General features: G+C 44.3%; 3 protein-coding genes across 3 annotated transcripts; all 3 read left to right on the forward strand.

The window, feature by feature from the left end:
• Positions 1-8,898: 8,898 nt before the first annotated feature.
• On the forward strand, positions 8,899-10,319 carry LOC127297660 (heavy metal-associated isoprenylated plant protein 39). Its single transcript, XM_051327974.1, has 3 exons — positions 8,899-9,054; positions 9,218-9,296; positions 9,806-10,319. Exons 1-3 carry the CDS (start codon positions 9,046-9,048, stop codon positions 10,045-10,047), a joined length of 330 nt encoding a protein of 109 aa, XP_051183934.1. The 5' UTR covers positions 8,899-9,045; the 3' UTR covers positions 10,048-10,319.
• A 10,529-nt stretch (positions 10,320-20,848) lies between these two features.
• Positions 20,849-21,428, forward strand: LOC127349343 (non-specific lipid-transfer protein 2P-like). Its single transcript, XM_051375073.2, has one exon. The coding sequence runs from the start codon at positions 20,962-20,964 to the stop codon at positions 21,253-21,255; it is 294 nt and encodes a 97-aa protein (XP_051231033.1). The 5' UTR covers positions 20,849-20,961; the 3' UTR covers positions 21,256-21,428.
• A 29,760-nt stretch (positions 21,429-51,188) lies between these two features.
• On the forward strand, positions 51,189-51,744 carry LOC127297658 (non-specific lipid-transfer protein 2G). The gene has a single exon (XM_051327972.2). It carries the CDS (start codon positions 51,298-51,300, stop codon positions 51,589-51,591), a length of 294 nt encoding a protein of 97 aa, XP_051183932.1. The 5' UTR covers positions 51,189-51,297; the 3' UTR covers positions 51,592-51,744.
• Positions 51,745-60,800: the final 9,056 nt, after the last annotated feature.

Genomic DNA, 60,800 nt, shown 5'->3' on the forward strand with positions numbered 1-60,800 from the left:
GGGCGCCGCTGCTTCCGTTTCCTCTTGGCCTCGGTAGTAGTATCCGAGCTACCCCCGGCAACGCCACTGTCGGTGGTCTCGTCGGCAGCGGCCCTCTCATCCTCACCATCGTTGTCCATCTCATCACCCCCCTCCTCCGAGGACCCGTCATCGCTGCCTGGAATTTCCTCCAGCTGATCCGAGACCATGAGCCTGTAGTGCTCATCCAACTTCCGCTGAGAAGACCCGTCAACGTCTTCGTTGGGGTCTGCAGAAGAAGACATCGCTAGCTAGAGAACAATAGCATCAAAAGTATAGTAAGTACTACTGTAAGTGTTTGAGCCAGAGAAATATCTCTAATGCCTTGAAAAGCCGCAACTTCAATTGGAGTTATACCAAACTGTAAGAGTAGAGGAAAGTATTGACTCGACAGTTACTCATCATTAATATAAATATCAAGTGTAGTTTTAAAACAATACTTACACTATTTAAGACAATGTACAGTGATGACAAGCATTGTTTGGTACAGTGATGACAAGCCACTATTTTGCATGCACTCACACATTTATTTAAGACAATGTATTGACCTATTTTTAATTTGACAAAACCAAAGAACCTAGCTATACTAAATTCATTAGTGCACTGCCAATCTAGAAGCAAGACAATGCCATGCGAAAATTCGGCATGACCTTTGCTAAAAATGGTCATGCCGGAGTGCCCGAAATTCGCCGGAACGGAAGTTAATCGACATTCCGGCGAAACATGGACACTCAATGTGTACCTGCAGAGAGATTTCACAGCATAGAGATGCATAGGATACACTCAGCTCATTTCACAGCATTTATATGCCATTTCACAGCATATGCAAACAGGTCCAGTTCACAGCATTTGCAAACAGCTCAAGCCATTTCACAGCATATCCAAATAGCATATGCACCCAGCTTATTTCACAGCTATGCCATTTCACATTCATCCTCATTCTAATTACCTTGATCTTCTGGAGGAGTGAGCGGTGAAGACGAGGTCGGAGAGGCGGGTAGCTTGTTCCTGCGGCGGTTCCTGCAATTCAGAAAATTCAACACTTAGTCTCCACATATTCTTATTACCTGGTTGTAGTCATGATTAGTTTGTGCCAAAAGCTAAAGCGTAATTTAAGCAATGCCCAGATCTCAACATCAAAAACTTTGGAGTAGATATATTAGCTCACAGGGAAAGAGTATTAAACTAAAAATTCATCCTGTTTCACTGTTGAAAGAGAGGCTCAGGTCTACCACCATCAAAAGGCAATGACAGAGTTTGGACCATCCAAACACAAAATACATGCTGTTTAAACTTGCTGCATTTTAAATAGGGCTATATCGTTTTTCTTTGGATACCATATACTACCAATATATATGATTATCACCATATATCAATATACACAGCTTTATAGTAAGCACTAGACTGGAGGGTATTTGCAAATGTAGTAAGTAAGTGGAATGAAATAAAAAAAACACTATATAAGTCAATAACAATCCAAACTCGACCAGACACTATAAAGATTATGTTACAACTATGAGAACAGGAAATTCCATTGACAAATACTTCCTATGTATGGTGGGCCACATATAAACTTCACTTATACTTTGCAAATTAACACAAACACCAATTCCATGAACACAAATTCAGCTAGCATCTTGCTGTTGCTATTGCTAACCAAACCAACAGAATCCTGCTAGGATCTGATGAACTAGGATAGGTAAAACAGGGAATTTAGAGGAATGAGGGAGGGGAGAGGGGCCTCACCTGCGGCGACGACGATGGCGGCAGGCGGCGGTCGGGGTCCTCGGGGTTGAGCGCCTGCTGGTGGCCGACGACCTGGTGGCACGACGGCGGCGGTCTGGGGGAGGTGGCAGCATCACAGCGAGGTGAGGAATGAGCAAGGGAGAGGAACGGCAAGGGAGAGAGGGAGGCAGGGGAGAGGGGCGCACCTGCGGTGGAGGGCGACGGCAGCGACGGCAGCAGGTGGTGGATCGACGGCGGCAGGGGGTAGCGACGGTGGTGGATCGACGGCGGCAGGGGCAGCGACGGTCTGGGGGAGGCGGCGATGGTGAGGAAGGAGGAGAGGGGAACGACGACAAGGGAGAGACGGAGGCAGGGGAGAGGGGTGCACCTGCGGTGAAGGGATCGACGGCGGCAGGGGCAGCGATGGTGGTGGATCGACGAAGGCGGCTGGGGAGCGACGGCGGCGGTGGGGGATTTTTTTCGTCGATTTGGGCATGGAGGGGGAGCGACGCGCACATGACTAAGTCATGGAACTACTACCCCCGGCGTTTTGGCGTAAACGCCGGCGGTAACCTCGCACTCACTAACATGTGGGCCATAGTTAGTTTCCACCGGCGGAAAGGGCCTAGTTCGCCGGGGGTATATATTTTTTCCTTCCCAGCTGGCGAGACGCCTTTAGTTGTATAAACATGTTAATTAATCAAAACCGAGTCCTTAACACAGTGGTGCCACTCTCGATGTTATGCTGAAGCACCCAGGGTTCGAATCCCTGTGGATGCAAAAAGGCCAACCTTTTTTTCCCTTCCCTTTTCTAGCTAAGACTTAATTCTTAAATTGTAAATTCCTTTTGGCGACATCCGATAAAAAATCAATGAAGGATAAATTGCAAGACATAAATTTATGATTTTAATTCTTGAATGGCTTCAAAGTCCTTTCGGCGATATCCGATGAAAAACCAAGACATAAATTTAGGATACACTTGAGAAGGACAAATGGTTGTTCGAGAGATAATTATTATAAATACACAAATGACTTCAAAGTCTATTCCGCTTGGTCCTTGTGACCCCACCGGTATCGTCGCGACTCCTTGTGTATGGAGGAACACTTGACCTAGGTAGCGTTGTCCTTCTTCTTCTTAGTGTGTAGGTTCTATCGTCTTCATCGGGTTCTTCCATCATTGGGTCTCCGACGAGGCCGTCGAAGTCTTGCTCATCGGCAACTCCATCCATTCCGATGAGGGCCCTTTTTCCTCTCCTTACGACAACACGGCTGGGCCTTGACGGGTCAGTTATGAAGAAGCATTGCTCGACGTGCTTAGCCAATACCCAAGGCTCATTTTGCGCGGTGGGGTTCTTGGTCTTGGATTTGGGGGGCAGTCACATGGTGGTGACATACGCATCTTCTTTTGTGACGTTCGTAGCCCATCTGACACGAAACATCGGTAGCTTCTCCCCGACGTAGTCGAGCTCCCATATTTCCTCGATCCTTCCGTAGTACCTTTTCTTCTCTTCACCCGTGTACGATTCCATCGTCACACCCGAGTTCTGATAGTCGCTTTTTTTGTCTCTCTCCTCTGTGGAGAATGTGTAACCGTTGATGTCGTATTTCTGATAAGTCATGAGGTTGGGGGCGGGCCCATAAGACAAGGCCAATATCATTTTGTCTACGTCGCTTGCCATTGGTGGGGGATTGGCATCAATCTGGTCTTTGAACCAGCTCGCGAAAGAGGAGTTGTGCGCTCTAAATACCTCTTGTTCCGTCATCGGCTTGTCAGCCCTGCTCTTGATCATGTTTATGTGCTGATCCACCCAAGGCTCTACCTTGTTCATGTGTTGTAGTGCTACTAAGTGGGCCCTGTTAAAGTCTGTTCTCCTATCATCTTGATCGGCGTCGAGTTCCCTCCTGCCAGCGTTGTGGCCTACTCCCTCGAATCTGCCGAGGTGCTTGTTGGCGGGCAATCCAACCGGACGTGGGTCATCCTCGTTTAAATAATTCTTGCAGAAAGAGATGCACTCCTCGGTGAGAAAGCCCTGGACGATGCTTCCATCCAGATGTTCCCTGTTACGAACGTATCCTTTGATGAAGCCGTTCATTCTTTCTAACGCCATCATGTTGTGAAGGAACGCGGGCCCGAGATCCTCGATATCGTCCACTATATGCACCAGCAGATGGACCATGATGTCAAAGAATGCGGGCGGGAAGTACATCTCCATCTCGCATAGGATGGTGATGTTCTCTTCCTGTAGCCTCCCGAGTTTCTTGACGGTTATCGACTTTCGAGTGATGACGTCGAAGACGTTACACAGGTCAGTCAGCGTTGCACGAACGTGCGGTTCCATTATCCCTCGGATAGCAACCGGAAGTATCTGCGTCATCATGACATGACAGTCATGAGACTTCATCCCGCTGAAGATTTTTTTCGTCGGGTCCAGCCATCTGCGTATCAGCCCCGCGTAGCCTAGGGGAAATTTGACTTCTAGTAGGCACTTGAAGAATTGTTCGAGCTCATCGGGATTTAGAGTGAAGCAGGAGGGGCGAGGAGTTTCGCGCTGCTTGGCCACCCTTTTTCGTTTGCGACCATCCGTCTCCTCCTCCTCGGTTTCCTGGTCAACCTGGGCGAAATGAAGCTCTTTTCTGATATCAAGGGCCATCAGGTCGTGTCTTGCTTTCGACCCGTCTTTGGTCCTCTCCGGCATGTTGAGCACAGTGCCAAGCAAGCTCTCGCACACGTTCTTCGTGATATGCATGACATCAAGGCTATGAGGCGTACCGAGGATCTTCCAGTACGGCAAGTCCCAAAACACGGACCTCCTTTTCCATACCCCCAAGAGCGGCCCGGGTTCCTTTTTCTTTCTCTTGTCTCCTTTCTTCCGCTTCTGGATCTTTATCTTACCCGCCGGAGGGCAATCTTTCCAGTTTTTCAACAGAGTATCTATCTCTTCGCCGCTTCGCCTAGGTGGAGGTCCCTCGACCTCATCCTTCCCATTGAACAGGTCTCCACGCTTCCTCCACGGGTCATTCTTGGGAAGCCACATTCGATGCCTCATGTAGACGGTTTTGAAGACCCGGGATCCTTACCCAGCTGTAAAAATGGCGTCTTTTCCATGCACCTCACACATGCCTTGTGTCCGTGGCACACACGGCACGCGATATATCCGTATCCAAGATAGTCCCGCACCGTCGTCAACGGTGCGGCTTTCATACGGAAAGTTTCTTGTCCGTAGGCGTCCCAAGTTTCTATCCCTTCCTCCCACGAGTGACTAGCTCCTCCTTCAATAGCTCCAGATACTGTTGATATCGCTCCCTGGCTGCGTCGGCCCTTGGATTAGCATACTCATATGTATGTACTTCTTCTTCAGGCATAGCCATGGAGGGAGGTTGTACATCCATACAAACACGGGCCAGGTGCTGTGCTTGCTGCTTTGGTTCCCAAACGGATTGAGTCCGTCGGTGCTCGCACCCAACCTGATGTTCCTTGGTTCTTTCCCGAATTCTTCGTAATACTCATCGTCTAATGTTTTCCACTGGCTTGCATCCGAAGGGTGTGTTAGCACTGGGTTTTCAACCCGTTCTACATCACGCATCACCGCCTCCTTTCTTTCCGCGTGCCAGCGCATGAGCTTTGCTTCCTTGGGGTCCACGAAGTACCGCTGCAGACGGGTCGTGAGCGGGAAGTACCACACAACTTTTCGAGGAGATTTTCTTGTCCCTCTCTTGTATCGAGATTCGCCACACTGTGGGCATGTATCGAGATTGGCATGCTCGTTCCGATATATTACGCGATCAACCGATGCATGCGTGGTATTTCTGGTGCGGTAAATCGAGAGGGCACACGATTTTCTTGGCCTCCTGTAGGCTACCGGCACACGTGTTATCTTTAGGAAAGTGGATCTTCAAGTATCCGAAGAGTTCGTCCACGCTTGTGTCCGTCCATTTGTGCTTTGCCTTCATCTCCATAATATCGAGAGCGTATCTCAGACGGCTCTCCTCCGTCCCACGAGCTGCATCGTACAACGGAGTTCTCGAGTCTACCTCGAGTTGATCTAGCTTAGCCTTCCGTCTAACAGCGATTTTCGGGTCGGTCGATGTGTTGCTGAGAAGAAGTTCTTGAACATGACGGTCCTGCACGGCCGCGGTTAGCGGGGTATTTCTACACATGTCCTCGTCGGCCGCATGTTCTTCCTAGCCTTCTTGATCACCATCAACGTGTGCGCCATCCTCTTCAACCTCGTCTCCATTGTCGTGTGGGGCATCCTCTCCATCACCTTCGTTATCATCATCTCCACCATCATCATCTCCATCACCATCGATATCATCATCTCCATCATCACTCATCCACTGAGTATGCCCCTCCATGAAACTATACCTGAGCAGGTGTTGATTCACTATGCCTGAGAAGGGGTCAAACAACGATCCTAGCTTGCATCTTCGACAAGGACACATTATATCCTTTCGCTTTTTTCGATACATGTCGGCCGTCGCGCGTTCCACGTATCTATCCACGACGCTTTCCCTCATCGCGATGACCATCGCCGCCTACAAGACAAGATAATTGATTACACCGCCGTCTCGGTTTTCACGGAAAAAATTCGGCATGACCTTTGCTAAATATTGTCATGCTGGAGTTCCAAAATTCGCCGGAACGGAAGTTAATCAACATTCCGGCAAAACATTGGCAACTCAATGTTCCTGCACGCGTAAACAAATGCAAAACAATGCATTTACATATATGGACCACCTTTTGCCACCACTAGTGATATAACCGCGAATTTTCGCCAACACATGAACATTCCACTCATTTAGTTATGAACCTATTAGTTGACGCGACGTCCAAAAGCACCGGAGAGACGCCACACGTCGACTTTAATGCTTGAGAGATCTAGAGATCTAAGAAATGGAGAGATCTAGCTAGATCTAGTGGAAAAGGTGGTGGGAGGAGATAGATCTAGATCTAGATTATGCAAATCATGCTAGAGGGGCTAGGTAGTGCATGATTTGCTCAAATACATCATATTTTAGTGGTTGAAATAGCTAAAATGGGTGGGGGAATGAGCTAACTAGTGCTTGGGTTGATTTGCCATCACATATGAGTGTGTGTGGGTGGTGGTAGGTGGCTGGTCGTCCTAAATGGACATGCCCAGGTTACCGCCGGCGCCTACAAACAAAATTGCCAGCGGTAGGTCCCGTTACCGCCGGCATCTGCGGGACGAAAACGCCGGCGGTAAGTTAAGGCCGGGTGGCCCACCCTGGCTCGGCGATACCCCCGGCATCTACTGCGCACGTTCGCCGGCGGTACTGCCCAGTATTCCTGGCGCTTTGGGCCCAATTCGCCGGCGGTAAGGCTAGGCCCAAATGGGACCCCGCGGCCCATTTGACCCCCGGCGCCTCCGTTTCCATTTCGCCGGCGGTAATAGAGCCACCCCCGGCGGCGTCCTACCTATTTCGCTGGCGGTACTGTTAGGCCCCCCTGGAAGGTATTACCGCCGGCATCTTCAGCTCGTATTTGCCGGCGGTAAGGAGTGCGGCTATAAGCCTTTTCCTAGTAGTGATGGGTTGTAATGAATGATGAATGTGATACTTAACTATTATGCCTCGCAACAACAATATTCCTGGGATTGCGATGTATGACATAATAGGCATTCGGACTTAAAAATCCGGGTGTTGACATGCATCCACTTTCGCGCAGAAGTAGTCGTCGTAGAGCTTGACGCCATCCATTATCCGGCGGAACAACGGTCTGGACATCCGAAAACGACGGCGGAACATGGCTGGCGTGAACAATGCCTTGGGTTGGAAGTAGTCGGTGAAGAGCTGGTCGTGGCCACGTTCTCTTTTGCGGTCCAAGGCGGCCGCGCGCCCCGGCAAGGACCCCCGGTACACGGGGATCTGCGAGACAATGTGGTTGTGGATGATCAGCGCAGCATCCGTGAAAAATTCGTCGTCGGACTCCTCGTCTGACGACGTGTCATTGAAGTTCTTGAAGAAGTAGTCATCGTCGCTGTCCACCATGATCTACAGATGGAAAGGGACAATTTTTAGTTCGCCCATTTCATCGAACACCTCGCAGGCGAAGGCCATCCAATGCGTCCGTAGGGACCTGCAGGCTATGGCCGTCCCGGCCGACTTGCGGTCTGGAAACACGGCGAACGAGAGCTCACCTCCGGCGGCAACGGCACAGTTGCTAACGGCAGGAGGTCTCGCGACGGTGAGGGGACAACACCGAGGGCGTCCTCCGACTCTGCTACGACGCCGCGAAAGTGGCGGGATCGCGACCTATGCTTCCGCCTCGCTTGCCGGCGTGTCGACGACGGTGGCCGGCGTCGACGCCGCTCCCAAATCGCCGGTCCTTGGGTGGCGGCGGAGCGGCGGGAGATGTGTGCGAGGGGGTTGTGTTTTGGGAGACAGACATGCGGAACAGGGGCGGACAAGGGGAGGACGCGAGCGGCCAGCAATCGCCGTCCGCGGCCACGCAAACTCGTTCCTGATTTGGACCGGGTTTGGATCGTCCCGGACGCCGTGGCCATCCATTTTTGGGATGGATCCGCGCGCTGGGCCGCGTTTTTGTCCGGTTGGACCCATCCGGACGCGCGGACGCGGGACCCTAACGGCCGTTCGGTCCGTCCGTCAATCTAGCGCCACGTGAAGCCTGCCAGTAGGCCCGACATGACAGTGGTTAAGCCTAGCCAGACGTGAAATTAGTATCATTTCACCTGAACTTTGTAGTTAAGTGACACCGCAGTCTCAGTTGCAGTGGTTCATTTTCTCGTGGAGAACCAACCAACGCTAGTTACGACGCAGGCTCAGTCAGTTTGGCACTAGATGAATGTCCGATGCGACCAGCGTGCCGTCGATGTTGACTCGGCCGGGCAACACAACGAGCAAACTGACGCTAGCGAAATTCCCTGAGCCAGACGTGTTTGTCTAGTACGAATTGTCCAATGCCAAGCCAGAATTTATTAAGCTTACGTACGTACATACATTCGCGAAGAAAAGCAAAACAAAAAATTTACCCGTGCACTCCAACTTGAACGAATCCTGAACGATGTACGGCCCCCGTGTGGAAACACCCAGGCGGTTTGAGTTTTGGAATGCTGCCATGATGCTAACCCTTCAGAGGTTCAGACGAAGAAGTGGACATCACACCGTCTGCGCCTCAGCCTTTATAAGAACCCCATGGACATCGTTCTTAGCCGCCCTTTCACAAGTTCCCGTCGTTTCGTCCGTGTTCCTGTCCAGGGAAAGAACTTCCGTCTCTCTGACTCCTTCCTCCGCTGCTACCTATTTGTCTATTGAAGGCTTCAGATGGCACAGGTACGCACGCACGCGAATTTGACAGTGTTTTCCATCGGTCTTTTACATGTTGGTCGTGGAAATCGTCTCCGTCGGGGTGAAATCTAAGCGGCTGAAGAACATAGTCTGAAGAACGTACTCTTGGGGAATTGTTTGGTCACTGGTTGCTTGCGTTGGATTGCAGAAGGTGGTGCTCCGGATTCCCACCATGACCGACGACAAGATCAAGCAGAAAGCCATGGAGGCCGTCGCCGACATCTACGGTAAGCAGCGCCAAGCGCCTTCCCACCCCATGAATCCTTCCGTTGCTTGTTATCTTCACTCTTCGAGATTGGCGAAACTTCAGAGTATATTAGTTTCACTAGCAAGCAGAGAATCTGTAAGCGATATCAGAAACCAAACACAGCGTCATACTTCTCATATCTCATACTTTTCGGAACATGGCTTCTGGCGGCGATCAATCATCAGCTGAACTTTTCGCGAGGGACGCACGAATAATTATCGCTAGGTGGGATTCAGTGGCGACACCTGACCAAACTTGGCCGTGTGGCCATAGGCTGCAATCGTGGAGCAGCCGCAGCTATGAAAATGGCTTACTCCTTACATCGATGGACAAAGTTAGTACATACTACAGAGAACTATAGATGGGTCGCTGATTCGCCATGATTCGTGATCGATGTCGGCAGTTTCTCACACAAAATAGCAATTTCTTCAGCAAACAATTTGCCTACTTCTAATGATAGTTTTTTCTTATTTCCACTCGTGGGTGCAGGTATCGACTCGATAGCCGCGGACCTGAAGGACAACAAGATGACCATCATCGGCGACATGGACACGGTGGCCATAGCCAAGAAGCTGAAGAAGCTCGGCAAGATCGACATCGTCTCGGTCGGCCCCGCCAAGGAGGAGAAGAAGCCAGCGCCGGCGGAGAAGAAGGGCGATGAGAAGAAGGATGCTAAGAAGGACGAGAAGAAGCCGGCGGAGAAGAAAGATGACAAGAAGGACAAGAAGTGAAAGCAACAGCTAGTATAACTATAGGCTAAGGAAAAACCCAACATCGTCACGCAAACGGCAGCAAAAGATGTCTTTGACATCTTGCGGCTCTAATTTTCTCAGTCAAGATCAGTAGGCCGGCCCTGATGGACTGCTAGGCAGTCTACACTTTGAAATGAGATCACTTTGCGGACTGTACATAATAGTGCCCACAGAAACATATCACATCAGTGTACGCATACATACACGCCTCCAGCTTTGTCTGATTGATGACATGGTACCTACTCAGCCAATAGAGATTCCTGGCCTGCCTGGCATATATTTTTTCAGACAATGAAGAGTTGAAGACCACATCATACTGAAACTCAATAGTTAATTATGTACAGTTCAGAAAATGCCTCTTCGAATTATGATGGTCTTATAGTAGTTTTTTAGCAGTAGCTGCAAACCTGAGCTGGCATGTGAAATGGACTTGTTATCTGCCTTTTGATGCATGCAGAGGATAGTCTATGCAATGGCGTTTGGCGTGACAAAAGGAAAGCAGTGCGGCCTTTGTCCGGGAACGTATCCGGTGAAAACGCAACAGATTCTGCAAATCTGAAAATCGTAACCAGAACCGTCAGATCATGTACCAACGTGTGGATCTGCACAGTTCACTATTCCGGTCTCAACTTCACACGTTTCGCATAAATCCCCAAGGATAACTTCACCCTCTCATTCTGCATCCCTCTCTCTCCCAACAGAACATCTCCATCTCTCTCTTTAATTTTCCCCGTTCCTCTCCTAGCGAAATCTGCTTCAAATTTCAGGTGAGGCGGCATGGACGGAGGAGCCTGCAGCACATGACATAAATCTTGTGTCTTCTAAACTCCGCACCTCCCGATCTGGATACATGGTGTTCCTTGACGCCGGATTTGGTAGCGACATCATGCTCCCGGATCCGCGTTGCAAGATCTGTGTTGACCTGTTCTTGGAAGACTTTATCTGTTTGTTTGATATTTTTCCTTGATCCGGTGAAAATGGCAGAGTTCTTCTTGATCTCGTTTGAGTAAATTTTTTGCTGCTAATCCTTCCATAAATTGCCCGTTCGTGTTCTTATCTGAATGTGAAAAGGCCAGATTTCTGTAGAAACATTCAAGTTTTCTTATTGGTTGATGCTCTCAATAGATTGTATGTACAATATGTCCACTGATGCAAATCTAAGTTTCATAAAATACGAAGATTCAGCGTTCGTGGCCTGCTTCGAGGTCTGTACTCTGTACCTCAATCTGGAAAAGTGAACCCCAACGAATGTATCCATATGAATGCAAAAGAACTGTACGTACAGGGGGTTTTATGACAAAAATGCTTCAAGTGGTTGAGGTGGGAAGGAAGACTTCAATCTGGCCACTAGCACATGATCCGACGGCTAGAAACAGAAATTTGCAGATTTGCAGATTTATGCCATTTGCACCTGATACACCCCCGCCTTTGTCCTAACTTCAAGTTGCCACAGGTTGAAGCAAATTCCACTTTGCTTTCATTCGATTGATTTGATTTGTCACCATTACCCAAAAAATACGTATTTCACTTTGCACATCTAATCCTGCCGGGGAAGCCAAGGGCTTCTCCTTAGAGCATCTCAGCAGAGTCCGTATAAAGTGGAACAAAAAAAAAGGAGTTTGGTCTCCTGAATTTTCCGTTTCAACGTTTCTAGTTGCCGCGCATAATAGAAACTGAAAACGCGAACTGAAACGGAAAACACAGCGGAGGAGGGTTTTTGGCTCGCCGGAGGCGCCTAGGCGAGGACGAGCGCGGCCACCTTCAACGCGGCCACTTCCGACGAGCTCCCGCAGGTGAGAGGTGGCCCTTCTTCCTCGTCGTCGTCGTTGCCCTTGCCGCGCGGCGGAAGAGCCGGTAGCGGTAGGCTGCACGCGTCGGCCGCCGGCGCCTCGACTTCCCCCTCGCCCGTCTCCGAGCGTGCATGCCAGTGTGCGAACCTACACAATCACTTGCGGGCCTCGCGCTTCCAAGCTCCATCGAAGCGCGACCGCCTCGCGCGGCCCGCCTCCGACCGCACACGCGGCGGACGGTGGCGACTTTCTGCCGCCGATTCGGCCCCCTCCCCTACCGACGCATCTTAAGCGGCCCATTGCGGTGGGAGGGGTGGTTGTGGCGGAGCGGAGAAGCTGACGACGGTGAACTAATTCGTCGCTGGAGGTGGAGCAGCGACGCGGCGGAGCGGCGGCAGGGGCGGCAGGGGAGTAGGGTTTTGGAACCCAACTCGGCCCCGCGCCCTGTATAAATACAGGGTGGCCGCGCATTTTCTCGGGGGCCCGAACTCGTTATACGGGCCAGACCGCGAGTTCGGGCTCCGTTCTGGCCTAGTTAACCCGTATTCTCGCCAGAATTTTTCGGTTTCGGCCCGTTTTTCGGGCTCTGCTAGAGATGCTCTTATATCCTCACTGCTTTAGCGATAGGTGGGGATGGGGAGACCGGATATGTATTACGGCGTTGTAATCTGGTCTCTTAGGGTTAGGTTTTGCTTCAATCACGCTGGCGGGGTTGTGCAAACAAGAATAAGAAGAATAAGGTTTCTTTGACTGCTCCATCTCTTGATGGCGCTGAGGGGTTGGAATAAAATCAAAGCTAAAACTTGGCTCTACCCAGTTTGAACTCGGAACTAATGAGTTGAAGCACGTTAATATTTTAACTTTTTAAGAAAACGAGTTTAATGAGTGAGAGTACTCGGTAAGCTTATTAATATTTTACGCTCTTATACTAGTTCATACAATAGTCAACAACAAAGAAAAATAAAAAACTAGTAGACAAAACAGATATGAACACTCAGGTTAAATTTGTGCAAATCTATATAAAAGCCATAGATGATGAACCACCCTTCTTGTAATCTTACTCTACCATGAATTGATTGCATTGTTCAGTTCCTTAATGAGCTTACCCGAGACAAACTCAAGTATTTACCGAGTTGAGTTAAACTGGAATTTTAAGCTCGTTATGTTAATGAGTTAAGACGAGCAAGCTCGTTACCTAGCGACTATTTGCAAGTTAAGTGGAGTTGGCTCGATATCCACCGCCTAGGGAGCGGTCTCTTAACGCGCTCATCTTGTCGAGTGACAGGTCTGATTCTGCTTTCGTGTTTTGCATAAGATGTTTTGCGTCTCCATGAGATGGTTTCCTGGTTTGGCTAGCTTCGGCTTCATCAAGGAGCTAGAGAAATCAGATCTCCCTGGTTGGACCTAGGGTGCTTCTCAAACCCTCTTTGTGGATTCCTTCTTTGGGACCATGTTTTGTTTCTCACATTAGTGACAATGAAAACTTCTTGCTCCTACCGGGGACTCCTCGGTGGCCACGCCAACAGTGGTTACTGGCTCTGATGTAGTTTTAAGGTCTAGGGCAAGAACCAAACTTCGTTCACTGCTTGCCACCGTGAGTGCAGGAAGAGGACAATGGAAATTTATCCCAAAGAGGTATGCATAATTTGCTTTTTTATTAGGGTGTCACTAGTTCTAACTGAGGACTCCCCACAACATGATGTCATCAGTCTCATGAGTTGCAACATATGAGTAGCAAGAATCACGAGGGAAATCTAACAGTTGAAGTATTTTTTAGTTGCATCCTCACTTGCAACTAAAAAAACTCAGTTACAATCTAACTTATATGCAGTAATCACGATATGTAATACTTCTATGAGAACAAATTTCACTCTCCCTAGCTGAGACTAGCAAAACCGTTTTCTTTAAAACATACTTTGTAAGTTTGGTTGACTTTCATATATTTATTAATATTGGCCTCTTGGATTTATTTTCTATCGTAATTGCTCCTAGGGTGAAGATCGACATTTCAAAAGAAAAGTTTTTTCTTCCCTTCCTCGCCTCGGCGGGCGGGGATGGGGGTGGATCTCGTACTGCTCCTCCTCAAGGTCTGGGACCACGACACCAAGGGCGGCGGCCCTGGATGGTGGTGACGGTGTCGACCTGGTGGCAGGTGGCGGGCGTCCGGTGCCGCTGACCGTGGCACCGTGGTGGTGGTCTTCTCTCTCGCCGGAGGAGATCGGCTAGTTGTGTGGCTAGCCGTGGCGGATCTCGCGATCCGTCGACTAGCTCCCGATGGTGAGGCGCAACTGCCGATGAAAGCCGACTCGGACTTCGGTCACGGCGGATGATGGCGGCGCTGTTCATCGTTACCTTGTTGAAGCATTGTCTCTGCAGTCTGCGTTCTTCGCCTGGGCTGCTCTAGGGGAAACCATAGACCCGGGTCTCCCGGATCGGACGATGGCGGCGCGCAATGCCGTTCTCCCTGTTGGGGGCATCGTTTTTGGAGCAGACAACGGATGGCGGTGGTGCTGAGGTGGAGCGGTGTGCTTTTGCTGTGTCGGTGTCGTCGAGTAGCCGCGGCATGGTGCAGTGGTGTTTCGGGACGGATGCAGTGTGATGGACGCGCGCAGGATGGTGGAGTCACCTGGCGCCGTGGCGGCATCGATGACGGGCCTGGCATAGTCAATGCGATGATCTCTCTTGAAGATGGAGTGGAGGAAGACGGCGGTAGCAACTTCTATGACGTGTGCGTTGGCATACGCTGAGAGTCTTCTTGACTGGATGTGCTTCTCATCTGCTATTAGACGGTCTAGAAAGGCATTTGGTTTTTTGGATGAAGTGAGTTGGTGAATTGTCACCCCCTTCATCACTCTTAGGTTTAACGATTTGGCTTCGAGTTTAATCTTTTGTACTGCTCTTGTAAGGTGTTGTGAATAATCTAATAAAAAAAATCGTATGCATCCCTTGGATGCAAAAGCTGAGGTGATATTTCCCCATTTCAAAAAAAAGTTTTAGTGCTGAAACAAAATTTAGTGGCACCGAGAGATGTTGACGGACTATTTTTTCTGCCCCAAGTTTTGGGAAAGTGACTGCGTGTAGGCTTTATACTTGGACCAAAACCATTTCAAGGCTCCAAAGATGGCGTTAAATCGCATGGTTTTGGCCCCGTATACACATGCCCAAATTTCTGCTGAGAATGGCAACTAGAACAGGGTATACGAAAGAGTGAACTTTGGGGTGCACGTACTCACCGCTCATTAGCGGGAGGGACCATGCATCGCTCGTGCGTGCGTCCCTCTTGGGCCGGCCCAGGTAAAGAATAATCTGTGTTTTTTTCCTTTTCTACCATTTTTAGAAAATATCTAGATTTGAAACTTTCAGATTTAAATAATATACAGATTTGAAAAATATTCAAAATAAAAAATTGTTAAAATTTAAATTTTGAAATTGCACAGATTTTAATTTTTCTCATATTCGAAATTTGCTCAAATTCAAATTTTCCTTAACTTTAAAATTTGCTTAACTTTGATATTTGCTCGAATTTAACATTTTCTTAACTTTGAAATTTGCTCGAATTAACTTTACTTAACTTTAAAATCTGCTCGAGTTTTAAATTTGCTCAAATTTGAAATTTTCTCAAATTTAATATTCGTTCAAAAATCGGAAGAAACAAACAGAAAAACAAAAGCAAAACAGGAGAAACCGCCTGGGCCGAAGAAACAACGAAGACCCGAAGAAAAACCAACCGAGCCAATGAGCACCTTAAGAAAACAGAAAAAAAAATGAAAAACCAAACCAGAAAGTTAACTAAAACCCAAAATGAAAAGTTATTTATGCCACGGGAGCTCGCGGGCGTGTGTGTTAGAGCATCTCCACCGGGCGCGTCCCATAGCGGCCCGATAGCGTTTTTGGGTCCGCTAGCGAAAATGGGCTCACACCGGCGCGCCCCAAACGGCGCCTGCCAATTTTCGAGCCCAATAGAATCGCTGGCAACCTCGTGTCGGCCCTTTCGCCAAGGGCGCGAATCGGGCGCGCCGACGCCTCGCGGCACGTCTGAAAACAAGCGTGGGCTCCGCCTGGCAGCCAGACGCACCGATTTCTCACCTCCTACTCACGCCCGAGTCGACTCCCACCCCTCTAAATTGCCACCGTCGACGTCGCCGCCGCGCCCCCTGCTTGCAATAGACACCATCGCCTGTCTAGGAACCGCCGTCCATCGACACGGCCACCACCCCCTCGGCCCGCGGCCGCTGTTTCACCCGGAATAGAGCTCGCCGCCACCGCGGCACAACCGCCCCGCCCGCAAGATGTTCTTCTGATTGCCGCGATGGACATCGACGATGAGATGATGGTGCAGCTGTTCACGGAGGAGCAGAAAGCTCAGGCTGTTCGGCGGCAACAACAGTAGTTGATTCTGACGAACATGCTACCCGTTCGCCATAATTTTATTCGTCGTGCCTCGGCGCGGCGGCTCAAAACCAGGCAAGAGGAGGAACATCAACCGGCATTATCAAGCCGGCGCAATGCTGCTTGATGCCGACTACTTCAACGACGACGCGACTCATTCGCCTAAGGAATTTCGGCGCCGGTTTAGGATGAACAAGGAGCTGTTCTTGAAGATTGTCTACGGCGTGAGGGAGTACGACAAGTACTTCATAGCCAAGCAAAATTGCACAGGTTTGTGGGGCTTCACCTCAATTCAGAAGTGCACTGCTGCAATGCGCTGTCTTGCATACGGAGCTCCTCCAGATACAGCCAATGACTACCTACGGATGGCAGAGTCGATATGTACAGAGACTCTCTACAGGTATTGCCGAGCCGTCATTGCGGTGTTTTCTGGGATGCTCGGAAGCATTGACTATATGCATTGGGGCTGGAAGAACTGCCATTTTGCTTGGCAGGGGATCAACAAGGGGCATACTGGTGAGTGTAGTGTTATTCTTGAGGCGGTGGCAGACCATGAGTTTTGGATTTGGCATTGCATTTTTTGGCATGGCATGAACAAACAATGATATCAACGTGCTGCTGCGCTCTTCGGTGTTTGCCAGGTTACTGAGGGACAAGCTCCTGCTGTGAACTTTGAGGTAAACGGCCACGCATACAACAAGGGGTACTATCTAGCTGATGGTATCTACCCGAAGTATGCTACATTTATGAAGACAATTGCCTCTCCATCAAACGAGATGGAAGCTTATTTTGCAACATGCCATGAAGCAGCATGCAAGGATGTTGAGCGTGCTTTTAGAGTGCTTCAGCAGCGTTTCTCCATTGTCAGGTACCATGCTCTCACTTGGTCTAAGACTCATATGTGGGAGGGGATGAACGCTTGTGTGATCATACACAACATGATCATTGAGAGCGAACGCGAGGCACCTGTGCAGGATGATCAACCATTTGATATCAAGGGCCACTCGCTGAGGTAGAGCATGTACCCCAAGAATTTGCCGCTTTTCTTCATATGCATAATGAAATTTGAGATGCAGATATCCATGCACAACTGAAGACGGATCTAGCTGCGCATTTGTAGGCGAGGAGAGAAGCCGCCAACAATGCATGATTTTATTTCTATTTGTTTGCTTGTATGAATAATTTAAGTAATATTTGTTTGTTGGGTTGTATGAATAATGTAAGTACTATTTGTTTGATTGATTGTATGAATAATTTAAGTACTGTTTGTTTAATTGATTGTATGAATAATTTAATTCTATTTGTGTAATTGTATGAATAAAATGTGATTAATATGTTATTTCAAAATATTGTAAAATTTTTTTTAGGCCGCCGGTTGGGAGCAGCCGGTGTAGGAACAGCGTCCTCCAATGGAGGATACACTGCCAGCCCCCTCTATACATCAATGCCCGTGCCCTGCCGGCAACTATTTGAAGGCCGTCGGCGGAGATGCTCTTAATACACCCCGCAGTAGCGGAGTGATGAATAGGTTTTTCCGTGAACTTCGTACATGAAACAGTAAACCTGAAGGAGCACGAACACACGGCCAAGCCCATACAAGAGATGAAATTACTAGTTAACTCGCGAACCAAGGCTCTTAGCGGGGGCTGCACCCCAGCGACCAGGTCGGTGGGTTGGGCCGCAGCCCATTAAGAGTAGGTACGTTTTTTCTTTTTTTTGCTGTTTCTTTTCTGTTAATATTTTTCTTTTCCAATATCTAACTTTTAAAAATATATTTTCGGAGAACAAAATTTCAAAATTTGTTCAGAATCGAAATTTTCGAAATTTTTAAAATGTTCAGATTTTGATTTTTTTTTTGAAATTTGAACATTTTCAGATATGGACATAATTTAAATTTGAACATTTTTAAAATTTGTAAAAAAATCAAAAAATTAACATTTTTAGTTATGAACATTTTTCGAATTTGAACATTTTTCCAAATTAGAACGCTTTATATATTTGAACGCATTTCAAATTTGAACGCTTTTATAATCTGAACATTTTTGTATTTGAACATTTTTCAAATTCGAACGGATTTTAAATTTGAACGCTTTTATAATTTGAACATTTTTTGTATTTGAATGGTTTTCAAATTTGAATGTTTTTAAAATTTGAACATTTTTTGAATTTTGTTTCTGAATTTAAACTATTTTCAAATTTGAACGAAAAAAAAGAAAACAAAAAAAGAAAAGGAAACAAAAAAGAAACAGAAAATAAAAAAGAAAAAGGAAAGAAAAAAGAAAAAGAAAACAAAAAAAATAGACGAACTGGGCCGACCAGGCCGGCCCATACTCCGCGCGGGGGGGTATGCGGTGCGCGGTAGCGACCAACCTGGTCGGTGTATAGGATTTACCCTCTTAGCATCGGGAGCTCCTATAGATCGCTTTAAGCGATAACTGGGAACTATCCCGCTTAGGGAATCTGCCGTGAAGTTAGATGGGCTCGGTCCATGTTAGGTGCCTGAATCCAGTCACATACTCTCGTAGTAGTAGTACGGGGACGTATCAGGTGAAAACCAGCAGATTCTGAAAATCTGAAAACGTTGGTATGCACCGCTGGATTATGTACCAACGTTCAGATCACCCACCTCAACTCGTTTTGCAAAAACGCCCCTAGAAGTACAACAGAAAGTCATCCCTAATCCCCTCCACTCATTCTCTCTCCATGCTCGTGTTCTTCCATTCTGGAGCCAGATCCATCCCATCGAGTTCAGCTTCTCCCATGGCCGCCTCCACCAGCAATCTTTACTGACTCCTCCCAAACAAAGTTCAACGCTGTTATTTGATTCTGCATGGAATGGGTGCACAGATCCGTTGACAAAGCTACCAGATCTTGCCCAATATTCTGGGAACCAACTGTCTTGTCTCTTGGATTCCCTTTTTCTTGGTTTTGACTTTGTTCGGATTTGTTCGTTTATGCTGCCCCATTCACGGTTGATTTCTTGATTTGTGGAACTCTAGTTCCGAGTCTAAATCTTCACGAGATGGTGTTGATCCGACCTTGGTTTATTTGTTGTCCATTTCATATGTGAAAAGCTTCAAATACATGTTGATGATAATTTAAGTTCTTTGGAATTGTTCTTATTCAAGTCAGTATGTAGAGAAATTCTCAAGATATTCATTAGTTCGAGTCTGGATCGGGAATATGTTTGCCCGTATGAGCAACCATGAACGTGTACGAATTACTAATATGCTAGGTCATAAGGGGTTTCTAGAAAACATGCAGCAAGTGGTTGGTGGGAGGATGAAGACTCAAATCTAGCCCTTGGAACATGATCGAATGGCTAGGAGCTGAAATTTTCAGATTTTCAGGATCTATCACATTTTCACCTGATATGTTCCCGTAGTAGTACGTACTTACTTTTTTAGTTCGTTCGGCAATGTTACATGAAGAAAGGTTTCATGTAAAAAACATTTAAAAAAAGTTCGAATCTAAAAATTGTTCAAACTAAAAAAAATGTTAAGATTAAAATGTTCAAAATAAAAAAGTTCAATTTCGAAAAAAGTTCAGATTTCATAATTGTTCAAATTTTAAAAAGTTCAAATCTAAAAAATGTTCAAATTTGAAAAATGTTCAACATAAAAATTGTTCAGATTTAAATTATTTTTGATTAAAAATGTTCAAAATTAGAAAATGTTCAAATTCAAAAAAGTTCAAATCTGAAAAAGTCCAAATTCGAAAATGTTCGAAATCGAAAAAGTTCAGAATTTACTTTTTTAAAGAAAACCGCTGGCAAAATAAAAAAACCTGAGGAAAAAAACCAAACAAAACCGAAAAAAATAGAGGAAGGAATGGAACAGGATTACGGGAACTGTGGTTAGATGAGCAGATGTACTCGAACCGTTCCTGGGCCTGGCCCATATACGAGGGAGGTATGCGGAGCGCTAGATAGGTATCGCTATAAGCGATGAATAGGATTCGCCCTTAGCGTCGGAGAGCCAATGCCCCTCGTTAAGCAAACAGTTACAAGGCCTAGTAGTAAGCCCATTCTGGACCTGCAAGCCGGGCCGGCTTGCGGTGCTGTCGGATGCGCCGCTGCTGGGTATGCCCATTCCGTGGTCCATCTTCAGAGACGGTGACAAGGCGGTTGTCCGAGCTTGCCCGCCCTTCAACTTCAAGTCGCCAGAAACAACGGACAGAAAGCATCACACGGTAGTGATGCAAGAGACGAGCGCGTTTGGATCATTCCCTTGAATACCGTCGTCTTCTTTTGGCTACCGTCCAGCGAGCCAGCGGGCAACCAGCACCGGCGACCTACCCAGCTTGACCTCTACCTACCAGATTTCAATGGCCACCAACCGCTCGCTCGATCGGTCCGAGCTCTGCTGACCGTGATAATAATGGCCATCGACGAGTTAGTGCAACTTACTACTAGTACTCTGCATTAATGCTGGAGTAACTCTGCAAGTTGAGAAGAAAAAGACTCAGCTCTAACCTCGTACACTCCGCCGGCTATGGCTCCTGCATTAATCACCCACCAGCTGCGTCGGCGGCCGCATGTAGTACGTGTCGCCCCATGGAGGAGGGTGAGCTGGGAGCACGGCCGGCTATAAATACCCCAGGAGTTCCGAGCCACTCCTCCACACCACCGGCGCAGCACACATCTCCATCACACACACCAGACAATACCTGACAGCTAGTGAGAGCGAGAGTGAAGACCAGCCCAGCGACGGCCATGGCGATGAAGAAGAACCCGAGCGTGGCTGTGGTGGCTCTGATGCTGGCGCTGGTGGTGCTCGCCGCTGCGCCGGGCGGGGCGCGCGCGGCGTGCGACGCGTCGCAGCTGGCGGTGTGCGTGTCGGCGATCATGAGCGGGGCGCCGCCGACGCCGGAGTGCTGCGCGAACCTGACGGCGCAGCAGGGGTGTTTCTGCCAGTACGCCAGTGACCCCGCCTACGGCAGCTACATCAAGAGCCCCAACGCCCGCAAGACCCTCGAGTCCTGCCACCTCGCCGTCCCAACCTGCTAGGCAGCTCGATCAGCCTCTCCTGTACTCGATAGCCTAGCTGAGTGAGTGAGTGCGTGCATACTCGCGTGTGGCATGTATGTATGCTCCTATTTTGACCTGGTTGTATGCTCCTATTATTGCCTATTGGAATAAAGTGATGATTGTCTCTGCCGTCGGGCAGCTCGCGCGCGTCTGCCTGCTCTGGACGGTTAATTTCTGTTCAATCTTCGTCTCTGATGGAATTCTCCTGGGTTGCTTGGCACTACTGCACTAGCACCGCACGTCGATAGATCGATTGAGTTCCCTTCTCGTTTTCTCTGAAAAACTCTTATCTGGATCGACAGGCATCTCAGTACGATACGAGGTAGCACCACAATCATCTGTACTAATAAATTTGCAGGGTGGTTTTACAAAAAGCACCTCAAGAATTCAGAAAACAACCCGCAGTACCTCCGCATATGGTCCTCCTCGCCCTGATTTGGTGCCGGCGTAGAATCAGCCTCCGGCGGCTCCCACACAGCTCCGCCCACGCACGCGGGCCGGCCGATGCTCTATGTGCTCGTGGCTTCCCCAGGCACCGCATGTTTCTCCTCGCCCGATCTGGCGTCGGCGCAGAAGCAGCCTCCGGCGGCGCTCCCACATAGCTCCGCCCACGGATGCGAACCGGTGGATGCCATTGGTGTACCGACGGCCGCCTTCCCCTCTAGCCAACCTCCGTTCTCTGCTAGACGCTCGCGGGGAAGCAATCAGGTGAATGGATTCCGACGGCCGCCCGCGTACACTATCTAGCTTTTGTGAGACCAAGCAGGAGGATGGATAGAGAGATAACTAGCTGATATGTTTGCTTTCATTTTTTAAAGCAAACTCGTGTTTGCAAATTGCTGGGTCATGACGCCTTCAGTGTAACTGACCAGAGCTAGATAATTTTTTTATTGCAATTCTATGTTCTTAGGACGGACTACCAGTTCTGCATCTCCAATAACCAAATTACTAATTCTGGTAATGTTGGCTTATACAGTCATAGATCATAGAAGGGTAGAATCACCACCTACACGACTTTGAAAGGATCTGATCCATTTTCTTAACAACTAGCCTTCCAACCTGTAATACAATGCTTGTAATGATGCCTCTACAATGCCTATTACAGCGAGAGGTGGAGCTAAGAACAGAATCACCACATGCACAAGTCGAGGACACTAGGTTGAAGCTTTCAGGTGCAGATATATACTTTAACTGACTGCCAGACTGGCGTACAGTAGAAAAATTCATTCATGTCAACTTGGCAATATATTCCTAAATTATATGTCACATTATTACATCCTACATGCATTCGGATTAGTTCAAACATGCGTGTAGGAGATGGTGGGATGTAATATGGAAAATTATTGTATGTTTTATTCATTGATTACATATTGATACATTAGTGTCAGTTAAGTTCTATAAGAAAATCTTTATACACAGTTGGATGATCAACTATTGAACGGTACTTTTACTAATTTTGGTTGGGATGATCATAACATTGATGTGGTTTTGTTTTGGCCTGCTCATGCATAATCAAGATTTCTAGATCCTTCTGTTCTTGCTAAATGTTCGTTGGGACATGAGTCAAATTTTCATCTACAAAAATACATCACTTGCTTGCATGTGTTTGCTGCGACTAAATCAGCCAAGCCTTGATTTAAACAAGGAGATGCTGTATTATCATTTTTATTGAAATCAATTTAAGTGAAAATTTATAATTTCTGATATATTTCTATACACGTCAATTATATTATGTTTATATGTGAGAGCAAAGAAATTAATGGCCCCGTAGCAAGGCACGGGCACTCTGCTAGTATATGTATCCCACCTTTGTACAGCCAAACGAGGGGCTATTCCTCGCCTATATAACAAGCAATCGCTCTGCTCGAAAGAGGTATCGTTCCATCAAAAATTTAGAATGGTACCAAACCCCTCCCTTCCTCCCATATAGCCGTCGCTGGTGCTCTCGCACCGCCGATCGCCAGGCCACGACATCCTGATCTCAAGGTCGCTACAACTAGAATGTACGTAGATCTCTCCCTCGCCTACCAATTCCCAAGCTTTGTATGATATAAAAACCCCACCCAAAACCCTCACCTTTTTCTCCCAGGAACCAGCCGCCTCTCAGCCAAAATCAAAGCTAGATCGCCTACAACCCTGACCCCTATCTCCCCGATAACCCCTACGGCAGCATCATCAACAACCTCTGTTGCGGCCACAATCGGTGCACCGCCGGCCACGAATCTCACCCGAGAGAATTTTCTATATTGGCGGGCTCAGATGCTGCCTACACTCTGTGGTGCAAGTGTCATGGGTCTCCTCGAGGGATCCAATCCGGCTCCGCCCAAGTTCCTGGACGCTGAAGATGAGGAGATGAAGACCATAGTCCCCAACTCGCCATATGACACATGGATCATGCGGGATCAACAGGTTGCCAGCTTCCTGGTGAATTCCCTCTCCGAGGATGTTCTCCCTCATGTCTTCGGGCTCGCATATGTTGTTGGTGTCTGGCATGCTCTCAACGAGCTATACTCATCTCAGTCCAAGTCGAGGGTGTCCACTATTTGTGGTTCTCTCACCAACACGAAGAAACTCCGACATGACAACGCAACAACACATCTCCAAAATGAAAGGTACACCTATGAAGTTGTTGCTGACGGGAAACTCGTGGATGATGATAAACTCAAGGAATATATTCTGAATGGCCCGTGTCGTTACCTATTCGACGGTACCTCAGAGGAGGGATTCTCACGAGTGGGAGAAGAAGTAGGGGCCATCAGGCGGAGAGTCCTCGGGACGATGGTACGCGATTTACCCAGTTTCAGAACACCTGCACGATGGCAGGGCCTACTGCTACTTGTCTGGAATTATCTGGGTGCTTTCGCGTTGTTACAATGAGTTGTGGTTGCACCTCTAGGGCTCCCGGGATCCGGCTTATAAAGGAGCCAAGATCTAGGGTTTACACGGAGAGTCCTAGCCGGAATACAAGATGCCTAACTACGAAATATTACATTATCGTGTACGTCAAGGATCCACCTTTCCTTATACGCCGTAATAGATCCGGATACTTCATGGGCCGTCACGGATCCGACTACCTGCATAGGTCGGTTGAGATCTGGCTCCTGCTCCTGGGCTGGACTTCATCCATCTTCTATCAACAGCAACTGGGTCGCCCGATGGGCCATATGCAACCATCACCATCTGTGGGCCACCCGGGCTTGCCGGATCTAGACCCCATCGTTGATATACCCATAAAGTATACCCACAACAGTAGCCGCCGATGTTCTTCAAGATTCGTAATTCTTTCGCCTATCTCTATCCGGATCCGAAGAGAATCTCGAAGAGATTCCAAAACTTCATCGGTTCCGACTTCATTCAACCGGGAATCATTCGTTTTCTCGTAACGGTAACTTAGCAGATTTTTCGCCCACGTTGCACATAACTTCCCCTTTTCCCGCGCTGACTTTTTGGATCTGCAGATTGATACGTCTCCGACGTATCGATAATTTCTTATGTTCCATGCCACATTATTGATGTTATCTACATGTTTTATGCACACTTTATGTCATATTCGTGCATTTTCTGGAACTAACCTATTAACAAGATGCCGAAGTGCCGATTCTTTGTTTTCTGCTGTTTTTGGTTTCAAATCCTAGTAAGGAAATATTCTCGGAATTGGACGAAATCAACGCCCGGGGGCCTATTTTCTCACGAAGCTTCCAGAAGTCCGAAGGAGAGACGAAGAGGGGCCACGGAGGGGCCACACTATAGGGCGGCGCGGCCCCCCCTTGGCCGCGCGGCCCTGTGGTGTGGGGCCCCCGTGCCGCCTCTTGACCTGCCCTTTCGCCTATAAAAAGTCTCCGTGACGAAAACCCCAGTACCGAGAACCACGATACGGAAAACCTTCCAGAGACGCCGCCGCCGATCCCATCTTGGGGGATCCAGGAGATCGCCTCCGGCACCCTGCCGGAGAGGGGAATCATCTCCCGGAGGACTCTACGCCGCCATGGTCGCCTCCGGTGTGATGTGTGAGTAGTCTACCCCTGGACTATGGGTCCATAGCAGTAGCTAGATGGTTGTCTTCTCCCCATTGTGCTATCATTGTCGGATCTTGTGAGCTGCCTAACATGATCAAGATCATCTATCTGTAATTCTATATGTTGCGTTTGTTGGGATCCGATGAATAGAGAATACTTGTTATGTTGATTATCAAAGTTATGCTATGTGTTGTTTATGATCTTGCATGCTCTCCGTTACTAGTAGATGCTCTGGCCAAGTAGATGCTTGTAACTCCAAGAGGGAGTACTTATGCTCGATAGTGGGTTCATGCCTCGCATTAACACCTGGGACGATGTGAGAAAGTTCTAAGGTTGTGTTGTGCTGTTGCCACTAGGGATAAAACATTAGTGCTATGTTCAAGGATGTAGTCACTAGTTACATTACGCACCATACTTAATGCAATTGTCTGTTGCTTTGCAACTTAATACTGGAGGGGGTTCGGATGATAACCTGAAGGTGGACTTTTTAGGCATAGATGCAGTTGGATGGCGGTCTATGTACTTTGTCGTAATGCCCAATTAAATCTCACTATACTCATCATGATATGTATGTGCATGGTCATGCTCTCTTTATTTGTCAATTGCCCAACTGTAATTTGTTCACCCAACATGCTGTTCGTCTTATGGGAGAGACACCTCTAGTGAACTGTGGACCCCGGTCCAATTCTCTTTACTGAAATACAATCTACTGCAATACCGTTCTACTGTTTTCTGCAAACAATCATCTTCCACACAATACGGTTAATCCTTTGTTACAGCAAGCCGGTGAGATTGACAACCTCAACTTTGTTTCGTTGGGGCAAAGTACTTTGGTTGTGTTGTGCAGGTTCCACGTTGGCGCCGGAATCTCTGGTGTTGCGCCGCACTACATCCCGCCGCCATCAACCTTCAACGTGCTTCTTGGCTCCTCCTGGTTCGATAAACCTTGGTTTCTTTCTGAGGGAAAACTTGCTGCTGTGCGCATCATACCTTCCTCTTGGGGTTGCCCAACGAACGTGTGAAATACACGCCATCAAGCATATTTTCTAAGGCGCTCGTTGCCGGGAGATCAAGACACGCTGCAAGGGGAGTCTCCACTTCTCAATCTCTTTACTTTGTTTTTGTCTTGCTTAGTTTTATTTACTACTTTGTTTGCTGCACTAAATCAAAATACAAAAAAATTAGTTGCTAGTTTTACTTTATTTGCTATCTTGTTTGCTATATCAAAAACACAAAAAAATTAGTTACTTGCATTTACTTTACTTATTTCATCATGTTTCCTCCTAAGTTTGTTCTTAAAGATGTACCGGTAGGCCGAGGATCTATCCTTGGGAAAGACAATATAGAAGATTTTTTCACTCATATTAGTACGGTCGAAGATTTTGAAGATAGACACTTGGTAGAACTTGCTCCCACTTATGAAATTGCTGTCGCTTCTTTAGTACACGCGTTAGAAGCTAGATTTGTTAACCTTAATCCTGTGATTCAACATATGTTTCTTACACTCAGTGATATGGAAGAAGGAGAAAAGAAAGATTTTGTATTAGAAACCCTTCTTAAAGAATTTGGGGGAATAGCGAGAGAAGCTAGAAAAGTTTTCACTAAATATAATATGCTAGGCTCTTATACCAACTTTGCTAGTACCCTTGAGAAGATAGAAAAGGATAGACAAAAGTACACTAATGAAATTAATTATGAGGGGGATATTAAAACATCAATACCTTGCAAGCTCTTGGGAATGTGTGAGGCACTAGAAAAGAATTTTGATTGGATTGTTCCTGAAGATTTGTTTGATGAGAGTAGCAAGCCCAAGACTAATGAAAAGGGAGCCTCTGAAACTCACATAGAAAAGATAGTATGCATAGTTGAGAAAACTCCACACCCCGCTGAGAATACACCACCCTCCGATAATACTTGATACACACTTTCTGCGCCTAGCTGAAAGGCGTTAAAGAAAAGCGCTTATGGGAGACAACCCATGTTTTTACCTACAGTACTTTGTTTTTATTTTGTGTCTTGGAAGTTCTTTACTACTGTAGCAACCTCTCCTTATCTTAGTTTTGTGTTTTGTTGTGCCAAGTTAAGCCGTTGATAGAAAAGTAAGTACTAGATTTGGATTACTGCACAGTTCCAGATTTCTTTGCTGTCACGAATCTGGGTCCACCTCCCTGTAGGTAACTCAGAAAATTAAGCCAATTTACGTGCATGATTCTCAGATATGTACGCAACTTTCATTCAATTTGAGCATTTTCATTTGAGCAAGTCTGGTACCATTTTAAAATTCGTCAATACGAACTGTTCTGTTTTGACAGATTCTGCCTTTTATTTCGCATTGCCTCTTTTGCTAAGTTGGATGAATTTCTTTGATCCACTAATGTCCAGTAGCATTATGCAATGTCCAGAAGTGTTAAGAATGATTGTGTCACCTCTGAATATGTCAATTTATAATGTGCACTAACCCTCTAATGAGTTGTTTCGAGTTTGGTGTGGAGGAAGTTTTCAAGGATCAAGAGAGGAGTATGATGCAACATGATCAAGGAGAGTGAAAGCTCTAAGCTTGGGGATGCACCCGGTGGTTCACCCCTGCATATATCAAGAAGACTCAAGCGTCTAAGCTTGGGGATGCCCAAGGCATCCCCTTCTTCATCGACAACATTATCAGGTTCCTCCCCTGAAACTATATTTTTATTCCATCACATCTTATGTGCTTTTTCTTGGAGCGTCGGTTTGTTTTTGTTTTTTGTTTTGTTTGAATAAAATGGATCCTAGCATTCACTTTATGGGAGAGAGACACGCTCCGCTGTAGCATATGGACAAATATGTCCTTGGTTTCTACTCATAATATTCATGGCAAAGTTTCTTCTTCGTTAAATTGTTATATGGTTGGAATTGGAAAATGATACATGTAGTAATTGCTATAAATGTCTTGGGTAATGTGATACTTGGCAATTGTTGTGCTCATGATTAAGCTCTTGCATCATATGCTTTGCACCCATTAATGAAGAAATACATAGAGCATGCTAAAATTTGGTTTGCATATTTGGTTTCTCTAAGGTCTAGATAATTTCTAGTATTGAGTTTGAACAACAAGGAAGACGGTGTAGAGTCTTATAATGTTTTCAATATGTCTTTTATGAGAGTTTTGCTGCACCAGTTCATCCTTGTGTTTGTTTCAAATAAGCCTTGCTAGCCTAAACCTTGTATCGAGAGGGAATACTTCTCATGCATCCAAAATACTTGAGACAACCACTATGCCATTTGTGTCCACCATACCTACCTATACTACATGGTATTTTCCGCCATTCCAAAGTAAATTGCTTGAGTGCTACCTTTAAACAATTCAAAATTTATCACCTCTGATTTGTGTCAATGTTTTATAGCTCATGAGGAAGTATGTGGTGTTTATCTTTCAATCTTGTTGGGCAACTTTCACCAATGGACTAGTGGCTTCATCCGCTTATCCAATAATTTTGCAAAAAGAGCTGGCAATGGGATTCCCAGTCCCAAATTAATTAACAAAAAAAGGCACTCCTTCATGGTATGAGATTGTTGGCAGGCACCCGAGGATTCGGTTAGCCATGGTTTGTGAAAGAAAGGTTGGAAGGAGTGCCACCCAAAATAAAATAAAATGGGAGCCGCTCTTTGAAGGTTTGTCGGCAAGGGGTTAGAGTACCCGCTACCATTCGTTGACAACAACATACACCTCTCAAAACTTTATTTTTATGCTCTCTTTATGTTTTCAAAATCAAAGCTCTAGCACAAATATAGCAATCGATGCTTTTCCTCTATGGAGGACCATTCTTTTACTTTCAATGTTGAGTCAGTTCACCTATTTCTCTCCACCTCAAGAAGCAAACACTTGTGTGAACTATGCATTGATTCCTACATACTTGCTTATTGCACTTATTATATTACTCTATGTTGACAATATCCATGAGATATACATGTTACAAGTTGAAAGCAACCGCTGAAACTTAATCTTCTTTTGTGTTGCTTCAATACCTTTACTTTGAATTATTGCTTTATGAGTTAACTCTTATGCAAGACTTATTGATGCTTGTCTTGAAGTGCTATTCATGAAAAGTCTTTGCTATATGATTCACTTGTTTACTCATGTCATATACATTGTTTTGATCGCTGCATTCACTACATATGCTTTACAAATAGTATGATCAAGATTATGATGGCATGTCACTCGAGAAATTATCGTGTTATCGTTTTACCGCTCGGGACGAGCAGAACTAAGCTTGGGGATGCTGATACGTCTCCGACGTATCGATAATTTCTTATGTTCCATGCCACATTATTGATGTTATCTACATGTTTTATGCACACTTTATGTCATATTCGTGCATTTTACGGAACTAACCTATTAACAAGATGCCGAAGTGCCGATTCTTTGTTTCTGCTGTTTTTGGTTTCAGAAATCCTAGTAAGGAAATATTCTCGAATTGGACGAAATCAAAGCCCAGGGCCTATTTTCTCACGAAGCTTCCGTAAGTCCGAAGGAGAGACGAAGAGGGGCCACGGAGGGGCCACACTATAGGCGGCGCGGCCCCGCCCCTTGGCGCGCGGCCCCGTGGTGTGGGGCCCCGTGCCGCCTCTTGACCTGCCCTTTCGCCTATAAAAAGTCTCCGTGACGAAAACCCCAGTACCGAGAACCACGATACGGAAAACCTTCCAGAGACGCCGCCGCCGCCGATCCCATCTCGGGGGATCCAGGAGATCGCCTCCGGCACCCTGCCGGAGAGGGGAATCATCTCCCGGAGGACTCTACGCCGCCATGGTCGCCTCCGGTGTGATGTGTGAGTAGTCTACCCCTGGACTATGGGTCCATAGCAGTAGCTAGATGGTTGTCTTCTCCCCATTGTGCTATCATTGTCGGATCTTGTGAGCTGCCTAACATGATCAAGATCATCTATCTGTAATTCTATATGTTGCGTTTGTTGGGATCCGATGAATAGAGAATACTTGTTATGTTGATTATCAAAGTTATGCTATGTGTTGTTTATGATCTTGCATGCTCTCCGTTACTAGTAGATGCTCTGGCCAAGTAGATGCTTGTAACTCCAAGAGGGAGTACTTATGCTCGATAGTGGGTTCATGCCTGCATTAACACCTGGGACAAGTGTGAGAAAGTTCTAAGGTTGTGTTGTGCTGTTGCCACTAGGGATAAAACATTAGTGCTATGTTCAAGGATGTAGTCACTAGTTACATTACGCACCATACTTAATGCAATTGTCTCTGTTGCTTTGCAACTTAATACCGGAGGGGTTCGGATGATAACTTTGAAGGTGGACTTTTTAGGCATAGATGCAGTTGGATGGCGGTCTATGTACTTTGTCGTAATGCCCAATTAAATCTCACTATACTCATCATGATATGTATGTGCATGGTCATGCTCTCTTTATTTGTCAATTGCCCAACTGTAATTTGTTCACCCAACATGTTGTTCGTCTTATGGGAGAGACACCTCTAGTGAACTGTGGACCCCGGTCCAATTCTCTTTACTGAAATACAATCTACTGCAATACTGTTCTACTGTTTTCTGCAAACAATCATCTTCCACACAATACGGTTAATCCTTTGTTACAGCAAGCCGGTGAGATTGACAACCTCACTGTTTCGTTGGGGCAAAGTACTTTGGTTGTGTTGTGCAGGTTCCACGTTGGCGCCGGAATCTCTGGTGTTGCGCCGCACTACATCCCGCCGCCATCAACCTTCAACGTGCTTCTTGGCTCCTCCTGGTTCGATAAACCTTGGTTTCTTTCTGAGGGAAAACTTGCTGCTGTGCGCATCATACCTTCCTCTTGGGGTTGCCCAACGAACGTGTGAAATACACGCCATCACAGATCTCTAACCGGAAATTTTGGAGGCGTGCAGTTAGGTCACCACTACGTCCATTTCACCGTTTTTGACCTAAGACACGTGGTGATCATCCAACGGTGCGACCGTTCCATTCTCACCTAAGGATTCGACTCACGAATCTCCACGCGAGGCCTATAAATACCCCATTCGCACGGTCACTTTCATTCTTTCACCGCATCTCACCACTTCATCTTCTTCCTCGCGCCAGCGCCGCCCAACAGATCTCACTCTGGCGAACTTCCTCCCGGAAAGCTTCAAGCGCCGCTGCTCCAAGGCCTTCCTCGACCCGAGCTGCCCGCGTTTGATCGGGAATTCATCTCTGTCACCGATTTGTCGTCTCGTCGGAGGCCTGCACGTCAAGTCTGCGACCTTCTTCCTCACGGCGTGATACGTCTCAAATGTATCTATAATTTCTTATGTTCCATGCTACTTTATTGATGATACTCACATGTTTTATACACATTATATGTCATTATTATGCATTTTCCGGCACTAACCTATTGACGAGATGCCGAAGAGCCACTTGCTGTTTTCTGCTGTTTTTGGTTTCAGAAATCCTACAAAGGAAATATTCTCGGAATTGGACGAAATCAACGCACAGGGTCTTATTTTTCCACGAAGCTTCCAGAAGACCGAGGGAGATACGAAGTGGGGCCACGAGGCGACGCCACACTAGGGCGGCCCTGGCGTGTGGGTCCCTCATGACGCCCCCGACTCTGCCCTTCCGCCTACTTAAAGCCTTCGTCGCGAAAACCCCAGGACCGAGAGCCACGATACGGAAAATCTTCCAGAGACGCCGCCGCCGCCAATCCCATCTTGGGGGATTCAGGAGATCGCCTCCGGCACCCTGCCGGAGAGGGGAATCATCTCCCGGAGGTCTCTTCATCACCATGATCGCCTCCGGATCGATGTGTGAGTAGTTCACCCCTGGACTATGGGTCCATAGCAGTAGCTAGATGGTTGTCTTCTCCTCATTGTGCTATCATGTTAGATCTTGTGAGCTGCCTATCATGATCAAGATCATCTATTTGTAATGCTACATGTTGTGTTTGTTGGGATCCGATGAATATTGAATACTATGTCAAGTTGATTATCAATCTATCATATATGTTGTTTATGTTCTTGCATGCTCTCCGTTGCTAGTAGAGGCTCTGGCCAAGTTGATACTTGTGACTCCAAGAGGGAGTATTTATGCTCGATAGTGGGTTCATGCCTCCATTGAATCTGGGGGAGTGACAGCAACCTCTAAGGTTGTGGATGTGATGTTGCCACTAGGGATAAAGCATCGATGCTTTGTCTAAGGATATTTGTGTTGATTACATTACGCACCATACTTAATGCAATTGTCTGTTGTTTGCAACTTAATACTGGAAGGGGTTCAGATGATAACCTGAAGGTGGACTTTTTAGGCATAGATGCATGCTGGATAGCGGTCTATGTACTTTGTCGTAATGCTCTGATTAAATCTCATAGTACTCATCATGATATATGTATGCGTATTGTTATGCCTTCTTTATTTGTCAATTGCCCAACTGTAATTTGTTCACCCAACATCTATTTATCTTATGGGAGAGACACCACTAGTGAACTGTGGACCCCAGTCCAATTCTTTACATCTGAAATACAATCTACTGCAATTGTTCTTTACTGTTCTTCGCAAACAAACATCATCATCCACACTATACATCTAATCCTTTGTTTACAGCAAGCCGGTGAGATTGACAACCTCACTGTTACGTTGGGGCAAAGTACTTTGATTGTGTTGTGCAGGTTCCACGTTGGCGCTGGAATCCCTGGTGTTGCGCCGCATTACACTCCGCCACCAACAACCTTCACGTGTTCCTTGACTCCTACTGGTTCGATAACCTTCGTTTCTTACTGAGGGAAAACTTACTGCTGTGCGCATCACACCTTCCTCTTGGGGTTCCCAACGGACGTGTCGACTACGCGCCATCAAGATTGTTTTCTGGCGCCGTTGCCGGGGAGATCAAAACACGCTGCAAGGGGAGTCTCCCACATCCAATCTCTTTACTTTGTTTTTGTCTTTCTTTACTTTACTTTATTTACTGCTTTGTTTGCTTTCAATATCAAAAACACAAAAAAAATTAGTTGCTAGTTTTACTTTTTCTTTACTGTCTTGTTCTCTATATTAAAAACACAAAAAAATTAGTTACTTGCATTTACTTTATTTAGTTTGCTTTATTACTACTGCTAAAATAGGTACTGTTGAGAATACTAAGTTGTGTGACTTCACTAGCACAAATAATAATGATTTCCTATGCACACCTATTGCTCCACCTGCTACTACAGCAGAATTCTTTGAAATTAAACCTGCTTTACTAAATCTTGTTATGAGAGAGCAATTTTCTGGTGTTAGTTCTGATGATGCTGCTGCCTATCTTAATAATTTTGTTGAACTATGTGAAATGCAAAAGTATAAGGATGTAGATGGTGACATTATTAAATTAAAATTGTTTCCTTTCTCCTTAAGAGGAAGAGCTAAAGATTGGTTGCTATCTCTGCCTAGAAATAGTATTGATTCATGGACTAAATGCAATGATGCTTTTATTGGTAGATATTATCCTCCCGCTAAAATTATATCTCTGAGAAGTAGCATAATGAATTTTAAGCAATTAGATAATGAACATGTTGCTCAAGCATGGGAGAGAATGAAATCTTTGGTGAAGAATTGCCCTACCCATGGACTAACTACTTGGATGATCATCCAAACCTTCTATGCAGGATTGATTTTTTCTTGGCGGAACCTATTGGATTCAGCTGCTGGAGGTACCTTTATGTCCATCACTTTGGGGGCGGTAACAAAGCTTCTTGATGATATGATGATAAATTACTCTGAATGGCACACGGAAAGAGCTCCACAAGGTAAGAAGGTAAATTCTGTTGAAGAAACCTACTCCTTGAGTGATAAGATTGCTATTATATCTATGCTTGTGAATGGTAGATCTAATGTTGATCCTAATAATGTTCCTTTAGCTTCATTGGTTGCCCAAGAAAAACATGTTGATGTGAACTTCATTAAAAATAATAATTTCAACAACAATGCTTATAGGAATAATTCTGGTAACAACTATAGGCCATATCCTTCTGCTAATGGTAATAGTTATGGTAATTCTTATGGGAATTCTTACAACAATAATAGGAGTGTACCCCCTGGTCTTGAAGCCATGCTTAAAGAATTTATTAGTACACAAACTACTTTTAACAAATCTGTTGAAGAAAAGCTTGATAAAATTGATATTCTTACTTCTAAGGTTGATAGACTTGCCTCTGATGTTGATTTTTTAAAATTGAAAGTTATGCCTAACAAGGATAATGATAATAAAATTATTACTACAGAAAACGCCATCCAAGTTCGAATTAATGAGAATATTAGATTGATGGCTGAATTGCATGCTAGGTGGGAAAGAGAAGAAAACAAAAAACTAGCTAAAAAGAATAATGTAGTTAAAGTTTGGACTATCACCACCACTAGTAATGATAATGCTTCACATGTTGCTACACCTCCTACTATCAATGGTAAAATAATTGGTGTTGGCAATGTTTCTACTCCTAGTGCAAAACGTGCAAAACTGCCTGAAACTGCTGAAATTGCTAAAACTGCTGAAACTGTTTGTGATAAAACTGCTGAAATTTTTCAAAATATTGGGGACAATGATCCCATTGCTGTAGATCATAATGGTTTAGATTTTGATGATTGTCACATCTCTGAAGTTATAAAGTTCTTACAAAAACTTGCTAAAAGTCCGAATGCTAGTGCTATAAATTTAGCCTTTACAAAACATATTACAAATGCTCTCATAAAAGCTAGAGAAGAGAAACTAAAACTTGAAACCTCTATTCCTAGGAAGTTAGAAGATGGTTGGGAGCCCATCATTAAGATGAGGGTCAATGATTTTGATTGTAATGCTTTATGTGATCTTGGTGCAAGTATTTCTGTTATGCCTAAGAAAATCTATGATATGCTTGACTTGCCACCATTGAAAAATTGTTATTTGGATGTTAATCTTGCTGATAATGCTATAAAGAAACCTTTGGGGAGGATTGATAATGTTCGCATTATGGTTAACAATAACCTTGTCCCCGTTGATTTTGTTGTCTTGGATATTGAATGCAATGCATCTTGTCCCATTATATTGGGAAGACCTTTTCTTCGAACTGTTGGCGCTACCATTGATATGAAGGAAGGTAATATTAAATATCAATTTCCTCTTAAGAAAGGTATGGAACACTTCCCTAGAAAGAGAATGAAATTACCTTATTATTCTATTATTAGAACAAATTATGATGTTGATGCTTCATCTCTTGATGTTACTTGATTCACACTTTCTGCGCCTAGCTGAAAGGCGTTAAAGAAAAGCGCTTATGGGAGACAACCAATTATTTTACTTCTGCACCTTTATTTTATATTTGAGTCTTGGAAGTTTTTATTACTGTAGCAACCTCTCCTTATCTTTATTTTATTGCATTGTTGTGCCAAGTAAAGTCTTTGGTAGTAAAGTCAATACTAGATTTGGATTAGTGCGCAGGAACAGATTTCTTGCTGTCACGAAATTGAGCCGCCCCTTATGTAGAAAATTTAGAAAAATCTGCCAATTTACGTGCGTGATCCTCAGATATGTACGAAACTTTCATTCAATTTGGGAATTTTCATCTGAGCAAGTCCAGTGCCTCTAAAAAATTCGTCTTTACGGACTGTTCTGTTTTGACAGATTCTGCCTTTTATTTCGCATTGCCTGTTTTGCTATGTTTGATGGATTTCTTTGTTCCATTAACTTTCAATAACTTTGTGCAATGTCCAGAAGTGTTAAGAACGATCATGTCACCTGTGAATATATGAATTTTCAATTATGGACTAACCCTCTAATGAGATTGTTTTGAGTTTGGCGTGGAGGAAATTTTCAAGGGTCAAAAGAGGAGGATGATACAATATGATCAAGAAGAGTGAAAAGTCTAAGCTTGGGATGCCCCCGTGGTTCATCCCTGTATATTTTAAGAAGACTCAAGCATCTAAGCTTGGGGATGCCCAAGGCATCCCTTCTTCATCGACAACTTATCAGGTCACCTCTAGTGAAACTATATTTTTATTCCGTCACATCTTATGTGATTTACTTGGAGCGTCTGTTTGTTTTTGTTTTCGTTTTTGTTTGAATAAAATTGGATCCTAGCATTCTTTGCTTGGGAGAGAGACACGCTCCGCTGTTTCGTATGAACACATATGTTCTTAGCTTTATTCTTAACGTTCATTGCGAAAGTTGAACTACTTCATTCATTGTTATATGGTTGGAAACGGAAAATGCCGCATGTGGTAAATGGTATAATGTCTTGAATAATTTGATACTTGGCAATTGTTGTGCTTATATAGATCATGTTTAAGCTCTTGTATCATGTACTTTGTACCCATTAATGAAGAACTACATAGAGCTTGTTAAAATTTGGTTTGCAGGATTGGTCTCTAGAGTCTAGATATTTTCTGGTTAAGGTGTTTGAACAACAAGGAGACGATGTAAAGTCTTATAATGCTTACAATATGTTCATACGTGAGTCTTGCTGCACCGTTTTATACTTGAGTTTGCTTCAAACAACCTTGCTAGCCTAGCCTTGTATTGAGAGGATTTCTTCTCGTGCATCCAAATCCTTGAGCCAATAACCATGCCATTTTTGTCCACCATACCTACCTACTACATGGTATTTCTCTGCCATTCCAAAGTAAATTACTTGAGTGCTACCTTTAAAATTTCTATCCTTTGTCTTTGCAATATATAGCTCATGGGAAAATAGCCTTAAAAACTATTGTGGTGAAGAATATGTAGCTATGTGTCTTATTTCTTAATAAGTTGCTTGTTGAGCGGTAACCATGTTTTCTGGGGACGCCATCAACTTTTACCTTTGTTCAATATCATGTGAGTTGCTATGCATGTTCGTCTTATCTGAAGTAAGGGCGATTTTCATGATCAAATGGTTTGAGTATGCATATTGTTAGAGAAGAACATTGGGCCGCTAACTAAAGCCATGATCCATGGTGGAAGTTTCAGTTTGGACAATTAATCCTCAATCTCTTGTGAGAATTTTAACTGTTGTTGAATGCTTATGCATTAAAGAGGAGTCCATTATCTGTTGTCTATGTTGTCCCGGTATGGATGTCTAAGTTGAGAATAATCAAAAGCGAGAAATCCAATGCGAGCTTTCTCCTTAGACCTTTGTACAGGCGGCATAGAGGTACCCCTTTGTGACACTTGGTTGAAACATATGCTATGCAATGATAATCCATGTTAATCCAAGCTAATTAGGACAAGGTGCGAGCACTATTGGTAATCTATGCATGAGGCTTGCAACTTATATGATATCTTATACATAACACATATGATTTATTACTACCGTTGACAAAATTGCTTCTATGTTTTCAAAATGAAAAGCTCTAGCACAAATATAGTAATCCATGCTTCCCTCTGCGAAGGGCCAATCTTTTACTTTATTGTTGAGTCAGTTTACCTATTCTTTCTATCTTAAAAAGCAAACACTTGTATCAACTGTGTGCATTGATTCTTACATGTTTACCTATTGCACTTGTTATATTACTTTGTGTTGACAATTATCCATGAGATATATATGTTGAAGTTGAAAGCAACTGCTGAAACTTATATCTTCCTTTGTGTTGCTTCAATGCCTTTACTTTGAATTTATTGCTTTATGAGTAACTCTTATGCAAGTCTTATTGATGACTGTCTTGAAGTACTATTCATGAAAAGTCTTTGCTATATGATTCATTTGTTTACTCATTGTCTTCACCATTGCTTCGAATCGCTGCATTCATCTCATATGCTTTACAATAGTATTGATCAAGATTATGATAGCATGTCACTTCAGAAATTATCTTTGTTATCGTTTACCTACTCGAGGGCGAGTAGGAACTAAGCTTGGGGATGCTTGATACGTCTCAAACGTATCTATAATTTCTTATGTTCCATGCTACTTTATTGATGATACTCACATGTTTTATACACATTATATGTCATTATTATGCATTTTCCGGGACTAACCTATTGACGAGATGCCGAAGAGCCAGTTGCTGTTTTCTGCTGTTTTTGGTTTCAGAAATCCTACAAAGGAAATATTCTTGGAATTGGACGAAATCAACGCCCAGGGTCTTATTTTTCCACGAAGCTTCCAGAAGACTGAGGGAGATACGAAGTGGGGCCACGAGGCGACGCCACACTAGGGCGGCGCGGCCCAGGCCCTGGCCGCGCGGCCCTGGCGTGTGGGTCCCTCGTGACGCCCCCGACTCCGCCCTTCTGCCTACTTAAAGCCTTCGTCGCGAAAACCCCAGGACCGAGAGCCACGATACGGAAAACCTTCCAGAGACGCCACCGCCGCCAATCCCATCTCGGGGGATTCAGGAGATCGCCTCCGGCACCCTGCCGGAGAGGGGAATCATCTCCCGGAGGTCTCTTCATCACCATGATCGCCTCCGGATCGATGTGTGAGTAGTTCACCCCTGGACTATGGGTCCATAGCAGTAGCTAGATGGTTGTCTTCTCCTCATTGTGCTATCATGTTAGATCTTGTGAGCTGCCTATCATGATCAAGATCATCTATTTCTAATGCTACATGTTGTGTTTGTTGGGATCCGATGAATATTGAATACTATGTCTAGTTGATTATCAATCTGTCATATATGTTGTTTATGTTCTTGCATGCTCTCCGTTGCTAGTAGAGGCTCTGGCCAAGTTGATACTTGTGACTCCAAGAGGGAGTATTTATGCTCGATAGTGGGTTCATGCCTCCATTGAATCTGGGGGAGTGACAACAACCTCTAAGGTTGTGGATGTGTTGTTGCCACTAGGGATAAAACATCGACGCTTTGTCTAAGGATATTTGTGTTGATTACATTACGCACCATACTTAATGCAATTGTCTGTTGTTTGCAACTTAATACTGGAAGGGGTTCGGATGATAACCTGAAGGTGGACTTTTTAGGCATAGATGCATGCTGGATAGCGGTCTATGTACTTTGTCGTAATGCCCTGATTAAATCTCATAGTACTCATCATGATATATGTATGCGCATTGTTATGCCTTCTTTATTTGTCAATTGCCCAACTGTAATTTGTTCACCCAACATCTATTTATCTTATGGGAGAGACACCACTAGTGAACTGTGGACCCCGGTCCAATTCTTTACATCTGAAATACAATCTACGGCAATTGTTCTTTACTGTTCTTCGCAAACAAACATCATCATCCACACTATACATCTAATCCTTTGTTTACAGCAAGCCGGTGAGATTGACAACCTCACTGTTACGTTGGGGCAAAGTACTTTGATTGTGTTGTGCAGGTTCCACGTTGGCGCCGGAATCCCTGGTGTTGCGCCGCACTACACTCCGCCACCAACAACCTTCACGTGTTCCTTGACTCCTACTGGTTCGATAACCTTGGTTTCTTACTGAGGGAAAACTTACTGCTGTGTGCATCACACCTTCCTCTTGGGGTTCCCAACGGACGTGTCGACTACGCGCCATCACGGCGTCACGGGGAACCGCCACACCATTGCCGGTAAGTCCACCGGACTTGTAGAAGATAGGCTTTAGCGGGATCCGGCTTCCTAATTTTTTACCGTATGCATGCAGCCGGAAACATGTCCACTAGCTCAACTAGGTTCACTGGTAGCTCTCCGAATAGCCCACCGCTAAACTCAACGGAACCAACCTTTGTTGAGCCCTTAGCATTCCTTCCGCCCAATATTTCCGATACTAGGCTAGCTCAACCTTACTCCGCCTCTTCCAACAATATTCTTGGTCGGATCCCAACCCTTGAAGAAATCCAAGCGGAACTAGAAGGGCAAGCTAGGATGGCTACTAAAGTTCTGGAGGCGGAACAGAAGAAGGGATCGAAGGCCCGGAACAGTGAAGGGGAGAAGGGTCAATGGTGGCACCGCGAAGTTACTGATTCGGAACTTAGAGCCTTCGAAAAGGAAGGACTCATAGCTCCGAATACCTGGAGTTTCAACAAAGACTACAACACTCCGACCCTAGAGCCTGACGCACGAGTCTTCACCAAAGCTTGGGTGGAGCGAGGTCTTTCTCTTCCTCCTTCCGAATTCTTTCTGTCGGTGCTTAGCACATATGGTCTCCAACCACATAATATCTGTCTGAATTCCTTCCTCCTCCTCTCCTACTTCGCAACCCTCTGCGAAGGCTACCTCGGAGTCCGGCCGGACGTCCGCCTCTGGCAGTTTTTCTACAGAGTCAAGAAGGAGACCAAGGACAAGGCTATGGTGAATTGCGGCAACATGACTTTCGTGCTCCGCACTAAGAGGATCTTTCCGACTCTTGATTCCCACGAGTCCGTCTGGTACTGGAATGCTGGATGGTTCTACGTCAAGAACATCTCAGTTCTGAGCATCCACGATGGTCTCGTTTCCGGGAATCGTGGCCGTCCCAGGTCATAGTACAAACATCATAGCTGCTCCACTGAATCAGGCCTTGCACGATGTTTCTGTTCTCGATATGCTTCACATTGTGTTGAGTACTTCAATTGGCACCTGCAATGTAGGATCATCAACATGCAAGAGCTGGGAAACTTGGAAAATCGGGTGAATCTCGCTAGTAGCTGAAAGGAGGAGACAATATGCCACTGCACCTATTCGCTTCTCAACCACATATGGACCCTGGTACCGGAAAGCCAGCGTGCGATGCTCACGGTGGACAACAGAAGACTACACATACGACCACGGCTTCAGGAAAACTCTCCCACCAACAACAAATATGCGCTCATTGCGGTTCTTATCTGAATAAGCTTTTTGACGTCGTTGGGCCCGTAGCAAAGGTTGTCGAACGAGCTCACTCACAAGGGTGTGATGGGCCAACCAATCGTCGATATCAGGTGACGGGAGTGCATAATCAGCAGAAACACCAAAGTATCCGGGAGAATGACCATAGAGCACTTCGAAGGGTTTATTGACAGGAATGCTAATTGGTGTTATACCAAAATGAAGGAGATATGCCCTAGAGGCAATAATAAAGTGGTTATTATTTATATCTTTATGTTTATGATAAATGTTTATATATCATGCTAGAATTGTATTAACCGAAACATTAGTACATGTGTGATATGTAGACAAACAAGAAGTCCCTAGTATGCCTCTTAAACTAGCTTGTTGATTAATGGATGATTAGTTTCATAATCATGAACATTGGATGTTATTAATAACAAGGTTATGTCATTGTGTGAATGATATAATGGACACACCCAATTAAGCGTAGCATAAGATCTCGTCATTAAGTTATTTGCTATAAGCTTTCGATACATAGTTACCTAGTCCTTATGACCATGAGATCATGTAAATCACTTATACCGGAAAGGTACTTTGATTACACCAAACACCACTGCGTAAATGGGTGGCTATAAAGGTGGGATTAAGTATCCGGAAAGTATGAGTTGAGGCATATGGATCAACAGTGGGATTTGTCCATCCCAATGACGGATAGATATACTCTGGGCCCTCTCGGTGGAATGTCGTCTAATGTCTTGCAAGCATATGAAAGAGTTCATAAGAGACCACATACCACGGTACGAGTAAAGAGTACTTGTCAGGAGACGAGGTTGAACAAGGTATAGAGTGATACCGAAGATCAAACCTCGGACAAGTAAAATATCGTGAGACAAAGGGAATTGGTAATGTATGTGAATGGTTCATTCGATCACTAAAGTCATCGTTGAATATGTGGGAGCCATTATGGATCTCCAGATCCCGCTATTGGTTATTGGTCGGAGTGAGTACTCAACCATGTCCGCATAGTTCTCGAACCGTAGGGTGACACACTTAAAGTTGGATGTTGAAATGGTAGTTCTTGAATTATGGAATGGAGTTCGAATATTTGTTCGGAGTCCCGGATGAGATCCCGGACATCACGAGGAGTTCCGGAATGGTCCGGAGAATAAGATTCATATATAGGATGTCATTTTATGTGAAATAAAATGTCGCGGAAGGTTCTATGGAAGGTTCTAGAAGGTTCTAGAAAAGTTCGGAAGAAACCACCAAGGAAGGTGGAGTCCACAAGGGACTCCACCTCCATGGCCGGCCAGCCCTAGTGGGGGTGGAGTCCCAAGTGGACTCCACCATAGGGGGGCCACCCCCACATGGGAGGTGGGAATCCCACCTTTGGGTGGGAGTCCTAGTTGGGCTAGGTTTGCCCCCTCCTATGGAAGGTTTTGGTTTCGGGTCTTATTCGAAGACTTGGACACCAACACTTGGGATCCACCTATATAATGAGGGGCCAAGGGAGGGGGCCGGCCACCCCAAGACCATAGCTGGGCTGCCCCCCTTGAGTGGCCGGCCACCCCCTCCCAAACCCTAGCTTTGCTCCTCCACTCCATATTGCCCGCGTAGCTTAGCGAAGCTCCGCCGGACTTCTACACCGCCACCGACACCACGCCGTCGTGCTGTCGGATTCAAGAGGAGCTACTACTTCCGCTGCCCGCTGGAACGGGGAGGTGGACGTCGTCTTCATCAACAACCGAACGTGTGACCGAGTACGGAGGTGCTGCCCGTTCGTGGCGCCGGAACCGATCGTGATCAAGATCTTCTACGCGCTTTTGCAAGCGGCAAGTGATCGTCTACCGCAGCAACAAGAGCCTCCTCTTGTAGGCTTTGGAATCTCTTCAAGGGTGAGACTCGATACCCCCTCGTTGCTACCGTCTTCTAGATTGCATCTTGGCTTGGATTGCGTGTTCGCGGTAGGAAAATTTTTGTTTTCTATGCAACGTTATCCTACAGTGGTATCAGAGCCGTGTCTATGCATAGATGGTTGCACGAGTAGAACACAATGGTTTGTGGGCGTTGATGCTCTTGTTATCTTTAGTTTGAGTACTTTGCATCTTTATGGCATAGTGGGATGAAGCGGCTCGGACTAACTTTACATGACCGCGTTCATGAGACTTGTTCCTCGTTCGACATGCAACTTGTATTGCATAAGAGGCTTTGCGGGTGTCTGTCTCTCCTACTATAGTAAAGATTCAATTTACTCTTCTATTGAAAACATTAGTATCAACGTTGTGGTTCATGTTCGTAGGTAGATTAGATCTCTCTCGAAAACCCTAAACCACGTAAAATATGCAAACCAAATTAGAGACGTCTAACTTGTTTTTGCAGGGTTTGGTGATGTGATATGGCCATGATATGATGATGAATATGTATGAGATGATCATTATTGTATTGTGGCAACCGGCAGGAGCCTTATGGTTGTCTTTAAATTTCATGTTGAGTAGTATTTCAAAGTAGTTGTAATAGTTGCTACATGGAGGACAAACATGAAGACGGTGCCATTGACCTTGGTGCTACGCCAACGATGATGGAGATCATGCCCGAAGATGATGGAGATCATATCCGTGCTTTGGAGATGAAGATCAAAGGCACAAGAACAAAAGGGCCATATCATATCACATATGAACTGCATGTGATGTTAATCCTTTTATGCATCTTATTTTGCTTAGATCGCGACGGTAGCATTATAAGATGATCCCTCACATTAATATCAAGATAATAAAGTGTTCTTCCCTCGTATGCACCGTTGCATTGTTCGACGTTTTGAAGCATCTCGTGATGATCGGGTGTGATAAACTCGACATACAACGGGTGTAAGCCATGTTGCACACGCGGAATACTTGGGTTTGCTTGACGAGCCTAGCATGTACAGACATGGCCTCGGGACAACGGAAACCGAAAGGTTGAACACGAGTCATATGGATGATATGATCAACATGTTGATGTTCACCATTGAAGCTACATCATCTCACGTGATGATCGGTTTTGGTGTAGTAGATGTGGATCGTGTACCACTTAACAACTATGAGGGATGTTGTATTAAGTGGGAGTTCATTAGTAATTAGATTAAAACATGAACTAATTATCATAAACATAGTCTGAGTAGTATTTTGAATTAATTTTGTAGTATTGGCATCCGTTTACTACTATGCGCTAGTCTTGTTATTGAGATAGAAATCTTGTTAAAATCGACAAGAAACTTTACGGATTGGTACCGTATTGTTAAAGAATCAAGAATTGATTAAGTCCTATTGCAAACTTTTAGTAAACCTCACATTGTTGATTCAAAGAGCTATGGTTTCAATTAGTACCTAAAGTTATCTTGTCTCCATGAAACTTGAAAGTTCAAATATGTTTGAAAAATAAGGAGCTGAAAATTTAGTTTTCAGAAATAATCAAGGTATGAGATATATGTGATATCTAAGACCTTATTGCAAGATGATAGAATATAATTTGGTGAGACTACATAAACTCATAAGTTTTATGGGAATGTATGAAGGTTGAAGACGCAAGACGTCACAATCCTCCAGCTATTGGGGCACTAATGATATTCGCATATCCATGAAGTTATCATCCTTAATATGCACCGTTGCTAAGACTCGTCGTTTCGAAGCATCACGTGATGATCGGGTGTTATAGATTCTACGTGTGCTTACAATGGGTGCAAGCCTGATTTGCACATGCGAATACTAAGGTTAAACTTTATGAGCCTAGCATGTACAGACATGGTCTCAAAAAGTTGTCATGAATTGATGGATAAAATTATGAGTGAAATTGTTCATCATAGTTACTAATATGTGAAATCTAGAACACTTGTCATATGATGATCAACTTCAAAGTAAGAACCTCAAGGTTATTGGTATTTGACCAACAAACCTAGAAGTTATTGATGTTGAAATGTTTTTCTGAATAATGAGGAAAGCTAAAAGAGAAACTGCAAAAGATATTTTGGCAACAGAAAAGAAAAGACTAGAAAGTCTAGCTCAGGTGTATATAAATGATATACATGTTATGGTTGTATTCCTAGTTAAGTCACACAATGAAATTCTTGGGTATTAATACCATATTGGTTGGTATGAAGTGTCATACAAAACAACGCAATTCAAGAATACAATGGCCTAAGTGACTGACAAGGAATATGATAAGAATGTTCGCCTGGAACAAAAATAAAGTGTTATTATGTTCGTCATTGGCATTCTATCTAGCCCTTAGAATTTATAATAAAGAGCTTAATAAATTGTTATTTTTGCTCTGGTCAAATGAAAACAATGAGTTGTTCAAATTATGACATTACTCCATGTATGATGGATAAGTTATTATAAATCTTAAATGGTGAAACACACATACATAACACTGACGCTAAAAATGCCATAAGGCAAATGATTTGAATTCCACTTATTTGTGGAACCGCAATTTAGGTCATGTTAGAAAGGATCGCATGAAGGAACTCCATGCAAATGGATTTTTGGAGTCATTCGATTTGTTGAATCGTTTGGCACTTGCAAAATCTTTTCTAAAAGGTAATGACTGAAATACCGTTCATAGGCCAAAGAGTTGAACGGGCAACTAACTTAGTGAAAACATACATAATGATATATGTGGTTCACTGGGCATAGTTGTGTGCGGAAGATTCTTCTACTTCATGAAAACTTTCAAACAATGAATTGAGTATATATGTGGATATATTCAATAAGGAAAAGTTTGAAACATTTGAATAGGATTCAAATAAATTTCAGCATGAAGTGGAAATCATCGTAATAGAAATCAAATATCTATGATTGGATCATGGTGGAAATATTTGAATTACGAGTTTTAGCGAACATCTAAGAAAGTTATGAAATTGTTCTACAACTTACGTTTCTTGGAGTATCATAGTAATGATGAAGTATCCAAGAGATATATCCAAACTTTGTTGGATCAATGATGAGATAAAGTATTGATGCCATTATATTTTTGTGGATTATGCTTTAGTGACTACCACTTTTACACTGAATAGAGCATCATCATGATCCGTTGAAATGACACCATACAAGTTATGGCATGGGTATAAACCCTAATAGTCAACCAAAATCGGATGAATGTCTTTGTTGGTTATCCCAGAGATTTGATTGGGAATTCTTCCCACGAGACAAAGAAAAAAATGTTTGTCAATGTTTCTTATTTCCGAGAAATTGTTTCTAGTGAAGTATTTGAGTGGGAGGACAATATATTTTGATAAGGTTTATGAACCTGAGCATAATGATCAGAGTAGCGCAAAGATCGGAATTGGTTTCGAAAGCGGCCACAACGATCATGGCTCCCATGACTACAAAGTGTTTTAGCCATGGAGATCGAAGTACATATTGAACCTTGTAGGTATGGTTTACTTTGTGATCAAATAAATGATTTGTGAACAAAGGATTGATTTTGAACAATGATAAACCAACTACAAAACAAAGAAGTTATGATGGGCCCTGACTCCGTTAAAATGGCCATACGCCATGAAATCCAAGATAGATGAATACTTTTTGAAAGAAAATAGATCTATAAAATTGATGGACTTGGATGAAATATCCTTGAAGAAGCTTAACTTGTCGAAAAGTTGTTTACGACAAAGTTCAAAGAGTTGACTACGACAAGATTAGATCTTCCGTAGCAATGCTTAAAGTCTATATGGATTATTCTAGTAATCACTACATATTTCCTTTATGAGATATGTTAGTAGGATGGCAAAATACATTACTTATCAGAAGTGTGTATTAAAGGTGTATACAAGATACAATCAAGAGTTTTGCTGATCCGTGGAATACTAGATAGGTATACAAACTTCAATTTGATGAAGTAAGTATAGCGGAGTTTGAATCTTCACTAGATGAAATAGTCAAAGAGTTTTTGATTTCATCAGAAACAATGAAGAGGCTTGCATTTGCAAGAAATTAAGTGGGAGCGCTAAGACACATTTATAATACTTTATGTAGGTGACATATAGTTGGTTATAAATGATGTAATTATATACTTGATTAAAAGGTTTCATTGAGAATTAACTTCAATGAAAGGATATGGACTGAAACAAATTTAGTGTCAAGATCTATGAAGATAGATTGAAACACATAAATAAGTTTAAGTCAAAGTGCATATGATGGATATTGAAGTAGTTCAATATAGAAATATTAAGAAAATGTTCTTATCATGTGAAGGTTTAACAAGACTTGAGTGTATCTGACACTCAATGATTAAAAACACATGAGTGATTATAGATCACGAATAATATGTACACAATCAGATATCATGTGCTATAAAGTGTTATGAGCATATACCAGAATGATTCATATGATGATCATTGGACGACAGTAAGAATATCCTTGAGTACTTTAGAAGAACTAAGGATATATATATATATATATATTTGTATGAAGAAATGACAAACAAATCGATGTAAGGTGTTACACCGATATTGATTTTATCACATATAAAATATAAATTCAATCTCAAATTAGACGAAGTGTTGTTTAAAAGGTAGCACAATGAGCTAGAAGTTGTCTATGCTAGATTTAGAAGGGTTCTAAATATGGTGACGGATTCTACAAAAGAAGGCAGTATGTCATTGTTTTGACAATGACAAAGGATGTTAAGTCAAGAGGTTCTTTGAGAACTTGGTGTAGTTCACATGAGTCGAACTTTGAAGCTATATTGTGTGTGACAATATTAGTGACATATTTCAGACAGCGGAATTAAGGTTCCACCAGAAGATCAAACATATTTAATGCCAGCTCATTTGGAAATGAGTGATGCGTTGAGACGCAAATGAATTACAAAATACATACGTTTCGAGCGTGTCGATCCGATGACTAAAAACCTCTCCCGTGAGCAATACATGATAAAGCACCGAAGGCCAAGGTGTTATATCTTTACAAATGTAAACTAGATTATTGACTCTAGTGCAAGTGGGAGACTGAAGGAGATATGCCCTAGAGGCAATAATAAAGTGGTTATTATTTATATCTTTATGTTTATGATAAATGTTTATATATCATGCTAGAATTGTATTAACCGAAACATTAGTACATGTGTGATATGTAGACAAACAAGAAGTCCCTAGTATGCCTCTTAAACTAGCTTGTTGATTAATGGATGATTAGTTTCATAATCATGAACATTGGATGTTATTAATAACAAGGTTATGTCATTGTGTGAATGATATAATGGACACACCCAATTAAGCGTAGCATAAGATCTCGTCATTAAGTTATTTGCTATAAGCTTTCGATACATAGTTACCTAGTCCTTATGACCATGAGATCATGTAAATCACTTATACCGGAAAGGTACTTTGATTACACCAAACACCACTTTGCGTAAATGGGTGGCTATAAAGGTGGGATTAAGTATCCTAAAGTATGAGTTGAGGCATATGGATCAACGGTGGGATTTGTCCATCCCAATGACGGATAGATATACTCTGGGCCCTCTCGGTGGAATGTCGTCTAATGTCTTGCAAGCATATGAAAGAGTTCATAAGAGACCACATACCACGGTACGAGTAAAGAGTACTTGTCGAGACGAGGTTGAACAAGGTATAGAGTGATACCGAAGATCAAACCTCGGACAAGTAAAATATCGTGAGACAAAGGGAATTGGTAATGTATGTGAATGGTTCATTCGATCACTAAAGTCATCGTTGAATATGTGGGAGCCATTATGGATCTCCAGATCCCGCTATTGGTTATTGGTCGGAGTGAGTACTCAACCATGTCCGCATAGTTCTCGAACCGTAGGGTGACACACTTAAAGTTGGATGTTGAAATGGTAGTTCTTGAATTATGGAATGGAGTTCGAATATTTGTTCGGAGTCCCGGATGAGATCCGGACATCACGAGGAGTTCCGAATGGTCGGAGAATAAGATTCATATATAGGATGTCATTTTATGTGAAATAAAATGTCGCGGAAGGTTCTATGGAAGGTTCTAGAAGGTTCTAGAAAAGTTCGGAAGAAACCACCAAGGAAGGTGGAGTCCACAAGGGACTCCACCTCCATGGCCGGCCAGCCCTAGTGGGGGTGGAGTCCCAAGTGGACTCCACCATAGGGGGCCGGCCACCCCCCACATGGGAGGTGGGAATCCCACCTTTGGGTGGGAGTCCTAGTTGGGCTAGGTTTGCCCCCTCCTATGGAAGGTTTTGGTTTCGGGTCTTATTCGAAGACTTGGACACCAACACTTGGGATCCACCTATATAATGAGGGGCCAAGGGAGGGGGCCGGCCACCCCAAGACCATAGCTGGGCTGCCCCCCTTGAGTGGCCGGCCACCCCCTCCCAAACCCTAGCTTTGCTCCTCCACTCCATATTGCCCGCGTAGCTTAGCGAAGCTCCGCCGGACTTCTACACCGCCACCGACACCACGCCGTCGTGCTGTCGGATTCAAGAGGAGCTACTACTTCCGCTGCCCGCTGGAACGGGGAGGTGGACGTCGTCTTCATCAACAACCGAACGTGTGACCGAGTACGGAGGTGCTGCCCGTTCGTGGCGCCGGAACCGATCGTGATCAAGATCTTCTACGCGCTTTTGCAAGCGGCAAGTGATCGTCTACCGCAGCAACAAGAGCCTCCTCTTGTAGGCTTTGGAATCTCTTCAAGGGTGAGACTCGATACCCCCTCGTTGCTACCGTCTTCTAGATTGCATCTTGGCTTGGATTGCGTGTTCGCGGTAGGAAAATTTTTGTTTTCTATGCAACGTTATCCTACACAAAATTCACACAAAGAGAACCAGCGAAACCACTTTTTAGGAAGAGCACTAGTAAAGCAATGAAGGTAACACTCAATTTGTTGGTTAAGACGTTCAGTCTTCCCCTTAGTCTTGGGATTATACGCCAAAGTCATCTGCAATTCTATGCTAGTACACATAGCCAACTGATGCCATAGCCAGCTAGTAAAAACAGGCCCCGGTCTAAGACGATGAACTTGGGAGGAAGTGGCTCATACTGGGATTTTCTTTTTTTCTTCTAGGTTTGGCATCATGTGTACCTCGAATTGGGGGCGGAACATACACCTACGTAGGTTTCTCCCGAACATCCTTCTCTGCGGTGTACACGATGCCTGACGACGAAGTACTTGAGCGCGGAGTTGGTGGTGCCAAGATCTTCACGGACAGGTCTAGTCGCCCTTCTCGCGCGTGTTCTAGCAGAAGCGGCAATGTCCACTCCGAGATCTTCACGCAAGCTCTCAAGCTTATGCAAGAGGCTCTGGATCAACTCCTCCCCCACCGATGCAACCTGGCCTTCCTAGTGTTCCTTGAGCTTGTGGCCGAGGGCGTCCGAGATGTTTCTCTTTAGCATATCGAAGAGAAACTTGAGCTCGCTCGACATCCCCTCCACTGCTTCTCGCTACTGCTTAAACCGGGTATGGTGGTGGTGGTGCGGCACATCCAGGTCTCGGCAGTTCTGATATCAAATTGTGAGCTCATCTACGATTTAGCTCATATAGATCGAGATTGTGAATTCGGGAGTGTGAATTTGAATTGCAACTAGAAATGGCAAGTAATTGGTGAGACGTCGTGTTGTTCCTTCAAACCTCCCTCACGTCGGTTCTAATTACAATCAAATTGCGTCCAAGCCAAATCAATGCGGAGCCAATGCCCCTTCTTAAGCAAACTGGTACAACCTTAATAAGCCCATTCTGGGCCTGCAAGCCGGGCCGGCTTGCGGTGCTGTCGGATGGGCCGCTGCTAGGTAGGCCCATTCCGTGGTCCATCTTCAGAGACAGTGACAATGCCGTGCTCCGAGCTTGCCCGCCCTTCAACTTCAAGTCGCTAGAAACAACGGGCAGAAAACATCACACGGTTGTGATGCAAGAGACGAGCGCGTTTGGATCATTAGCTTAAATACCGTCGTCTTCTTTTAGCTACCGTCCAGCGAGCAACCACCAACCGCGCGCTCGATCGGTCCGAGCTCTGCTGGCCGTGATACTGATAATAATGGCCATCGATGAGTTAGTGTAACTTAGTGTAGTACTCTGCATTAATGCTGGAGTAACTCTGCATGTTGAGAAGAAAAGACTCAGCGTTAATGCGTTCAACTCTAGCCTCGTACACTCCGCCGGCGATGGCCCCTGCATTAATCACCCACCAGCTGCGTCGGTGGCCGCATGTAGTACGTGTCACCCCATGGAGGAGGGTGAGCTGGGAGCACGGCCGGCTATAAATACCCCAGGAGTTCCGAGCCACTACTCCACACCACCGGCGCAGCACACATCTCCATCACACACACCAGACAACACCTGACAGCTAGTGAGAGCGAGAGTGAAGACTAGCCCAGCGACGGCCATGGCGATGAAGAAGAACCCGAGCGTGGCTGTGGTGGCTCTGATGCTGGCGCTGGTGGTGCTCGCCGCTGCGCCGGGCGGGGCGCGCGCGGCGTGCGACGCGTCGCAGCTGGCGGTGTGCGTGTCAGCGATCACCGGCGGGGCGCCGCCGACCACCGTGTGCTGCGCGAACCTCAAGGCGCAGCAGGGGTGCTTCTGCCAGTACGCCAAGGATCCGGCCTACGGCCGCTACATCAAGAGCCCCAACGCCCGGAAGACACTCGAGTCCTGCCACCTCGCCGTCCCAACCTGCTAGGCGCCTGCAGCTAGCTCTGTCCGTGAGACCATGAGAGAGAGAGAGACTAGCTAGCTTAGCTGAGCGAGTGAGTGAGCGCGTGCGTACTCGGGTCGCTTGTGGCACGTATGCTCCTATTATTGCCTATTGTTGGAATAAAATGATGGTTTGCTCTGCCGGCCGCTTAATTTGGGTTGAAATCTTTGTTATCTCTAATGAAATCCAACGGCGATGCTTGCTTGTCACCCGCACGGCCATAGATCGGTCGAGTTTCCATTTTTTGTTTACTGAAAAATTCTTCTGTCGATCGACAGGCATAGGTGCGCACTCTCTCTACATAGTACCTAGGCCACCCTCCTCCTCCTCCTCCTCCTCCTCCTCTGTTTAACTGTTTCCTCCGTCACTCGCTGTAAACTTCCTAGCTACCAGTTGGGTTCACGCGACGACGAATCGGCCGAAAGTTGTTGTGAAAATTTCGGAGAGATTGCTCCGTTTCCGTATGGTCGCTATTGAAAACTTGAGATGTCTACAATAATAATTAAACACATTACATCTACCAGTACTAAAGCCTGAAGGGGTGTTTTGGTTAGACCAACTTCCTGCTCTTTGGGCAGCTTATGAGTAAATGTATGTTTTGGCTTTTGACAGGATATTATTGCATGATATTATAAGCAAAAAATCAAACTAGACGCATGTAAGCTAGAAGCAACTAAACTAAACGCCCTCTGATCTTACTGGCTAGCAAAAATCAACTTAACAAAAAAAAGTTAGTGCCTCCGTCCAGAAATGCAAGGAACTCCGTTGTCCAAGTGAACAAGTTAAGGAAACTTACATTTGCAACTAATTGCACCCACACTCCGTTGTATCAGATATATTTCTCACAAAATTGAAATATACTATTTCACATGGAATTAAACGAACTACTATAAATGGTGGAATATTCGATCAACAAATACACGTTCAACATCACTATGAAAACATAAATTTTCAGTACACCCTCGTTAACAATGGAGCTACATTAGTGCAAACCAATTAACTCTGGATTGCTAACATGTGAGGCCACTGTAACATGAATAAACTTATGACTTTAAGAGCAACTGAGTCGCGTCCCTTAAAAAACATGCGGCACGAGGGTTTGGATGCCTTTTGGAGAGCGGGTCGGGCGAAAGAAACAAAAAATATTGGACAAAAAAGAAGACCCTTTCTAGCCTCATGCCGCAAACAACGTCCGGATGCATGCATTTTGATAAGAGGAACCATGTGGGAAAATTAGGTGAAAGAAAGTGTGGGATAGGTGGGGAAAAGATGATGACATGTAACCCAATTTCTATTTCTTGCCTTGGCACTCCCTTGTTTACAGGGTGCTCCACTCTCTGGTCCGTCCAATTGATATCTAACGGTTGGTTCGTGCTAATGCTACCGACAAGTCTCCTTCCCTCTTCCCCGTCTCCTCTTCCTCCATCTCGTGTTCTCTCCCCTTCTTCTTCACGCATCGATTTCCCGCAGTAGATCAGCATCGGTGGCGGCGAGCGAACCTCTGGAAGCTCCACCGGGGGTTGTCCTGCAGGTGGTAGTTGTGGGGGCGGCAACACTGTCTAGGAAGCCTAGATCGACGCACAATAGGCGGGCCTTCGATTCGTCGCGTTCTAGTGGTGGTGGGCCGAGTTTGAGTCGTCGGTGAGAGGTCATCATCGGCGTGGTTCTGCGTACAGGCTGTGGCGTTCTTCTGGCCATCAATTGAGGTGGTCAGTATTTCATGACTCCCACCGATTGAAATTAGTTTGTCCAATCGCGTTGGGTCTTAGTTGCTTTAGATCCTTCTTTAGGTCATTGATTTCATAGTGGAGGAGATGCAATCATCCGTTGTGCCCATCCTTTTCGACGATTTTCATGTGTAGTCCAAGTTCTCTGATCTTACTGGCTAGCAAAAAGCAACTAAACTAAACGTCATCTTCTCCTCCTCGTCCCCATCTCCTCTTCCTCCGTCTCGTGGTCTCTCCCCTTCTTCTTCACTCATCGATTTCCTGCAGTAGATCAACATCGGTGGCGGCGAGCGAACCTCTGGAAGCTCCACCGGGGGTTGTCCTGCAGGTGGTAGCTGTGGGGGCGGCGACACTGTCTAGGAAGCCTAGATCGACGCACAGTAGGCGGGCCTTCGATTCGTCGCATTCTAGTGGCGGTGGGCCGAGTTTGAGTCGTCGGTGAGAGGTCATCATCGGTGTGGTTCTGCGTACAGGCTGTGGCGTTCTTCTGTCCATCAATTGAGGTGGTGAGTGCTTCGATTCGAGCTTTTCCCCTCACGTTTCATGACTCCCGCCGATTGAAATTAGTTTGTCCAATCGCGTTGGGTCTTAGTTGCTTTAGATCCTGCTTTAGGCCATCGATTTCGTAGTGGAGGAGCTGCAATCATCCGTTGTTCCCATCCTTTTCGACGACTTTCATGTGTAGTCCAAGTTGTCTTCTCGTTCACATGCTTCACGGTCCACGGAATGCTCGGTTTTTGCTCATGGCGTTTAGTTCCTCCTTAGTTCGTATGCTGTATTTTCCGTGATTTGTTGTCTATGTGTTTGTACAACAGGGGGGTGGTGTAGGATAATTATGTAGATTTTAGTTCATTTGATCACCAAAATAAATACTTTATGATGTAACAAATCCACTCAAATAAATACCGTAGGATGTACTTTTTAGATATTTTTAGTAGTTTTCCCATTGTAATTGTTTATTTTTGCATTCCTTATAATGATTGTATTTCTCGAATATCACGGAGGGATGTATTTATTCATGTTTAAATACATGTTGGTTTCTGTTTAAAATACATGTAGGATGTATAGTTCAGTTTTCCCTTAATTTTTATTCATAATGTATATAATAATCCCTTTTGTAATTTTAATTGGATGGAACAAATGTAGGAAATCAATAGTATTATATGTAAATTTATTAATGTAGGATGTCGATTTGTCCTTGTTATGTAGGATATCACTAGCTAGTATTCCTCAACTCTGGTTTGTTTTTGATTAGATGTTGTACAATTAGCTGGATGATTTTCCCCCTCATGGTATGTAGATGTATTATGCTGAACACTGCATTAACATTAGATGTAGGTTTTATTTTTAAATCATTTTTCCGTAAAATGGGATTTTAATCATATTTTATGAATTTTGGGTATTATGAATTCTGGATGTAGTATTTTCATTTTTTTTACATTATGCAGGTTTAATAGGTGTGCACTATTGTCTGAAGAAAAATACCTTCATTGTATCCCTCAAGATGATCCCAGAAGTAGATTATGTACGTATCGAGTTGCCATGCACTCATGTACGGATGACTGTTTATACATTTTTGTAACAACTCCATTTGTTTTTTGTGATTTTCATAAATTAGGGAGGATGAAGCAGATGCTACAATACAAACAGGTAGCATCTGAGGAGCAGCAGCAGGACGATCCGGTAGATGATGTTGACCGTATTGCAAGCATAGTTTTAAAAACCGGACCGGACCGGCGGTCTGACCGGAAAAAAACCGAAACCAGCACCTTCACCGGTCTGTTAGGCGCACTGGACCGGACCACCTTCACCGATCTGTTAGGTGCACTGGACCGGACAAGGAAGCGAACCGGCAATTTTGCGGTCTAACCGCCGGTTTTTATCTGAAAAAGAGCAAACCGGAGGCAGGTCCAACCGGTCATACAATATTATTATGTCCGCGAGTGGAAAAGGAAAGTGGTGGCGCTAGGATTCGAACCCAGGATGTCGGATGTCCAAGTTCAGCGCATTCGCTCGGCGTGTACGTGGTAACCACCCATCCAGTCCTACTTTTGTGATTATATCATGGACGTCAATCTATTTGATATGGTATGTCTCTGTTATATTACTAAAAATAATAGTTAAATTTTAATTACCGGTTCATCTATTGAACCGAGTGAACCAACGGTTGGACCAGTGAACCGTGAACCGAGAGTCCCACCGGTTTGGTCACCGGTACAGTTTTTAAAACTATGATTGCAAGGGATCCATCAATGCCAGGGGAAAATTGTGATGTAAATGTGCATGGAGCTTCTAAGAAGAATAACAAGGTATTGGAACCGCCTGTGTCTATGTTATTTTCTAGTTTTCTATTTTTTTTTGTGAATGAGCTAGATGTACAACCAACTCAAGAAGTCCCCATATTAATTGATACTATTATGTTTTTGTGTGTTTGTTTACAGGGCATTTTATTCAATCGCTCATCCCCTATGAAGATTACAAGGGTCTGTAAAGCAATGACCCTGGATCAGCAGTCAGTCACAATAAATGCAGATTTTGGATCAATGTTAGGAATGCAGATTTCAAAGCTTATACCAGAGTTGTGCAGATTCCTAATGGGATGCTTCAACCCAAATACCTGTGAGTTGGATTTCGGGGACATGGGTAAGAGCCCATAAACACTGAATCGGTTGTCAAGGTGATGGGAGTACCTGAGGGCAACACTCCAGTATCGTATCACCATGATTCTGATGCCACCAGGGTTGTTCTTCAGATGTTGGGTATCTACGGAAGCAACCATCAGTCACTATGATCGAGAAAAAAACTAGGTCCCAGCGAACCTGCAGAAGATGTGTAGTTGGTGAAGTTCATGATTTTCTTAGTGTCCTCACTATTCGCTCCTACCACTGGGACTGCTGTAAGCCCTAAGTGTTATCCATCTTTGATCAATATAGATGATATCAAAAATTTGAAATGGGACACACTCATCATTGATGTTATAATCCAAACTGCAAATGCCAAGGACAACAAAAAATTGGTTTAAGGCTTGCATGCCATATCTTATGGTATGTTATCATGCCCTCCTATAGTTTTTCCGATTTTATTGCCCTTTCTTGTTGATATACATAGCATGCCCTTATTGGTGTTTGGCAGTAGTAGTTTTTTGCTCAATTATTACATGTTGTTGACAAACCCGGTGTATATTGGATGTATTTAATTAAGTTTTACATATTTTTTTTTGCCTCTATTGCAGGTTCTTTATGTTGACTCTCTTGAAACCAATGCTCTAGATGTTCCCGACGGAACTCGTATATATATTCATATGGAAAAATAAGATGGTGAGGTTAATTGCTGATCTTGACACTAACAGTGATGGAACATTTGGAAGATTACCGGTACGGTTTTCTTACATCTACTATATTTCTGTGATGCAACTTTCTCGGTTTATGGATTTCTACTAAAATGAAGAAACTGATTGTTGTTATTTGTGTACAGCTCAAACACTGTTACATGAATAAGATTTCTCTATTCTCGGCAGATCCATCAGCCGTAGACACATTCATCAAACGCCATGCCCCCCAGAGAGAATGATGAAAAGGTTAGGTGTTTTTTCATGAACAAGAGTTCTATGTTGTTTATACATTGTTTTTCTTTCAAATTGTTTTTATTTCCTTTTTTTGAACCAGTATACAACTTGGTATACTATACATGATATTGCAAAATACATGGGTGAAGTAATAGAGATGTGTACTGTTTTTGAGGAAGGCTTAGCACAGTTTATCAAGTCACTCTCAAGCGAAGCTTCCAAGGACATTGAACCTGGGAAGAAGCGGTGCTGAATGCAGACAAGCCAAAAACACGGCGGACCAGACGTAGAACAAAGGCAGTGGTGAAGGTAACTGTTGGATATGAGGAGGTTGCTCTTGGAGATGAGGAGGTTGCTGTTGCATATGAGTAGGTTGTTGTTGCAGATGACGAGGTTTTTGTTGATGATGAGAAGGTTGTTGTTGCAGATCAAAAGGTTGAGGGTGTACTCAGCATTGCTAAAGAAGAAATGGTGATATCGGTGCCTGAAAGCAAGGAAACTAAGAGGAAAATCAATGATGAAGTATTTGACCATGAGAGGGCATGTAAGAAAGTCTGCATTGATGCTCAACAAGCAACTGAAGAAGGAAATGTATGTGCAAAGGATACAATCACAAACAGGGAAATGTCTAAAGGACCAGCTTCAGCTTTGATTGGGAGTGTCTGGTCAGCTAGTTCACTGGAAAACAAGGAGTCATGTCCTGAAATGAGCCATGATTTGAGGTCACCGGTCGATCTGTCGAAGTTGTTGCTTTGCTATGGACCGGGGTCGCAATCTAGTGATAGCACTATCTAGAATGCGTTGGTTCCATCTCATCGTCAAGTTGATGCTACTTCTTCCATCTTGACGAAACAACTGGTTGAAAGAAAGAAATCTCTATCATTTGCAACAGATAGAAGAAAGGAATGTGGCTCACCTATTGTGCAAACAAGTCCATCTACCAGTAGACCTCTCACAAGATCGATGTTGCCTAAGAAGACACCTTCTGTTCAAAAGGAATGTGCTCCACTGATGGAAAATACAGAGGTGTATGCAGAGATGTATGCATAACCAACTAAACCATATCCCAGCATCCGAAGACTGACACGTGTTGCTATTGCGAAAGCAACGGAAGAATGTAACAAAGGAGTCTTTCATGTAAAACGTCATGTGGGCCTTCAGGTTAACAATGGCATGAGTCGTAAGCTTGAGCCTGATTTTCTAGCTGCAGAAAATAAAATTGAGACCGAACAACAAAGGAAGCTGAGAGAGCTAATGAATGATTGCCCCAGCTTTGATCTTGGATTTGATGAGACAACAACTAAAAGAATTGAATGTACCACTGAAGATAAGTATATAGTTGCATCAATGGAAGAAATTGTTATCATTTCTCGCACTGAGGATAGTGGAGACTCCTTGGACGAGATTTATGCTACAATTTAAATGCCTTCTACACCAGCATCCTCTGAAAAGTGTCTATCTTTTGAGAAATGCCATGATCAACAGAAGGCTGCCCCAGTAGTTGAACTCTAGTTTCAAAACCGAGAAGAGTTGCAAGCTAGGACCTCAACAGAAGTCCCCATTTGTCGGAAACCATAAAAAGCCTTCTATCCCGAAGTCAGACGCTGAAATTTATAATAAAGTATGCACATATGGTGGGAGATCTAAACATGCATTGTACGAAGAGAGGATCATTGATAGTGGCGATTTGTTCATCTACCTATGTGACTTGGCAAACTCTGCCAGCCAGATGGCTAGATAAGCAACTAAACATGTGAGATTGCTCTTCGTGTGCTATCTACAGAGATGGCCAATGAGAAAAAACTGTGTTATGCCACTTAGAATTGCGGTCGTAAGTATACGATTGTTCCTCTTGTTCTGTAATTTTTTTATTTACTATCTTCCATGTTTATTTAATGTTTAAATTTATAACTAGTTCATGTATACCATACATGCATACCAAACTTAGGTCTTCCACCTGCATAGTGGATAGAGCTGTGCGGAAAGCATTAGAATGCTCACCTACTAACTGCCTAGATCACAAGGATCTGGTAAGATGTATTTTTGGTCTTATATTAAATTTTGTTTATGGTTTTTGTTTTTCATACATGTAGGATGTACAATTCATGTTTTCCCGTAGTCGTTTAATAAGGTATACAATAATAACTTTCATAATTTTATTTCGATGGAACAAGTGTAGCAAGTCACTACTTTTAGATGTAGGAAATCATTATCATATGTTCAATTAGATGGAACAAATGTAATTCTTCACAATATGTATAGTAAAAGCTTATGTGTGTTTTCCATCATGTGCAGATAATGTTTGCAGTGCTACAAGATCTAACACCTGATAGCTAAAGGCACTACTACCTCACTGTGTTGAACCTAAAGGCAGGGAGGTTTGAAGTGATGGACTCGCTAAGGGCTGAGGGAAACCGTGGATTAATGGAAGATGTAAGAACTATCATGGGATCTATCAAACACTTATGGTCAGCAAACTACCAGTCGAAGATCAATATTTCTAGATATCGAACTTTTCACATACCTACTCCAATGCAAGAAACGACGTAAGCTCAAATGACAGTGTTCCTTATTAAATTATATGCTCAAAACTATTTCTACATTTTTTTACATTTTTTGTATAATTGATTGATCATGTTTGATAGGTACGACTTGGATAGTCTGTTCTCAAGTTCATCGAGAGATGGAATCACTACAAGGTTTTGGGTCTATTGCAACAATACTATTTGTCGTAATACATGCCGAATTGTGGCAATACGTCTGTATTGCCACGAAATGGCATTCGTTGCCAGCCGTTGCGATTGGACACATGGTAATAGGTTACTGCCACAAAATAGGAATCGTGGCAATAAATTGTGCTATTGCAACAACCATGCGGGAAGTTGCGACATTTTGTCTAGTGGCAACACTCACTTGAGTCCACAATTTGGTTTGTGGAGATAGCTTAATGCAACATAACAAATTGTGGCGACTGATAGCTCGTGGCGATTGATATTTGTGGTAATAACCTATGCCAACAACGCTTGTTTCGTGGCGCATACTCTTTTGTGGCAATAGTCAATCGTGGCAAAAAAAAAAACTTATGGCAACAATCTTTAAATTTGTGGCATTAGTCATTTCACTACGAAACACCATAGTTGTGGCGTTAACTTATGGCAACAAACATTCTAGTCGACTAACAGAAAATTCAAACATAAATTTTTGCAACCAATTTAAATGTAAATCTAGTAGTTGCCGATATATATAGAATATGTCACATTGTCAATAATGAATACGTCCAGGAGACCATACATATATTAAATAATTTAGTCCGCAAATATTCCACCATACAAAAGTCAAGACTTACTATGAAACAATTATGATTAATACCAGGTAACAAAATCTATTGAAGAAAACTCAAATTTAACTACAGTAATCATTCTAATTTGAAAGTTACAATCTAAAGTTTTTAGACTAAGCTCCCATCCTTTAATTTGGGCCTTTATTTCCATCCTGCAAGGCACATAGAAGAATACATTGTTAGCTCTTAAAATTATTCCAAAACCTTTAGAGTATATATTGCACCTAATCATCTAATCCGATCTAGTTGTAATGGTACACATGATTAGTCCTGTATACATGATGAACTAATGCATTGTAGCAGTAGTATACAGAAACATTTAGAGTATATATATACTTGACCGAGTATGATGCATAGCTAATGAGTACTTCAGTATACCAAAATTAGTTTTATCATGATGAACTAGTGCATGGAAGACACGGACATGCATGGCAGTAGTAAGCTCCTCCACATGAACTACTGCATGGTAGGCACAAATTTGCATGACAAATTATGGGTACCCAAAAAATAAATTTCGATGAAGTCCAGGCCATCACCTGATTGCTGCCGTGCCTTGAACCTG

Source organism: Lolium perenne, chromosome 4, assembly GCF_019359855.2.
Source record: "Lolium perenne isolate Kyuss_39 chromosome 4, Kyuss_2.0, whole genome shotgun sequence".
NCBI lineage: Eukaryota > Viridiplantae > Streptophyta > Magnoliopsida > Poales > Poaceae > Lolium > Lolium perenne.

Coding starts and splice junctions, on each gene's coding strand:
- LOC127297660 (XM_051327974.1), top strand. Junction 9,297..9,805: donor GGCCGTCGCCGACATCTACG/GTAAGCAGCGCC, acceptor TCGTGGGTGCAG/GTATCGACTCGATAGCCGCG.
- LOC127349343 (XM_051375073.2), top strand. CDS start 20,962: ATGGCGATGAAGAAGAACCCGAGCGTGGCTGTGGTGGCTCTGATGCTG.
- LOC127297658 (XM_051327972.2), top strand. CDS start 51,298: ATGGCGATGAAGAAGAACCCGAGCGTGGCTGTGGTGGCTCTGATGCTG.